Source organism: Amblyraja radiata, chromosome 5 (genome assembly GCF_010909765.2).
Source record: "Amblyraja radiata isolate CabotCenter1 chromosome 5, sAmbRad1.1.pri, whole genome shotgun sequence".
In the NCBI taxonomy this organism is placed as follows: Eukaryota; Metazoa; Chordata; class Chondrichthyes; order Rajiformes; family Rajidae; genus Amblyraja; species Amblyraja radiata.
In genome coordinates this window covers 17,419,360-17,491,448 of record NC_045960.1, presented here as the reverse complement: position 1 = coordinate 17,491,448, position 72,089 = coordinate 17,419,360, and positions in this window count along the sequence as shown.

Genomic DNA, 72,089 nt, shown 5'->3' with positions numbered 1-72,089 from the left:
GATCTGTCTGAAAGGATTTTCTTCTGCTGAGGATTCTAAGAGTGCTTTTTAAAAAATGTTGAATTATGCATTTATGACAGTATTAAGCTGATCTGCACCAGTTACATGCAGGTCTACTTACCTTAGCTCTTAATGGTGGTCACACAAGTGAAGTGCCAGTTCTTATGCCTGGCAAAGTTTTCCTTCCATTTCCTGAACCTCAACTTTGACGGGACTCTACTAGTAAGCCTGATTAAGAAGTCCTTTCCTGTACATGACCACAGGGGCGGAATCCCGGTTGGGGGGGACTTTCCATGTTTTCAGAGGTGTGGGAAGATCCCCCCTCCCCATGTTTTGTGAAACATGTATTTTGCAATCGGTGCATCTCAACTAGTGGGAGCTGAAGACTCGATGGGAAATTAAAGGGCCTGTCCCACTTATGCGATTTTTTCGGCGACTGCCAGCACCCGTCACTAATTTTACTTCGGAGTCACGTGAGTGACTACGTGAAGAACCCCGCTAGGACGCATGCGTGTCATATCGCTACACGCATTGCAACGAGTCAAAGCAGGGGGAAGGACGTTCCCCTTTAGCGGCAGAATTTAAAAGCCGGGAACAGCAGGTAAGGAGACTGCGTTTTCCCACTTACCTTGCAGGTGGAAAGATGGACAGATCCACGAGAAAGAAGGCTGCGAAAAAGCTGGTGGGGGAGAACCGCGGAGTTGCGGACAGCCAGCAGCAACAGCAGCAGCCGACGGCACGCCAATCTCCCGAAATGGGAACAGCTGTGCCCGACTTCGCTCCCGCACCAGCGAAGCCGGGCGGGAAAGCGAAGCAAAAAATGGACCGAATGCCAGACTCCGATGAGTCTGACTTTGAGCAGCCGCGAGCAGCCAGTGCCCGTGAGCATTGGAGCCGGTTGGAGCGGCTGCAGGATGACGAGCAGCCGCGAGCGGCCAGTGCCCGTGAGCACCGGGGCCGGTTGGAGCGGCTGCAGGATCAGGAGCAGTCGCGAGTGGCCTATGCCCGAGAGCATAAGAGCCAGTTGGAGTGGCTGCTGGAGGAAATACTCCAAAGTGGAGGCTCCGGGAGATGGAGGCTAGCCACAGTGGGCAATTAGTAAGCCCCAGAGCAGTACCCCTTGTGGGGCTGCACAGTGTCTCTCCCTCATCAGAGGAGAGCACGGAGGGTCAAGTCTGGGCTGACCCTGAAGAGGGCAGTGAACAACATACTGGACATGGTGTCCCAGTTTATCCAACCAGACCAAACTGGCCAAGACCTGGAGCCGAAAATAGCGGCAAGCATTGACTATATGTCATTTAACCAACTGCAGGCACAGGCACTATCAGACACCATGGCACGACATTTACCTCCAGGGAACGGCAAGTCGCTAAATGTTCCCAGTGTAAACCATTGCATCTGGAAACATGTGGGGACATCAATTAGAACCAGGGACTTGAAAATTCAGAAAGTCCTAAAAGTCCTAACGGCAGGAATTACAGCTTTTGCCCGCACATTGAAGGAGCAAAACATGACCCAAGACCACCAAGATGCACTGGCTTTACTCTGCAACTCACAATATGAGTTGAACAACTTCAGGAAAAGTGCTATCCAACCAGCTTTAGACCCCAAATTTGCCGGCCTCTGTAAACCTGGAACCTCCAAACCGCCAATACTACTATTGGGAGGGGATTTACCAAAACAAGTCAAAGAACTTGATGAAGAGGCAAAGACACTGGGGCTCATAAAACCAGCAACCAAAAGCTACTACGGCCAAAAATATCACCCCTACGGACCCCCCAGTCGGCCAATACAAACCGGAGCAAGCGCAAAAACCAGGAACACCCAACATCAGTCTTTTTTAGGCCATGGCCCAGACCGACCGTCCTGGAAAATGCGCAAGCGTTCAATACAAACCCAACAACAGACCCAGACAATGGCGCCTCAACGTCCACGGAGGATGCCGAAGAAATAACACACCTACCACTGGTAACCATGGAGGTAGGTGGGTCTGGTTCCTTAAGAATTAAAGGGAGCATGAAAGTTGGTGGGAGATTACGATATTATTTGGATGCATGGAATAAGATAACTACCGACACTTACATTCTAAGCAGTATCCAGGGTTATACCATAGAATTTATACAAAAATATAACCCTCCAGTACAGCATGTACCGAACCGAATGTTCGTGCTCACAGGCATAGAAAAATCTAAAGCACATGCTGAACTACATGTGCTCGTTTAATCTTACTATTGCCGTCCACAGGACCCACGGCTGAAGCCTCCGAAGCCTCGCGTGTGTGTGTGTGTGTGAGTGTGCGCATGCACGCGCGGCCGCCAAGAAATTGTGTTCCCTGGTCCCCCGCCCCCCCCCCCCCCATGTTTTGATAGCGATTTCCGTGCCTGCATGACCGTGTTATGTAGCTGTGGGAAGCTGCCGGAGATACAGAGGTAGAGAGAAGGGTGCAAGGACATAGTATCATAGCGTCATGCAGCATGGAAACAGGCCTTGCAGCCTGCCAACTTTTCCATTCCACCCAAGTTGCCCCATCCAAGCTAGTCCCATTTGGCCCATATCCCTCAAAACCTTTCCTATCTATGTACCCGTCCAAGTATCCTCAAGTGTGAGAGGCGAGGCAAACTCGAGGTATGAAAAGGCTCAGAACAAAGCAGTGCCAGAACCGATGACCAAGGAAAGGTGGAGCCCACAATGACCCATTGTTGGCTGTGGAAGAGGTGATAACGGAAGGGATAGAGGGAGGACAACTGTGGAACTGGCAGGATGACTCGGGTTGGGGGAGGAGGTGGAGAGAGGGAATGCAGGGGTTACTTGAAATTAGAAAAATCAATATTCACACAGCTGGGTCGTAGGCCTCCCAAGCAAAATATCAGGTGCTGTTCCTCCACTTGGCATGTGGCCTCACTCTGACATCTCTTCACCCAGTCCATGATATCATCTCCAACCAGATTCCCACAGGGAAGTGTTCACTGCTGTGGGTATCAAGAGCCACCGGAATGCATTGATAGCTCATTAAACCCAGGCTGCAAGCTAAACTCGTCCAGAGTTTAGAAATACAGTATAGAAATAGGTCCTTCAACACCAAGCATCTATCGCTCATTCATACTAGTTCTACGTTAGCCCACATCCACATCTGCTCCCTACACATGCAGGGCAATTTCTACAGAGGCCGATTAACCTACACTTCTGTGGGATGTGGGAGGAAACCGGAGCACCCGGAGCAACCCTACGCGGTCGCGGGGAAAACGTGCAAACTCCGTGCAGACAGCAGCACTCAAGGTCAGGATGGAACCCGGGTCTCTGGCGCTGTGAGCCAGCGCTGCCACCGTGTCACCTTCTCAACGTTGTCAGAATCTGGATGTTTGTGAATGTCATTGACTAAAATATCACAAACGTTCACGATCAGTCCAAATGCAGATTGAGAACAAAAGGTTTTCCATAAAATGTTTAAACATCAAAAAATTCTATGAGACATTTAATTATGGAAATGCAACTCAATTAACAATGTAAATTGCGTTCACCACCGTAGCTATTGTTCTATCATCTTTATGCATTCTGTATACTCAATGAGCTTCATGCGAACAAGGACTTTCATTGTACCCTGGCGTCCATGACATTAAATTAATCTGAAGCTGAATCTAAATGTGGAATTTAACCCTCTCCCTCACAGCCATTTCTCTCCTGAAGTACACGGCCTCACCTCTGCACGGTTTCCCAGTTTTACTACTGGAATAGCTGTGGGAAGTTTAACTCCAAACATTGTGCCTGGGGATGGACTGAACACTGAGAGGGTCTCTTCTGCAATTCACCTGCATTACTGTAGACTTTAGAGATACAGCACGGAAACAGGCTTTTCGGCCCATCAGGTCCATGCCGACCAGCGATCACCGCGTACACTAGCACCTCCAGCGATGCTGCCTGACCCACTGAGTTACTCCAGCACTTTGTGACCTTTTTTATTAAAACGTTCTAAAGTAGACAGGAAAAATTCATCTCAGAGCGAAATTCAACCTCACAGATACCTTCTGAATTTTTGAAGATAGACACAAAAAAACTGGAGTAACTCAGCTGGTCAGGCAGCATCTCTGGAGAAAATGGAATAGGTGATGTTTCAGGTCAAACCCCTTCACCAGACCTATTTTTGAAAAAAAAATGAAATAGCTAACAAAATTATTCTCCAGTTGTGACCTGTTCCTATTTGCTGTTCCTCCCTTGTGATTGTGATTGTGATAGACCTGATGAAGACCATAAAACTGGCGCTGACTCACTGGACAAAGCACAGGACACCTTTTCTCTTGTGAGTCTATAATGTATGGAATTAGCAAAGTCGTAAACAGAAAATAACACCAGTTTCCCAAATGGAAAATAATGCCAGCTTCAATGTGGAAACGGAACCCATCAGCAGGAGTTAAATTGACCAAGTACCTCTCTCGACAACTTGCTTCTTTTCCAACCTCTTCTCTTAGCAATGCCAGAAAGTCAACTGATCCATTATAAACCTGGGTACACAAAATTGCTGGAGAAACTCAGTGGGTGCAGCAGCATCTATGGAGCGAAGGAAATAGGCGACGTTTCGGGCCGAAACCCTTCTTCAGACGTTATAAACCTGGGACAGGGGAGAACAATAGGCCTAATTCCTCCTCACAAATCAGGAATTCCAAACTTTTCCAACATCTCCCATCTTGAAGATTTTCCAATTCACTGGTTCTGTCTCCCGGCAGCTTCCTTTGGAGACAAAACCAGCAAATTGGAAAATCTGCCTTGAATAAAATGTGCGACGCAGTGGTAGAGTTGATGCCTGTCAGCGCCAGAGACCCGGGTTCGATCCTGACTTACGGGTGCTGTCTGTACGGAGTTTACACATTATCCCCGTGACCTGTGTGTATTTTCTCCGGGAGCCCCGGTTTCCTCCTACAGGTTTGTAGGTTAATTGGCAATTGGTATAATTGTAAAAATTGTCCTTAGCGAGTGTAGGATAATGTAAATGTGTAGGGATCACTGGTCGGCGGGGTATCGGTGGGCCGTAGGGCTTGTTTCCGTGCTGTAACACTTAACTAAAAACTAAACTAATTAACAACTCTACCACTGTGCCAATTGACAAGGTGCAAATTGTTTAGGAGTGTCGGTGGAGGGGAAGGCAAGGGGAGAGATAGGTGCAAAATCCTTCTCTATCCGTGATAAGTGCCTGTACTTTCCCTTTCAATATATGTCAGTGCTGCTTCTTCTTCTTGCGTATGGCGTGCACAGCCTAAAGTTGTAGGACAACTTGTTCTATTTGATCTTATTTGATTGTGCACGCCGGGTTGATTGCATTTGTCGAAGCAGGGCGGACCACGTGAAGGTTGCAATCTCCCAACCCATATGTCAGTGCCAAGGGAAAGGACAAGCAAACCTTCAAGGATGCATCTCATCCTTATTCAGGAAGAGAAGATTTCAATCCTCAAAGCCCCCCGCATTAAGTCAGAAATGAGTACTAGACTGACCAGGGAGAAATTATATTTTAGAGATGTGAAAACAGCACTTTGTGATATCGTCCAGATTGACACTTTTGGCCACTAAGTGAAGGAATTATTAATTAATACTTTTAAAGACCTCCAGCGCTCAAGAAATAAATAATTATGGATTTATTTGAGCCCGTTTGGGGGATATCAGTGAGCAGAAGAATGCTAATTATGGACAATTTTGTCCTCCAGCAGTCTATTTTAATTTCTAATTCTTAATTATTTCTACCAGCACTACAGGTTTCCATTCGCATAAATCAGCTTTCTTGCCTGAGGCTAGACATCCCTTCTCGTTATTGCCAGATTTCCTAGTGTAAGCTGAACTAACCCATGTAATCTCTACATTCTGCGGATGTGGGAGACCATGCCAAATTAGACTGCTGTCCATCATTAAAGCTTCCACTCTCTTTCTCTGAAATCATGCTTTTATTTTAATAGTGTGGGAAGAAGGAACTGCGGATACTGGTTTATGCCGAACATGGACGCAATGTGCTGGATTAACCCAACGGGTCAGGCAGCATTACTGGAGAAAAAGGCGGGTGACGTTTCGTGTCGGGGCCCTTCTTCAGACCCATTTCTTTTCATTTTTGCTCCCAGATCTCAAAATCGGCTGCGATTTAATCTTTGTTTCGAACGATTGCCTGAAGATAGAAAATAGGTGTGAGGTGAGTTGATGTTGAGATCTAATTTTAGACTTTAGAGACACAATGCGGAAACAGGCCCTTCGGCCCACCGAGTCCGTGCCGACCATCGATCACCCCATACACAAGCGTTATCCTACACATTAGGGGCAATTTACAGTTTACAGAAGCCAATTAACCAACAGACCTGTACAGTTTTGGAATATGCGTGGAAACCGGAGTACGGTGAGAACGCACAAATGGCATACAGACAACACCCGTAGTCAGGATTGAACCCGGGTCTCTGGCGCTGTGAGGCAGCAACTCTACTGCTGCGCCACTGTGCTGTCCTGAAACTCTGGCTGGAGGGTGGTGCATTCGGCAAGAATTGGTGCAAGGTTCACTGTGGACGCCTTTAGAATAAGCCGGCATGGCCCTTAATCTCTGAAAACTAAAATGGCAGTGAGGAGCAAATGGACCTGTCCTCAGCTCTGTCATTAGCCCTTGTGTTGTCAATGAGTCAGTGTTGAGTTATATTTGGTTTTGGCATTGGTATCGGCTCGGGACGGCACAGTGGTGCAGCGGTAGAGTTGCTGCCTTACAGCTCCAGAGACCCGGGTTCGATCCTGACAACTGTGTGGAGTCTGTGTGCAGTTTGTACGTTCTCCCATGACCGCGTGGGTTTTCTCCGGGTGCTCTGGTTTCTTTCCACATTCCAAAGACGTGCAGGTTTCTGGGTTAAATGGCCTCTGTAAATTGTCCCTAGAATATTGGATAGAACTAGTGTACAGGAGATCATTGGCCGGCGCAGATTCGGTGAGCCGAAGGGCTGTTTTCAAGTTGTATCTCTAAACTAAGCCAAACTAAATTATTATCACGCACGTACCGAGACACAGTGAAACACCTTTGTTTGTTTGCTACCCAGTCAAAGAGCACAGAAGTGGAGAACTCATGTTACAGTTGTACAAACATTGGTGAGGCCACATTTGGAGTATTCTGTTTAGTTTTGGTCACCCTGCTTTGGAAAGACGCTGTTAAGCTGAATGGCCACAGAGAAGATTTACGAGGATGTTGCCAGGGCTCGAGGGCCTGAGCGAGAGGGAGAGGTTGAGCAGGCTAGGACAGAAGGATGAGGGGTGATCTTATAGAGGTGTACAAGATTACGTGATTCCATTTCTGCTCAGACTGGGTATTAATCCATGTGATATATAATCAGTGTGAACTATGCCCTTCTGCCAAGTGGGAAGAGAGCACTCGTGGGACAAAAAATATCCATCCTGATTTTTTGTTGGCATCCCTAAAATGAGCTGTGCCTTTTGAGACCAAAGGTTGTGTATTTCAAGTGGGGGTCGACTTACGTATAACTTATAAATGTAGTCTTGAGATGCCAAGTAAAAATAATCTCTTCTGCTGGCACGTGATCCACATCTCACCATTCCCTGCATATCCATGTGCCTATCCAGGATAGTGAACAGTGTGATCGCTTGTCTGTGCTGACTCATTGGGCCGAAGGGCCCGTTTCTGTGCTGTTTACCTAAAGTCTTAAGCAAGCTTATCAAAAATGTTATAAAGCTGAGCAGCATAAATCAAACCTGTGTTTTAATGCCACCTATTGAAATAATTTAGCATACAATCATCATCTATAAAATCTAACTGTTGGATAAACTTGAATTCTTTTCTCTGGAGCATCGGCATAGATAAGGTAGACAGTCAGAACCTTTTTCCCACAGTGGAAATGTCAAAGGTAAAGTGTCAAGGTGAGAGGGGCAAAATTTAAAGGAAATGTGTGGAGCAAGTTTCTACTCAGAGAGTGATGAGTGCCTGGAACGTACTGCTAGGAAGGGTGGTGGAGGCAGAATTGACAGTGGCATTTAAGAGGCTACCTTGTAATAGTGCCACACACTATTATACACATAAAGGTGTGCAATGTTAGTCCAAGCTCGTTGTTTTGGGTTCATAGTGGGATATAGATGAATGTATAATGGTTACCTGGTGGAAATGGTAAAAGGCAGAAAGAAACTGCATTCTGCACAAATCTAACAACAAGCATTGCATGCAGGTTTTGTCATCACATTACAGGAAGGATGAAAAAATACAATTATGTCATCTAGGTTTAGGGTCCTCGAGTCACACAGCACGGAAACAGGCCCTATCCGCCCAACTTTCCCATGCCAACCAAGATGCCCCATAATCTATAATAGTTTCATCTGTCCACATTTGGTCAATATCCTTCCAAGCCAAGGGTTCACAACCTGGGGTAAATTTCACCCCAGGGGGTAAATTTCGCCTACCCAGGGGGTAAATCTGTTGATTCTGGATTTGTACATATTTTTTCTCATTGACTGACTGTGTTTGGTTCTGGTATACCGGCATCTGTTCATCATTAGTTGTTCATAAATAAGTGAAATAATATTGTTATGTGCTATTAAAGTTGCCTGGGGTAAACGGGACGAAAAAGGTTGGGAACCCCTGTTATAAGCCTTTCCTATCCATGTACCTGTCCAGATATCTTACCTGCTTCAACAACCTCCTCTGGCAGCTCGTTCCATATACCCACCACACTCTATGGGAAAAGGTTGCCCCTCAGGTTCCTATTAAAATCTTTCTCAACTCAACTCAAACAAAACTCTGAACATTAATAGCCCATTATCTGTTTATTTGCACTTTATCTGTTTTATTTATTCATGTGTGTATATATTTATATAATGGTATATGGACACACTGATCTGTTCTGTATTCATGCCTTCTATATTCTGTTGTGCTGAAGCAAAGCAAGAATTTAATTGTCTTATCTGGGACACATGACAATGAACTCTTGAATCTTGAATCCCCTCTCCCTGTAAACCAGTGTCCAATTTTTGATTCTTGATTTCCCCTACTCTGGGTAAAAGACTGTGTATTTACCCTATCTATTCCCCTCATGATCTTATACACCTCTATAAGATCACCCCCCCTCCCCATCCTCCTGCGCTCCAAAGAATAAAGTCCTAACCTGCTCAACCTCTCCATGGCAGCTTGTTCAAATATACCAACCAGAAACCATGCTGGCACTATCGCAATGTTTAGCAGATACTTTCACAATGTTCAAGAAGCATTTAGACAGGTACATGGATGGGATTGTTTGAGAGGGATATGGGCCAAACTCGAGCAGGTGGGACTAATGTAGTTGTTGGTGGTGTGGGCACATTGGGCCGAAGGACCTGTTTCCACACTCTGCGACCCGATGACTTTATGACTCTAGTTTGCAAACTACTTGTGTTTCATGTCAAGGCCAAACCGTGCCCTGAAAGAACAATTACTTTTTGCTAAATGTTAATGTGTTCCTTCAGTCCGTACCCACTACAAATAACAGATGACAGCTGGGCCGTGACAGTTCAATAACTTACAGTCTTGGCAAACAAACAAGTGATTTGGCCTGGATTCTGAGTCAAAGACTTCAGCAGCACAATTTTTTGGATGTTCAATGTCTGTTTAAGATCCACTTGAGGCTGTGTAAATTGGATGGTTTGGCAAATCAAAGCCATACTGACTGGAAGAAGTGGTATCTGCCGAACCTTGTGCCATGGAGGCAGTCCCCAGATTATGTAAGGGTTCCATGCCCGAGAAGACAGACACAAAAAGCCCGAGTCACTTAGCGGATCAGGCAGCATCTCTGGAGAAAAGGAATAGGTGTTGTTTCGGGTCGGGGCCCTTCTTCAGACTGAGAGTCAGGGGAGAGGGAAATGAGAGATATAGAAGGTACATCAAACAAATGAAAGATATGCAGAAACCAAGGATGATCAATGAAAGGTGGAGCACACAATGGTCCATTGTTGGCTGTGAGAAAGGTGATACGATACAATACAATACAATACAATACCATTTATTTGTCATTTGAACCTCACACGAGGTTCAAACGAAATTTGGTTTCTGCAGTAGTACAAGAAAAGAACCAAGACACACACCAACACAATTTACACAAACATCCATCACAGTGAATCTCCTCCTCACTGTGATGGAAGGCAAAGTCTTGTCTCTCCCCTGCTCTCCATTCCTCTCCCGAAATCAAAGTCAAAGCCCCCGGCGGGCGCTAGCAAGTCCGCAGCCATTTAAAGCCGCGCCGGGCGATGTAAGGCCCCGCTCCAGGTCACTCTCAACCCCGCAATTTGGGCGGGAGAAGTCGCCGCTGCCGGTGCCCCGCAAAGCGGTCTCCCACTGCGGACCCGCGAGCTCCCGGTGTCACCATCCACCGGAGTCGGGTCGCAGCCGCGCGCCACCGCTGCTCTCCACGCTCCGAAGCCGGCCAGCTCCATGATGGCAGCTCCGCAGCTCCGCCGGCTCCGTGACTTGAGCTGTCGTTCCGGCTGGTGGCCGCTCCACGGTGCCAGGCCCCAACGACAACGGAGACCCGACAGGTAAAAGGTCGGGTCCCCGTGCAGGGAAGAGATTTAAAAGTTTACCCCACCCACCCCCCGCCCCCCACACATACACATTTAAAAGCCCACTACAAAAGAAAAAAAAGACAGACAGACTACAGAGGCCGCCGCCCACCCGATACAAACAGTGAAACTCACAGGATAACAGTAAAACTAGTATGACGACTAGGGTGGGGGGATGACGGAGAGGGAGAGAGGGTTACTTGAAGTTAGAGAAATTATATTCATATCGCTGGGTTGTAAGCTGCCCTGGCGAGATGTTGCCTGACCCGCTGAGTTACTGCATCACTTTGTGTGCTTTTGTGTATTAACCAGCAACAGTTGTTTGTTTTTACGACTTAGACAACGATAATCCCTTACTTGGTTTTAACAGGCAATCGGCAATAAAGGACACCATTCCCACCCTATGGTCTGTTATAATGAGGATTTACCATACTGTAATTCTTATACCCAAAAGCAAATTCCATTGTGACATAGAACAGTACAGCACAGGAACAGGCCCTTCGGCCCACAATGTCTGTGCTGAACATGATGCCAACACCGAATTTTATCTGCCTGCACATAGCGTCTCAGGGGTTATGGGGTGAAGGCAGGAGAATGGGGTTGTAAGGGAAAGATAGATCAGCGATGATTGGGTGGTGGAATAGACTTGATGGGCCAAATGGCCTAATTCTGTTGCTACAACTTATGAATCCATATGCATCCCACGATGCACTGCAGTGTTGCATCGTTACTGCGCTAATGCATGAAATGCAGCAAAACGCCTCCGCACTATGACATCACAATAACTCCAGCTCGGCACGGTCACAGAAGTGCCTGAATTTTCGGGTCCCGTCCCAAAACGTCACCTGTCGATGTTCTCCAGAGATGCTGCCTGACCCGCTGAGTTTAGTTTAATTCAGAGATACCGCGTGGAAACAACCTTCAGCCCACCGTGTTTGTACCGACCAGCGATCCCCATTCCATAGCACTATCCTACACACCTGGGACAATTTACAATTTACAGGAGCCAATTAACCTTCAAACCCGTATGACTTGGGAGTGTGGGGGGTAAGTGGAGCACCCGGAAGGAGAGGTCACAAGGAGAACGTGCAAACTCCATACACGCAGCAATCGAAGTCTGGATCGAATGCGCGCCATCGTGCCGCCCTTACTCCAGGCACGATGCCGCGCAAAACGCATGTCCTTTCAGTGCTATCACTACACGGGCTTTGTGAGGAGGGTCAGCAGTCTAGGATCCAGCTGCTGATGGGCACAGAGAGGCTAGGTCCTATGTAACAATCCCGTGCACTCTTCACCATGGAACATCACTGGCACTGACAGACTGGGAGAGGATGTACTGAATTGATGCTAGAAAGAATGTCGGGAAGCAGCACATTGCATTTACTAAATATATTCAGGCAGCACAGTGGCTCAGCAGTAGAGTTGCTGCCTCACAGCGCTAGAGACCCCGGTTCGATCCTGACTAAAGAGTTTGTATGTTCTCCCTGTGACCCGGCGTTTTTTCTCCGGGTGCTCCGGTTTCCTCCCACAATCCAAAGATGTACAGGTTTGTAGATTAATCAGTTTCTGTAAAGGGTCCCTAGTGTCTCGGTTAGTGCTAGTGTACAGGGATCGCTGGTCGGAACGGATTAGTTGGGCCGAAGGGCCTGTTTCCGCGCTGTATCTCTAAATTAATTATCAATAAAGTAGAGTTTGTGAATTTTTTTAAATCAGTTGCAGTTGGGACGACACGTTTCCTTTGGGGTCCATTCTTCTCCTGGCCACTTCAAACAAGCTACAGCCAAGTCCATTGGACCAACGAACCTGATCCTACAGACCTACCTCTTGTAAACCCTGAAGCCCAGAGGGGAAGGGAGAGAGGAAGCTGTGGGAATGATTCTTGGTTGTTTCTAGAATTAAAGCCCATCAGGTGAGTTATTCGTGTTGGTGTCTGTGTGTGTCCATTATTGATCTTCTGTCATGACTAATGCCACACAGGGTTACCCATTTCAATGATGTTTGAGGAGCAGCCAATTTTTCTTTATTTTAGTTTTGTTCAGAGATACAGCATGGAAACAGGCCCTTCAGCCCACTGTGTCTGTTGCCAACCAGCGATCCCATGCACTAACACTATCCGACACACTGCAAACCTGCGCACCTTTGTAGTGTGGGAGGAAACGGGAGCACCTGGAGTAAACATTGGGAGTCACAGGGAGAAGGTACAAACTCCATACAGGCAGCACCCATGGTCAGGATGGAACCCGGGTCTCTGGAGATGTGAGGCAGCAACTCCACCACTGCACCACTGTGCTGATCCTGCAAAGATTAGTCGGGAACGTTGAGTCATGCAAAGGAAGGAATTAATTGAAGATGATCTGAAAGGACAGATGGAACATATGATAATATACACAATTCAATTAGCCACAGAGACAAAGGCCATGATCACTTCAATTATTGATTCAATCAGCATAGGACAAGGGGGCTGATTATCTTAAACAACTGATTGAATTAGGAGCTCAAAAGGAAATTGAATGAAGCTTGGGGTAGCTGACCCTGCTGAGGTAGCACAGAGAGAGAATGGAGATGCAACTTATAAAGCACTGCACTAACCTCCAGCTTCTGATAGAAGCGAGAGGGGCGAGTGTGAGGTTTCATCGTGTGGGAAGGGTGAAACAGAATGACACCAGCATCTACGAGAGGAGAAACCTAGTTCATGTTTCAGGTAAACGTCTATTCATCAGCAACTGTATGTAGTTTGAAGCTTATTTGGTGGTTGTAGTGTTTTGTAGCCTATTGGCTGCAGATGAAGATGCTACTGCTGAACCTGGGCATTCCAGTTTTCAGGCTCATATACCTTATTAACCATATAACATATAACAATTACAGCACGGAAACAGGCCATCTCGGCCCTTCTAGTCTGTGCCGAACACGTATTCTCCCCTAGTCCCATCTACCTGCACTCAGACCATAACCCTCCATTCCTTTCCCGTCCATATAACTATCCAATTTATGTCTTAAACGATAAAATCGAACCTGCCTCCACCACCTTCACTGGAAGCTCATTCCACACAGCCACCACTCTCTGAGTAAAGAAGTTCCCCCTCATGTTACCCCTAAACTTCTGTCCCTTAATTCTCAAGTCATGTCCTCTTGTTTGAATCTTCCCTACTCTCAGTGGGAAAAGCTTATCCACGGCAACTCTGTCTATTCCTCTCATCATTTTAAAGACCTCTATCAAGTCCCCCCTTAACCTTCTGCGCTCCAAAGAATAAAGCCCTAACTTGTTCAACCTTTCTCTGTAACTTAGTTGCTGAAACCCAGGCAACATTCTAGTAAATCTCCTCTGTACTCTCTCTATTTTGTTGACATCCTTCCTATAATTAGGCGACCAAAATTGGACACCATACTCCCGAGGGCATAAATCTAAGGTGAAATGACAACGTTCAAAGGAATTGTGCAGGGGTTTTGTTTTTACACAGAGGGTGGCAGGTGCCTGGAAAACACTGGCTGTTCACCCTTCCCACACGATGAAACACTGGCGGGGTTGTGATAGTGGCAGGTAGTGGTGGTTAAGACACTGTTAGATAGGCACATGGATATGCAGGGAATGGAAGGGTATGGATCATGTTCAGGCAGATGAGATTGGTTTAAAGATCGACACAAAGTGCTAGAATAACTCAGCAGGTCAGGCTGCGTCTCTGGAAAACATGGATCAATGGTTCATTGGTGTTTTTACTGCCACGTGTGCAAATGCACAGTCAAATTATTTTCCTTGCTTACAGCCAGTAGAGTATTGCCATACCTAAGCATATCTTCGATTAGCAAGTGTACAGAAATAGTCTGCTGAGCCCACGTGCAAGAGGCGCCGTGTTTTGGTGCCATTTTCAAAGTCCAGTCCGCTCTCTAGTTCCAATGATATAGGTGACGTTTTGGGTTGGGACCCTTCTTCAGAGATTGGTTTAGCATCACGTCAAGCACACACATGCTAGGCCGAAGGGCCTGTCCCTCTGTCGTATTTTCCTACGTTCTAATTGGAAACCTGGGTGAGATAACCCAAGTTTTAACATGAAGTAAAGGACGCATTAGAACAAAAGACAAAGTCTGTGTTGGATAAAATACCCAAAGGGCGCATGCTGCGGGTTGGCGCCAAGCTGCGGCGACTGAGGTTGCATTTCTGCTGCTGACTCTGTTGTCGTTCACCTGAATGCGGTCAGTTGACAGGGCTCACCACGGGGAGCTCGACAACATGAGCCCCAACGCACACCACCGGATTCAGGGAGTTTCCTTCCAGGTGTTATCGGGCAACTGAACCATCCTGTGAAAGTGAAGTGAAAAGTGAAAGGGGAAGATGAAATCGTCGTTTAAAATGCTGAACTCAGTTTTGTTGCATTTGGTATGATTAAAATAAGCTTTAAGAACTGAATGAGTCTTATGGAATGACCTTTGGCCCACTGAGTCTACGCTGATAATTGATCACCCGTTCAAATTGATTGTATGTGTTCCTAGTCCCTCACACTAGGGGTAACGACCAATTAACCAACAAACTTGCACGTCTTTGGGATGTGGGAGGAAACCGGAGCCCCCGGAAGAAACCCATGCGGTCACAGGGATAACGTGCAAACTCCACACAGACAGGAGCCGAGGTCAGGATCGAACCCGGGCCTCTGACGCTGTGAGGCAACATCGCGACCAGTTGTGCCATTGTCCCGCCCCAATGTCTTTAAACATTGTTGAACCAACACTACCATTAATCGAGTCATAACAAGGACCTTCTGTTGGTCATTTTACAGGCTGTCCCAGGGTAACAAACGGGTCCCATTTTTACAAAGATTTTTAAAAGTGCTGTTTTTTTGGGGGGTTTTTCCCATTTTTCCTTCCGCCCACAATATTTAATATGTAAAATAATATGTGATTCTGTTCCATTCTGTTTTTAGTTTGTTTGGTTGTTTGTTTGTTTGTTTTTTGCACAATTCGCGAGCATTGCCACTTTTCATTTCACTGCACATCTCGTATGTGTATGTGACGAATAAACTTGACTTGACTTGACTTGAATTGACTTTACGATTTTGTCTAAGTTGGCAAATATACAAGTTATTCAATATGGTAGCTCTGCCTCCAAAATATTGTAATGAGTGTCATCAAAAGCACATAAGACTGAAGCATAAGCAAGGATGAGTCTCACACCGGACGCTCCCTCTTCTCCCCATTCCCATCAGACAAGAGGTACAGAAGTGTGAAAACGCACACCACTCTTCTTCTTGCTTTTGAGGCAGCAGAAATCTGCAGCAGGGTGATGCCATCCTGTTCGACATCCGTAGGTGCCCGCAATAAAAAGGGCGCATGCTGCGGGTTGGTGCCAAGCTACGGCGACTGAGGTTGCATTTCTGCTGCTGACTCTGTTTGTTGTCGTTCACCTGACTGAGGTCAGTTGACAGGGCTCACCACGGGGAGCTCGACAACATGAGCCCAACGCACACCACCGGATTCAGGGAGTTTCCTTCCAGGTGTTATCGGGCAACTGAACCATCCTATTGCCAACCTGAGAGCGGTCCTGACCTCCCATCTATCTCATTAGAGACCCTCAAACTATCTTTAATCGTACTTTACTGGACTTTATCGTGCACCTAATGTTATTTCCTTTATCCTGTATCTGTGGATGGCTTGATTTTAAACATGTGTAGTCTTTTTTACTCTACCTTGGCTCGTGCGCCAATTATAATAAACTAAATGAAATGAAAGGAACGAACAATGACTAAAATTGGAGAGGAAACAAGTTCTGCTGCTGATAGGAGCCAATATATGTTCGTAAGTCAGACTTTTGAATCGTGTATTATAACGGGTGCTGCTGTGTGTGGAGGTGTCTATAGGTTCATAACTGGGGGACAGACTGTACCTCTGTTATTTGCCTTTGCAACATTAAAGAATCTACGAACACTAAGCCAACACCAACCCGATGCTGGGTGACAAGAATGCAGTAACAGAAAAGGCAGAATTGAAATGTAAAATCGGGGAACTGCAGATGCTAGTTTTTGCTGGAGCCACAAATTGCTGGAGTAACTCAGTGGGTCAGGCAGCATCTCTGGAGAACTTGGATGTTTCTGGTCCCGACCTGAAACGGCACCTCCTGCAGTCTGAAAATATCACAGATGCACACATAGACCCAAAATGCTGCAGTAACTCAGCAAGTCAGGCAACTTCTCTGACGAAAATTGACCTTTTGGGTCGGGGCCCTTCTTCAAGATGTCACCTATCCATGTTCTCCTGAGATGCTGCCTGGCCCGCTGAGTTACTCCAGCATTTTGTGTCTATGTATGAATAGGTGACATTTTGGGTCGGGACCCTTCTTCAGACTGCAGAAGTTGATGTATCTGATCGGGGTCCTCTTCAAACTGAAGAAGGGTCTTGATCCGAAACGTCACCTGTCCACGTTCTCCAGGGATGCTGCCTGACCCCCTGAGTTACTCCAACACTTTGTGTCTTTGAAAACCTTGAAGGTGATCCAAAAATAATATTGTGACTTCGAAAAGTTAATCAGGAAAAAGGGAGGGCTCTATTTCTTGCAGGAAATCGGAGTGGGAGTCAGGATACTAGACGGGGTGAAAGCTGTAAATATAGAGCCCACAGAAGCAACTGAAGTGGGGATTGATGAGATAGAGCTCTCGGTATCCTGCAATGAGCCAAACGATGGGAGAGTTGATGAGCGTTTCTAGCCCAATACAGAAGGATCCTGACCAAAAATTGTTGACCTAAAACAATACAGTTTTAGGTCAACAATTTTTGGTCAGGATCCTTCTTCAGACTGATTGCAGGGGGCCGGGTGAAGAAAGCTGACTTTAGAGAGATATAGCACGGAAACAGGCCTTTCAGCTCACCAGGTCCGCAACAACCAGCAATCACTCCATACACTAGCGCTATCCTACACAATAGGGATAATTTACAATTTTACCAAAGCCAATTAACCTACAAAGCTGCAGGTCTTTGGAATGTGGGAGGAAACTGAAGCACCCGGAGGAAACTTATGCAGTCACAGGGAGAACGTGCAAACTCTGTACAGACAGCGCCCATAGTCAGGATCAAACCTGGGTATGTAGTATTGTAAGGCAGCAACTCTACCACTGTGCCACCCTAGTTGGGAGAGCACATTACACAATGTCCTTTTGTGTAAAACAGCATCTGCAGTTCTTGGTTACTACAGACCTTTGTAGTTGTATGTCATGTCAAACTATGGTGTATGCTGATTTTACACAATGGTGTATGGTGTTTTATTGTCACATGCAAACGCACTGTCAAATTTTATTTTGCATACATTTCAGGAAAGTATTGCAATACCTAAGCACAATCCCTGATTAGCAAATGGTACAGAAATTGTCCACTGATAGATATCACGTGCAAGAGGTGTCAGGTTTTGGCGCATGGATAGGACAGGTTTGGAGGGACACAGGCCAAGCACAGGCAGGTGGAACTAGTGTAGCTGGGATATGTTGGCCGGTGGGGGCAAGTTGGGCTGAAGGGCCTGTTTACATGCTGTATCACTTTATGGGTCAATACAGTTTGTGCTCTCGGTCTTGTGAGTGTTTCCCGATCCAGGCGAGCCCCAGGCTACCGCGGGGCCTCCAACCGTATCCTCATCTGATTGTCCAGTCCCACTCCTCGCCAGTTCACCTTCGTTCCCCGGGGAAGCCTCCTGCAGCCGACCTTGAGGTTGTGGAAGGAAAGACTCCTATTCACTCTCCTATTAGCTCCTTGCTCCTCACGTCCGCCATCTGCGGCTCTCTCCTCTCCAGTCTCTGGTCTTCGGGTGACGAGCAGGGCCAGCTCCCCCCTACAGGCGGGTCTTCTGTGTGAAGATTGCTCCTGATTCTCACTGTACTATCCTACCTGTCCATCGTTGGGTAAATTAAATGGATTAAAGGCCGATAAATCCCCAGGGCCAGATAGGCAGCATCCCAGAGTACTTAAGGAAGTAGCTCCAGAAATAGTGGATGCATTAGTAATAATCTTTCAAAACTCTTTAGATTCTGGAGTAGTTCCTGAGGATTGGCGGGTAGCAAACGTAACCCCACTTTTTAAGAAGGGAGGGAGAGAGAAAACGGGGAATTACAGACCAGTTAGTCTAACATCGGTAGTGGGAAAACTGCTAGAGTCAGTTATTAAAGATGGGATAGCAGCACTTTTGGAAAGTGGTGAAATCATTGGACAAAGTCAGCATGGATTTACAAAAGGTAAATCATGTCTGACGAATCTTATAGAATTTTTCGAGGATGTAACTAGTAGCGTGGATAGGGGAGAACCAGTGGATGTGGTGTATCTGGACTTCCAGAAGGCTTTCGACAAGGTCCCACATAAGAGATTAGTTTACAAACTTAAAGCACACGGCATTGGGGGTTCAGTATTGATGTGGATAGAGAACTGGCTGGCAAACAGGAAGCAAAGAGTAGGAGTAAACGGGTCCTTTTCACAATGGCAGGCAGTGACTAGTGGGGTACCGCAAGGCTCAGTGCTGGGACCCCAGCTATTTACAATATATATTAATGATCTGGATGAGGGAATTGAAGGCAATATCTCCAGGTTTGCGGATGACACTAAGCTGGGGGGCAGTGTTAGCTGTGAGGAGGATGCTAGGAGACTGCAAGGTGACTTGGATAGGCTGGGTGAGTGGGCAAATGTTTGGCAGATGCAGTATAATGTGGATAAATGTGAGGTTATCCATTTTGGTGGCAAAAACAGGAAAGCAGACTATTATCTAAATGGTGGCCGACTAGGAAAAGGGGAGATGCAGCGAGACCTGGGTGTCATGGTACACCAGTCATTGAAAGTGGGCATGCAGGTGCAGCAGGCAGTGAAGAAAGCGAATGGTATGTTAGCTTTCATAGCAAAAGGATTTGAGTATAGGAGCAGGGAGGTTCTACTGCAGTTGTACAGGGTCTTGGTGAGACCACACCTGGAGTATTGCGTACAGTTTTGGTCTCCAAATCTGAGGAAGGACATTATTGCCATAGAGGGAGTGCAGAGAAGGTTCACCAGACTGATTCCTGGGATGTCAGGACTGTCTTATGAAGAAAGACTGGATAGACTTGGTTTATACTCTCTAGAATTTAGGAGATTGAGAGGGGATCTTATAGAAACTTACAAAATTCTTAAGGGGTTGGACAGGCTAGATGCAGGAAGATTGCTCCCGATGTTGGGGAAGTCCAGGACAAGGGGTCACAGCTTAAGGATAAGGGGGAAATCCTTTAAAACCGAGATGAGAAGAACTTTTTTCACACAGAGAGTGGTGAATCTCTGGAACTCCCTGCCACAGAGGGTAGTCGAGGCCAGTTCATTAGCTATATTTAAGAGGGAGTTAGATGTGGCCCTTGTGGCTAAGGGGATCAGAGGGTATGGAGAGAAGGCAGGTACGGGATACTGAGTGGATGATCAGCCATGATCATATTGAATGGCGGTGCAGGCTCGAAGGGCCTAATGGCCTACTCCTGCACCTAATTTCTATGTTTCTATGTTTCTAAGAGAGACAACAAGATCGTCCATTTTATTGTCACATGTACTGAAGTACAGTGAAAAATTTTCTTGCGTTCTAACCAATCAAAGGAAAGACTATCCAAATAGAATAGAATAATACTTTATTTGCCAAGTATGTTCTGCAACATACATGGAATTTTATTTACCAAGTCAGTCATACAAATAAGAGCAACAGAACACACAAAACATTTTAACATGAACATCCACCACAGTGACTCCTACACATTCCTCACTGTGATGGAAGGCAAAATATAGTTCAAGTCCCTTCCATTTGTTCTCCTGCGGTGGGGGGCCTCGAGCCCCCCATTGACGGGATTGCAATCAAGTCGTCCACAGTGTAGAGATACCTGATAAATGGAATAAAGTTTAGTGCAATATGAAGTACAGTAAAGTCCAACTAGAGATAGTCCGAAGCTCTTCAATGAAGTCGATAGTAACTCAGGGCCGCCCACTAGTTGTTGGGAGAACAGTTCAGTTGCCTGATAACAGCTGGGAAGAAACTGTGGATGAAGCTGGAGGTGTGCGTTGTCACACTTCTGTACCTCTTGCCTGATGGAAAGTGTTCGCTACTGCCATTATTCCCAATGAATTTAACATCAGATCCATTAGTCCTGTTCATATCCTTTTCCTCAATATCTAATATTTTTACTTGTATCTACATCAAGTTGCTTTGCTGCATAGCACTTGCATCTTATTCATGAAATTGGTATATCAATATGTCAAGCTACCTTTTTTAGATTGTAATTATGCTCAGAAATTACAGCTGCTGACTATATAAATGTCACTGCCAATTTATTACCGCAAATGTTATGGGCAAGGTGGGTTGCAATCCAAAAAATCTTTATTATTTTCATCTTCTTTCGCAAATGACGTCAATGTTGTTGATCAAAATTCTGCCCCTGATCCTGTTCTCCTCACTGCCTCAGAAAGATAATGATTCTGATCTTTCTGCTTTACAATTTTATTCGGAGTGCAGCAAGTTTTGTACAACTGTGCCTCTGATGCTCGTCAAATTTTATGGGGCTTTCAAAAATAACATTTTCCCATAGCCAAAGGGTTAAGACTGCCTTATTTATCTCCATGATAAACTAAGCTTAGGGACATGCTCGCAGACAGTTACTATCGATCCGTCGGACAAACCAGAAGGGAATTGCTGATCCTCGTCAGACAAGGTAATGGATGATTTTAGTTAGATCAGACTTTATTATCGCCCTGCAGAGATTTATTCACTGATATCCCTTGCTGACGTAATATCTCAGAACGCATCTACTCCTCCCTTTCACCGACAGTCGTTGGCAACGTCTCTACGTTTCAACAATTCTCATCCTTACCTTAAAATTGCTCCTCGGATCTGCTGAAGAGAGTTGGTTGCTGAGCTATGGAAGTGAGGGGGTCAACACAAACTCGGCCTCATCAACAGAGATGCTGAGTGGAAAGTTATTTGAATTGGCAATTATATATGGTTAATGCACTCTCGAATTTTTTGTCCAAGTATTTGTTAGTTTGTAAACAAGAATGATCTTGGGAATGATTGGGTATGATGAGCATCTGAAGGCACTTGGCCTGTACTCGCTGGAGTTTAGAAGGATGAGGGGGAATCTTATTGAAGCTAACCAAATAGTGAAAGGCCTGGATAGAGTGAATGTGGAGAGGATGGTTCCTCTCGTGGGAAAGTCCAGTACCAGAGGGCACAGCCTGAGAACTAAAGTACAAACATTTGGTAAGGAGATGAGGAGGAATATCTTTAGTCAGATGGTGGTGAATCTGTGGAATTCATTGCCGCAGACGGCTGTGGAGGCCGTCAATGGATATTTTAAGGCGGAGATTGACAGATTCTTGATTAGTATGGGTTGGGTGTCAAAGGTCTTGGGCAGAAGATAGCTGTGCCTATGGTCCTCGACTTTCCTGTGACTGGAAACATCTTTTTCACATCCACATTTATATTTGTCACTGTTGTATTCATCGTTATTGCATGAATATGGTTTAGTTTAGAAATACAGCATGGAAACGGGCTCTTCAGCCCATGGAGTCCACACCGCCCATCGATTACCCATTCACACTAGTTCGATGTTATTCCACTTTTTCATTCACTTCCTACACACGAGGGACAATTTACAGAGGGCCAAGTAACCTACAAACCCGCACGTCTTTGGGATGTGGGAGGAAACCGGAGCACCCGGAGAAAACCCATGCAGGTAACAGGGAGGACATGCAAACTCCACAAAGACAGTGCCCGTAGTCAGGATAAAACCCGGGTCTCTGGCAGTGCGAGGCAGAACTCTGAGCTTCATGTGGACAAGAAATGTCTTTGCATCCTGGTGTATATGACAACAAGTTAATCTGAATCTGAATCTGGCCCTTTCCCCTCCCTGCCTCTGTTACCTCCTCCAGCACTATAACCTCTGACAAGTCGCACATTCACAATTTACAGAAAATGAATTCCCAGAACTGAGAAACTGTCGGCCACTAATCTCTGGAATTCCTTTTAAAATAACCTCCTCATGAAATCCCTCCTTAAAACCTTGTTCTCGTACAATGCAAGGGCGGCACGGTGGCACAGCAGTAAATATGCTTCCCCACATTGCCAGAGACCCGGGTTTGATCCTGACTTTGGAATGTGGGAGGAAACCAGTGCACCCGGAGAAGACCCACGCGGTCACGGGGTGAACGTACAAACTCCATTCAGACAACACCCGTAGTGAGGATCGAACCCGGGTCTCTGGCGCTGTCGGGCAGCAACTTTATCGCTGCGCCACTGTGCCGCCCCACTATTAATGAAGATCCGGAAGGCCTCTTCCTGCTGTGAATAAGCCGAGTGCCGACTTTCAACATTATAACAGTGCTTGCACTTTAACAGTAGAAACAAGCAACTTCAGATGTTGGTTTACTAAAATAGACGTTAAGTACAGGAATAACTCAGCGGGTCAGGCAGCATCTCTGGAGAACGTAGAGTGGCAACATTTCTGGATGGGACCCTTTTTGCACATTGTTGCACCAACGACTCTGTTGGCTAGAAAGCACTTCATTGAGGGAAGCCTAGAATTCCACTAAATACGTCTCCATTGCTTTGAGTCGAATCCTTAATGAGCTATTCAATTGTTACTATTTTTTGTTATGAATTATTTCTGTGATAGGACTTTGTGAATTGGTCAGCGTTTTTTTTTGTTTGGACTTCCTTGGAGGAAATGGTGATGACAGAAGGTGATGATAAAGTTGCTGCCCTACAGCGCCAGAGACCCGGGTTCGATCCTCACTACGGGTGTTGTCTGAATGGAGTTTGTATGTTCACCCCATGACCGCGTGGGTCTTCTCCGGGTGCACCGGTTTCCTCCCACATTCCAAAGCTGACAGAACTGCACCCACTATCTTCTCGTGAAGATATTCCCCGTGATTCTAGTCTGTGCACGCGGAGCTCCAGGAATTAGATCCTAGGTTGCATGGTGGCGCAGTGGTAGAGTTGCTGCTGCCCACGTTTGATCCTGATGACGGATGCTGCCTGTACGGAGTTTGCACGTTGTACGTTTGTCGGTGTAGAAATGCGAAAACGCACACCTCCAGATTCAGAGACAGTTTCTTTCCAGCTGTTGTCAGGCAACTGAATCATCCGACCATAACGAGAGAGCAGTCATTAACTACTATCTACCTTATCTACCGATCTTTGATTGGACTTTACTGGCTTTATCTTGCACTAAACGTTATTCCCTTATCATGTATCGAAACACTGTAATTGGCTCAATTGTAACCATGTATTGTCTTTCTGCTGACTGTTAACACACAACACAAGCTTTTCACTGTACCTCGGTACACATGACTAAACTGAAACAGATCTCCCAATGACCTGCATGGGTTTTCCAGTTTCCTCCCACACTCCAAAGATGAACAGGCTTGTAGGTTAATTGGCTTGGGTAAAATTGTAAATTGTCCTTTGTGTGTGTGTGTGTGTGTAGAATCGTGTTAAGCCCCTGTCCCATTTACGTGTCCTTGGCACACTAATTACACGACCTCATGGTCGTGTTGAGGCGCGACGGTCCCGCGAAGGATGCGCGCGACTTCATGCGTCCACAAAGCCGTCTGGAGCGCGTGACGTCATTTGAAGATGGACACAAAATGCAGGAGTAACTCAGCGGGATCGGCAGCATCACTGGAGAGAAGCAATGGGTGACGTTTCGGGACTAGACTCTTCTTCAGTCTGAAAGAAGGGTCTTGACCCGATACGTCATCCATTCCTTCTCTCTAGAGATGCTGCCGGTCCCGCTGAGTTACTCCTGCATTTTGTGTCCATCTTCAATTTTCTTGGCCTCGCTCTGGGAGTAGAAGTGGGGGCGGATCCGGACCGCAACGGCCGTGAGTCCCAGGCCGAGTTCAACAATCATTTGCCTGCTTCTGCTGCTGTTGGAGGTGAGACGTTGCGTCGCGCCAGGGTCTTGGGCCTGCCCCACTTTGGCCGTCAGTTACGCGACAGGTCGGTGGCGCGCGAAGAATTCGTTCGCTACAAAATTTCGGAGCACTGCACGATATCGCGCTCAACTATATACCCCTCCGCACTTCTCAGTGGGACCGGCCCCGCGCGGCCACACGATGCCCGTGCGCCTCAACGCAACGACGAGGTCGCGTAATTTGCGTGCCAAGGACACGCAAGTGGGACAGGGCCTTAAATGTGCGGGGATCGCTGGTCGGCATGGATTCGGTGGGCTGAAGGGCCTGTTTCCGTCCTGAATCTCGAAACTAAACCGAGCTAAACAGTAGAAGAATGAATGGCCAAGTCAGGATGGTTTGTTGCTTGTGGGGAATCTGCAGGTGGCGGCGTTCCAATGTCTGTCAGAGTCACAGACTGAGCATCACCGTGTATCTTGAACCTGGAATATATTGCAGCTCGGCATCCCAGAGTGTATGAGAATGCATCTTAACATTGGTGGAAATGCTGCCAATCAAGAAGGCTGCATTGTCTTACATGTTTCTTGCATGTCTTGCCTATGGGAAATATTGGAATCACTGGAAGGTTTGGCGACCTTACCAAATTAGTATTGCACAAGTGGAATAATGGGGAGATTGGAAACAAATCCGTTCTCTCTCCCCTTTTCCAGTCTGACTGAAGAATATTGACTTTTCTCTCCACTGATGCTTCATGACAGCAGGGCCAGCCTTGTCTAGTAAAGCCCCTGTCCCACTTAGGAAACCTGAACGGAAACCTCTGGTGACCTTCCGCCCCACCCAAGGTTTCCGTGAGGTTCCCGGAGGTTTTGGTCACTCTCCCTAATGGTTGAAAGTGGTTTCCGCGTAGTTGAGGCTTCTTCTATGTTCCTGCGATTATTTCAACAAATTCAAAACCTGCCTCGACTAAAAATAGGTTGCCGTTTGGTGGAAGCCAGTGGAGTGAGGTTGCTATTTACTTACAGGCAGTCCAAGGCAATCTCCTTCGCTGACCGGCCATTTTGATTGGCTCATTGGAGTTTTCAGCAAAGATCCCATAGGATCTTTGGTTTTCAGGACCTAGAAGATCCGGCCCGATAACTTTATTAAACTTCTTAAAACTGTCTCCACCCCTTCTCTCTGTCCTTCTCTCTGTCCTTCTCTCTGTCCTTCTCTCCCTCCCTCCAGCGCTCTCTAAAGGACTTCCCGTGTGGCAGCCGTTTACCTTCTTCTTCATCGCGCAGACAGCGCTCCTCCGCTGTCCCTTGCCTCCACCTTCGCGATGTGTGTGTGTGTGTGTGTGTGTGTTTGTTTGTGTGTGTGTGTGTGTGTGTGTGTGTGGTCGGTAGCAAAGATCCTGTAGGATCTTTGATCAGTAGATGCAGCTCGCGCTTCGGTGGAGGCTTTCCAGGCGAGTGACCAAAACCTCTGGCGACTCATGGAAACCTTGGGTGGGGCGCAAGGTCACCAGAGGTTTCTGTTCAGGTTTCCTAAGTGGGACAGGGGCATAACTCTGCGGGTCAGGCATCATCTCTGGCTGGCCTGGATATGTGACATTTCTGATCAGGACCTTTCTTCAGACTGATTTTAGGGGGACAGGTAAAGAAAGCTGACTTTAGACTTGAGTTACATCGCAGAAACAGGCCATCGGCCCACCCCGTACTCTAGTTCTATCCTGTGCACTAAGGGCAATATACATGAGCCAATTAACCTACAAATTTGCACGTCTTTGGAGTGTAGGAGGAAATTGAACACCTGGAGAAAACCCACGCGGTCAGAGGGAGAACGTACAGACGGCACCTGCAGTCAGGGTCTCTGTCGCTGTAATAGGTTGCCGGTTGCCGGTAGCCTGACATCGACTAGGTGGTAGGTTGTTGTAGCTTGTCGCCGGCAGTCGCCGAAAAAATCGCCTAAGTGGGATTTACGAATCTGCCTCCACCATCACCCCGGCATTCACATAAAAAAATTAAAATAAAAAATAAAAAATAATTAAATTGCTTCATGCATCTCCTTTAAATTTTGCCCTCCACACCTCTAAAGTATGCCCTCAAGTCCTTAACATTTCCACTCTGGGGGGGAAAAGGTTCTGACTGTCTACTCTATCTATGTCTCACATAATTTTATATAATTCTATCAACCTCTGGAATTCCAATGAAAATAATCAAAAGGTCTGAGCAACCTCTCCCTGTAGCTCAACCTCTCTCAACATCCAGCATTCCAGAGAAATCAAACCGTGTTTGCCAGTATCCCCGTTTTTAGGTCATTGTCAGACTTAATTTGCTAAGGAAAGAATTTTAAATCCCAGGTAAGTCAAATCCTTTAGGACGTGAATTTGCATTGTCCCATCTGTAGTCTACACGTAGAATAATTCTAAATGAGGTCATCATACACTCAGACCTTGGGGAGTTTCCAAGATCGTGTGTGAAACAGAAAGGCTGAAAAAACAGACATACTTATGAAATATTCTTCAAGAATCAGGAGTCAAGGAGAATGGAAAAACATAGTAAGTTCACAGGAATGTGCGCAGCATGGAATGCATGAACATCTCAAAGGTAAGCATTTGGAAATAATATGAGCATGCAATTATATTGTTTCCCAAATGAAAAATATTATATCTGAAGAAGGGTCTCGACCCGAAATGTCACCTATTCCTTTTCTCCAGAGATGCTGCCTGACCCGCTGAGATCAGCATTTTGTGTCTAATTCGGTTTAAACCAACATCTGTAGTTTCTTCTTACACAAAATTATATCTTTGTTCTTTGCAGAAAGTTACCCAAGAAGCATACACCAGTGAGCCAGTGAAATATTAGAATGGCAAACAGAAATTTGGTCACAGTGCAAGGTTTCTGAGCAAGGTAAAAAGCAATAATGCAGAGAGAGCCTGTTGCAGAGTAAACCGTCCAAGCAGTGGGAAGCACAGTACCAGTCTTGGCTGAAACTACCAAGAATATGTACCAGGCAGCACAGTGGCGCAGCGGTAGAACTGCTGCCTTACAGCGCCAGAGACTCTGGTTCAATCCTGAATATGGGTGCTGTCTGTACGGAGTTTGTTTTCTCCACGTGCTCTGGTTTCCTCCACATTGAAAACACGCACACGTTTGTAGGTTAATTGGCTTTGGTAAATTGTAAATTGTCCCCAATTTGTAGGATAGTGCTAGTGGACGGGTGATTGCTGAAGGGCTGGTTTCTGCACTGTATCACAAAACTAAATGTGGCTAGAATATAATCTACATCACATTTGGTGACAGACAATCCTATCCGATGCTGAACTATTTTTTTGCAGGTACCCAACAAGATGAGGGGGGATATCAATGAAATCTACTAATAATGAAAGGCCTGGATTGAGTGAATGTAGAGAGGATGTTTCCACTAGTGGGAGAGTCTAGGACCAGAGGGCACAAACACAGAATAAAGGGACGTACCTTTAGTGAGGAGATGAGGAAAAATTTATTTCGTCAGAGGCTGGTGAATCCGTGGATTTCAAGGTTTCAAGGTCAGTTTATTGTCACATGGTACAGTGAAATTCGAATTACCATATTACCATACTAAAAAAAAAGCAACAAGACAAACAACTACATAAAAGTCAACATAAACACCCACCACAGTGGATTCCCTACGTTCCTCACTGTGATGGAAGGCAATAACGTCCAATCTTCCTCTTTTATTCTCCCGTGATCAGGGCAGCCAAACCATCGAAGTCGGGGCAATCGAAGTTCCCGCAGCTGGTGATCAAAGCTCTCGCGTCGGGGCGATAGAAGCCCCTGCGTTGGGGTGATCGAAGCTCCCGCGGCTTGGAGTTCCCAAAGTCGGTCTCTAACCAGAGACCACGAGCTCCGCGATGTTAAAGTCCGTAGGCACCCGCAGTTGGAGCTCCAAAAGTCGATCCCCGACAGGGATCGCGAGCTCCGTGATGTTAAGTCCGCAGGCACTTGCGGTGGAGCTCTCGGTCTCCAGCAAAGGTCGCCAACTCCTCGATGTTAGGCCGCAGACGGCTGTGGAGGCCAATTAATTGGGTATTTTTAAAGTGGAGATTGATAGGTTCTTCATTAGTAAAAGTGTTAAAGCTTACGGGGAGAAGACAGGAGAATGGGATTGAGGGGAAAATAGATCAGCCACGGACTGAATGGCGGAGCAGACTCGATGGGCCGAATGGCCTAATTCTGCTCCTTTGTCTTATGATCTTGTAAACGTTGATGAAGGGGAGTTGAGAGTCACAGAGGTATACAGGGTGGAAACAGGCACTTCAGGTCAATTCATTCATGCCGACCAAGATGTCCCATGTTGTAACTTAGACTCCATCCCTGTACTTGGTCATCCAGAATCAATTGCTCAAACACTTGCAGTCCCAAATGGGACCAGCCCCAGAACATCATTCATCGTATTTATATTTATTAAAACATTTAATGTCTTGTCTTTCAGGCAAGATCAATTGCGTGAAGATGTCCTGATACTTTAATGTTTTGGAAGGAACTGCAGATGCTGGTTTACACCGAAGATAGACAGAAAATGCTGGAGTAAGTCAGCAGGTTAGGCAGCATCTCTGGAGAAAAGCAACAGATGACGTTTCGGGTCGAACCCTTCAGACTGAGAGTCAAGGAAGAGGGAAACTAGATATATGAAAAGGTTATTAAAAAAATCAGAGCCGGCACCGATGAACAAGGAAAGGTGGGGCCAAAGTGGTCTGTTGTGGGCTGTGGAAGAGGTGATAATGCAGGGATGTATGGTAGCAAACAGTGAAACTAATAGGACAACTAAGGTGAGAGAGGGATGGAGAGAGTGGGATGTTAGACGGGGAGCATGGTACACTGTGTCAGGAGGGGGGAAGAATCTCAGTGAAACAAATAGCGATTTATTTTACACCTGGTAGTTGTATAGTTATCTGCCCCAGAGCAATGCACAAGCTAACTCATGAAACTGATTATTTATTGATCACAGTACTCCAGCTTCAGTAGGTTAAAAATAAAAGACAAAGCTCAAACAATGTAATCTTCATGTTCCCTCATTTGCAGTTTCACTGACAATTCCAAGTGTGGATTTGGACATGTGAGCCGAGATCCTCAAGCAGACCTAACATAAAGTTCAGCCGCTGAACGGAGCCAGGCGGAGGTGGTGCGCAGGAGTCTGCAAACGTCCTTGTGGTTCGAAAGGAATCTCAACCTGACTGCTGCTTTTATCAGTGTTGAAGGGGAGAAGAAAGGGCAGACCTGCCTGACAAAGTAACAGGATGGAAAACAATGATTCATGCCTGGCAAAGCAGATGTTTTAATGTCTGAGATGGATTTGAGAAGAATTATGCTCTGATGGATCAACGGTACAATTCTGACACAGCAGGGTAGCAGTGATTCATAAGTTATCAAAGCTGAATTGGGCCATTTGGTCCATCAAGTCTATTCCGCCATTTAATCACTGCCATTTAATCGTGGCTAATCTATCTTTCTCTCTCAACCCCTTTCTCCTGCCTTCTCCCCATAGCCCCGACACCAGTACTAATCAAGAATCTGCCAATAGGTCTTTGACATAAGTAACAAGGGCAGTACAATGGCCCAACTGGTCGAACTGCTGCCTCACAGTGCCAGAGACACAGGTTCGATCCTGACCTTGGGTGCTGTCTGTGCGGAGTTTGCACGTTCTCCCTTTGAGAACGCTTGGTTTTCCTCCGGGCACACCGTTTAATCCCATCAGACGTGCGGGTTTGTAGGTTAATTGGCCCTCTGTAAATTGCCCCTGGTGTGTAGGGAGTGGATGGAAAAGTGGATAACAGAAGTGGTATGAAGGGGTGATCGATGGTCATCATGGACTCCAAAGGACCTGTGTTCCTGCTGAATCTCTAAACTAAACGAAGCATCTTAAACTTTTTTTTAATCTCTTACCTTGACGAAGATGCAATTTTTTTTCAGTATCGTATCGCCGTCCGCACTGCGGCCTAACATCGACTCTACGACCAGTCAAAGAAGTGTGATGGAATCAATCCTCACCAACAGGAATCGCCCAACGCCAACAATAATGGCTAAAGGATTTATCTTATTCATTATAATGAAGGATCCCGACCCGAAACGTCACCTATCCATGTTCTTCAGAGATACATCCTGACTTGCTGAGTTACTCCAGCACCTTGTATCTTTTTTTGGTAAATCAGAATTGCAGTTCCTTGTGTCTCCTTTACAGAGCCTTGGTGAGCAGAGGCAGCTGAACACATCTATCACTTACTCCACTGATCGGCCGATTAAAACCCCTACAATCAGTCTGAAGTTTGGAAGGATGAGGAGGGAACCTCATTGAAATGGACCAAATATTGAAAGGCCTAGATAGCGTGGATGTGGAGAGCATGCTTCCACCAGTGGGAGAGTCTAGGACCAAAGGGCACAGCCTCAGAAAAAAAGGATGTGCCTTTAGAAAGGAATTGAAGAGAAATTTATTTCATCAGAGGTTGGTGAATCTGGGAATTCATTGCCACAGAAGGCTGTGGATCCCAAGTCAAAGGATATTTTTAAGGCAGAGCTTCTTGATTGGTAAGAGGTTATGGGGAGAAGGCAGGAGAATGGAGTTGAGAGGAAAAGATAGATCAGCCATGATTAAATGGCTTGATGGGCTGAATGGCCTAATTCTGCTCCTATATTTATGAGCTTAAGACCTCAAATGCCGGCTGTCCATTCCCTCCATAGATGCTGTCTGACCCGTTGATTTACTCCTGCTCTTTGTTTTCCTCAAGATTCCAGCATCTGCAGTTACCTGTGTGTTCAGATTTACCAATACAGGTAAACATTGTGTGTCCACATTTACAAGTACAGCAGAGATTACATTGGCTGTGAAGTGGTTTGAGATGCCCTTCAGAAGTTTAAAAATGCAAATATTTTATTTCTTGTTTTTGTTGTAGATAGGTCAACCGTATAATGATGAGATGTAGTACAAGGTGGACCTTGTGACATGGTGCCAGAACAATAACTTCCCCTTCAATGATAGACACAAAATGTTGGAGTAACTCAGCAGGACAGGCAGCATCTCTTATGGAAAGAATTAGTGATGTTTCGGGTCGAGACCCTTCTTCAGACTGAGTTAGGGGACAGAGATAAGGAAGTGTAAGATGCGAAAACAAGACATCAAAACGAATGGCGATCAAGGATAATGTAGAATAGGTAATTGTTAGTTAGGAGAAGGTGACAACAAAGCACACAGAGATAAAATTTAATCAGGGGGACAAATTGGAGGAACAGCACCATATTTTGCTTGGGCAGCTTACACCCCGGTGTTGTGCAGAAAGACTTCTCTAACTTCAAGTAACCCCTGCTTTCCCTCTCTCTCCCCATCCCTCCCCTTTCCTAGTTCTCCGACCAGTCTGACTGTCCTGCTGAAGTGGAAATCATTGATATCTATATCACTAAAGGTCTGTTCTTGACCGGTTTTGGCCATCTGTGCTGCGATTTCCGAGAGAATGCCGCCACCTACGGCCGTCATTTTTGGCCACCTTGCTCAGAGCCCCCCTCCGCCGCATGTGTGCCGAGGATTTTTCCCGTCGATTAAAAATGACAGAGATATTAATGTTTTTACAAAATTCCCCATTCTCTCTGCTGCCCCCGCTGGCGGCAGGGGGGAGGGACTATAAAACCAGGAAGTGGTGTGCCTCAATCAGTGTCTGCAAGCTGGAGGAAGGCAGAGGGTCACATTTCTCTGAGCTGTGAATAACACTGAACACATGTCTACTCAAATGTAAGTGCCCTTAGTGGTTCTAAAATGCTTGCAGAATGAGTCTATTGGTTCTAAAGCTTGCAAAAAAATGTCTATTGGTTCTAAAGCTTGCAAAAATGTCTATTGGTTCTAAAGCTAGCAAAAAGTGTCTCTATTGCTTCTAAAGCTTGCAAACAGTGTCTCTATTGGTTCTAAAGCTTGCAAAAAATGTCTATTGGTTCTAACGCTTGCAAAAAATGTCTATTGGTTCTAATGCTTGCAAAAAATGTCTATTGGTTCTAAAGCTTGCAAAAAAATGTCTATTGGTTCTAAAGCTTGCAAAAAAATGTCTATTGCTTCTAAAGCTTGCAAAAAACATGTCTATTGGTTCTAAAGCTTGCAAAAAGATGTCTCTATTGGTTCTAAAGCTTGCAAAAAAATGTCTCTATTGGTTTTAAAGCTTGCAAAAAAATGTCTCTATTGGTTTTAAAGCTTGCAAAAAAATGTCTCTATTGGTTCTAAAGCTTGCAAAAAAAATGTCTATTGGTTCTAAAGCTTGCAAAAAATGTCTATTGGTTCTAACGCTTGCAAACAATGTCTATTGGTTCTAATGCTTGCAAAAAATGTCTATTGGTTCTAAAGCTTGCAAAAAAATGTCTATTGGTTCTAAAGCTTGCAAAAAAATGTCTATTGGTTCTAAAGCTTGCAAAAAGTGTCTCTATTGGTTCTAAAGCTTGCAAAAAAATGTCTATTCGTTCTAAAATGGTTCATACTGGCACTCCAGTTGCCAGCACAACAGGCTTGATTGACTGAGACGCCAGCCCAAGAATCCATTTGGCACACAATTTGCATACTAGCCCTCTGGAAACCAGTCCCTTCAGCCCACAACACCCATACTAGCGCTCCAGAAAGCCCCCCCCCCCCAACTGGCCACCAATATTAGAATTGGTGGAGAGGTGGAATATTGCGTTGGATGACCAGCCCTCCTGTGTGATGCTGGGACCCACTTAGTCTAGTTTCTTTTAAATTCCTTGGTGTTAATATTACCAATAATCTGTCGTGGACCAACCACATTGATGTGACAGCCAAGAAGGCACACCAACACCTCTGCCTCCTGATGACATTCAGCATGTCTCCAGTGACTCATACAAAGTTCTACAGATGGACCATAAAAAGCAGGTCTGCCCAAAACCGCAAGAAATTGCAAAAAGTTGTAGATCACAACATAGTTGTGGTCCATCACACAGACCAGACTGCCATCCATTGACCCCATCTACACTTCACGCTGCCACGGAGAAGCAGCCAACATAATCATAGACTGGTCCCATCCCGGTCATTCCTTCTTTTCCCTGCTCCCATCCAGCAGAAGGTACAGAGTTTGAAAGTGCACACCATCAGACTTAGGACCAGCTTCTTCCCCTCTGTTATCAGGCTTCTGAATGGTCCTAGGTTACTGTTCGATTTGCTTGTACCCCATTGTGAACATTGCATTTTGTCTCTGGAACTGGTGCGCTACAATGCTGAGAACTACATTCTACACTCTGTATCTTCCCCTTTGCTCTACCTATTGTACGTTAGTTTGAACTGATTGTATTTATGTATGGTATATCTGATCTGCTTAGATAGCATGCAAAACACAACTTTTCACTGTATCTCAGTGACATTAATAAAGCTAAACCTAAAAGTAAATTGGCACAGTACTCGTGTGTCAGTTGTAGACTCAGTTGTTGAGCATTCCTTCATTCCCGTTGTATCCCTTGTGTTTTCCCATCCTTTATTCCTCACTCCTCTCAAACCTCATGCATGGGAAGACTATCCATGCAATTCCTTATGAGCTTCGTCATGAAGCTTCCCAGAACTGTGAAAAACAATAGAGGTCGATTGGCAAGGAAATGACAGTAGCAAAGTCCAAGAAGGAACTGCAGATGCTGGAAGAACGAAGGTACACAAAAATGCTGGAGAAACTCAGCGGGTGCAGCAGCATCTATGGAGCGAAGGAAATGGGTGACGTTTCGGGCCGAAACCCTTCTTCAGACTGATGGGGGGTGGGGGGGAGAAGGAAGGAAAAAGGGAGGAGGAGGAGCCCGAGGGCGGGGGGGATGGGAGGAGACAGCTCGAGGGTTAAGGAAGGGGAGGAGACAGCAAGGGCTAGCAAAATTGCAGCAAAGTCCATTTAATCTTATGGCAGCATTGTGCTTGCATTCTTATGCAGCCTGGTACTTCCCAGATTTTGGAAAACTGCTTTAAATTGGGATAATGCAAATGCATGCATAGCACAAAATAAGAGGAAATCGAGCATGACATCCCGACTTCAACTTCGCTGCCCCATTACATCGCATAAAATGGTTTACAAACCGAGACTAATGAAAAGCAAAATTGTTCCCAAGGAATTCTGCATAGGCAGGAAGGAATAACCAAACTAATTTACTAATAACACTTCTTTTTATTATACTTCTGCAGGATGGGAGAATCATTGGCAAGGTCAGCATTTCTTAGCCATCCCCAGCTGACCTTCAGTTGGAGATAGCAAGTCATCTTAACCATATAACCATATAACAATTACAGCACGGAAACAGGCCATCTCGGCCCTTCTAGTCCGTGCCGAACACGTATTCTCCCCTAGTCCCACATACCTGCGCTCAGACCATAACCCTCCATTCCCTTCCCGTCCATATAACTATCCAATTTATTTTTAAATGATAAAAACGAACCTGCCTCCACCACCTTCACTGGAAGCTCATTCCACACAGCCACCACTCTCTGAGTAAAGAAGTTCCCCCTCATGTTACCCCTAAACTTCTGTCCCTTAATTCTCAAGTCATGTCCCCTTGTTTGAATCTTCCCTACTCTCAGTGGGAAAAGCTTATCCACGTCAACTCTGTCTATCCCTCTCATCATTTTAAAGACCTCTATCAAGTCCCCCCTTAACCTTCTGCGCTCCAAAGAATAAAGCCCTAACTTGTTCAACCTTTCTCTGTAACTTAGTTGCTGAAACCCAGGCAACATTCTAGTAAATCTCCTCTGTACTCTCTCTATTTTGTTGACATCCTTCCTATAATTAGGCGACCAAAATTGTACCCCATACTCCAGATTGGCCTCACCAATGCCTTGTACAATTTTAACATTACATCCCAACTTCTATACTCAATGCTCTGATTTATAAAGGCCAGCACACCAAAAGCTTTCTTTACCACCCTATCTACATGAGATTCCACTTTCAGGGAACTGTGCAGAGTTATTCCCAGATCCCTCTGTTCACCTGCATTCTTCAATTCCCTACCATTTACCATGTACGTCCTATTTTGATTTGTCCTGCCAAGATGTAGCACCTCACACTTATCAGCATTAAACTCCATCTGCCATCTTTCAGTCCACTCTTCCAACTGGCATAAATCTCTCTGTAGACTTTGAAAATCTACTTCATTATCCACAACCCCACCTATCTTAGTATCATCTGCATACTTACTAATCCAATTTACCACACCATCATCCAGATCATTGATGTACATGACAAACAACAGTGGACCCAACACAGATCCCTGTGGCACCCCACTAGTCACTGGCCTCCAACCTGACAAACAACCATCCACCATTACTCTCTGGCATCTCCCATTCAGCCACTGCTGAATCCATCTTGCTACTCCACCATTAATACCCAACCATTGAACCTTCTTAACCAACCTTCCATGAGGAACCTTGTCAAATGCCTCACTGAAGTCCATATATACAACATCCACTGCTTCACCCTCATCAATTTCCCGAGTAACCTCTTCAAAAAATTCAAGAAGATTAGTCAAACATGACCTTCCAGGCACAAATCCATGTTGACTGTTCCTAATCAGACTCTGTTTATCCAGATGCTTATATATATTATCTCTAAGTATCCTTTCCATTAATTTGCCCACCACTGACGTCAAACTAACAGGTCTATAATTGCTAGGTTTACTCTTAGACCCCTTTTTAAACAATGGAACAACATGCGCAGTACGCCAATCCTCCGGCACTATTCCCGTTTCTAATGACATTTGAAATATTTCTGTCATAGCCCCTGCTATTTCTACACTAACTTCCCTCAATGTCCTAGGGAATATCCTGTCCGGACCTGGAGACTTATCCACTTTTATATTTCTCAAAAGTGTCAGTACTTCCTCTTCTTTGAATCTCATAGTTTCCATAGCTCTACTTGTTTCCCTTACCTCACATAATTCAATATCCTTCTCCTTGGTGAATACCGAAGAAAATAAATTGTTCAATATCTCCCCCATCTCTTTTGGCTCTGCAGATAGCTGTCCACTCTGACTCTCTAATGGACCAATTTTATCCCTCGTTATCCTTTTGCTATTAATATAGCTGTAGAAACCCTTTGGGTTTACTTTCACCCTACTTGCCAAAGCAACCTCATATCTTCTTTTAGCTTTTCTAATTTCTTTCTTAAGATTCTTTTTACATTCTTTATACTCCTCAAGCACCTCATTTACTCCATGCTGCCTATAATTATTGTAGATCTCCCTCTTTTTCCGAACCGTGTCCAATTTCCCTTGAAAAACATGGCTCTTTCCGATTTTTACTATTTCCTTTCAACCGAACAGGGACATAAAGATTCTGTACTCTTAAAATTTCACCTTTAAATGTCCTCCATTTCTCTTCCACATTTCTCATAAAACAAAATGTCCCAATTTACTCCTTTTAAACCCTTTCGCATCTCCTCAAAGTTAGCCTTTCTCCAATCAAAAATCTCAACCCTAGGTCCAGTTCTGACCCTTTCCATAATTATATTGATACTAATGGTATTGTGATCACTGGTCCCGAACTGTTCCCCAACGCATCCCTCTGCCACCCGACCCGTCTCATTTCCTAACAGGAGGTCCAGCACCGCCCCTTCTCTAGTAGGTACTTCTATGTATTGCTACAAAAAACTATCCTGCACACATTTTACAAACTCCAACCCATCCAGCCCATTTACAGAATGTGTTTCCCAGTCTATGTGTGGAAAATTGAAATCTCCCACAATCACTACCTTGCTCTTCCAATTCTCGCTCCCCATTTGGCGGTCTATAATACACCCCTATAAGTGTTGCTACCACTTTCCCATTTCTCAGTTCCACCCAAATAGCCTCCCTAGACGAGCCCTCTAATCTATCCTGCCAAAGCACTGCTGTAATATCTTCCCTGATAAGCAATGCAACACCTCCACCTCTTGCCCCTCCAATTCTATCACACCTGAAGCAACAAAATCCTGGAATATTTAGTTTCCAATCACAGCAACCTCCTGCAACCATGTTTCACTGATCGCCACAACATCATACTTCCAGGTGTCAATCCAGGCTCTAAGTTCATCCACCTTTCTTACAATGCTCCTAGCATTAAAATATACACATTTAAGAAACCCACCCTCTCTTATTCTCTGTTTATTGTCTTTTTCTTCTCTCTCCCCTACATTTTGGGTCAGAGTGCTACCATTCTCTGCCTCCTGCCTCACACACTGACTGCTAGCTTTCCCGATTTGAGTCCCTCCCCCCAACCATACTAGTTTAAAGTCTCCCCAGTAGCCTTTGCAAATCTCCCCGCCAGGATATTGGTCCCCCTCGAGTTCAAGTGCAACCCGTCCTTTCTGTACGGGTCGCACCTTCCCCAAAAGAGGTCCCAATGATCCAGAAACTTGAATCCATACCCACTGCACCAGTCCCTCATCCACTCATTTATCCTCCACCTCGCTCCATTCCTACTCTCACTGTCGCGTGGCACAGGCAGTAATCCTGAGATTGTTACCTTTGCAGTCCTTCTCCTTAACTCTCTACCTAACTCCCTAAATTCTTCTTTCAGGACCTCTTCTCTTTTTTTACCTATGTCGTTGGTACCTATATGTACCACAACTTCAGGCTCCTCTCCCTCCCATTTCAGGATTTCTTGGACCCGTTCAGACACATCCCTGACCCTGGCACCAGGGAGGCAAACTACCATCCAGGTCTCTTGTCTGCGTCCACCGAATCGCCTATCCGACCCCCTGACTATAGAGTCCCCTATTACAATTGCCCTCCTCTTCTTTTCCTTACCCTTCTGAGCAACAGGACTGGTCTTTATGCCAGAGGCCCGGCCGCTGTCGCTGCCCCCAGGTAGGCTGTTTCCCCCACCCTTACTCAAACATGAGTACTTATTTTCAAGGTATACAGCCACCGGGGTACTCACCAGTCCCTGCCTCTGCCCGTTGCCCTTCCTAACTGTGACCCAGTTTCCTGTCTCCCGTGGTGTTGGAGTGACCACCTCCCTGTAACTCCTATCTATGACCTCCTCGCTCTCCCTGAGCAGACAGAGGTCATCGAGTTGCTGTTCCAGGTTCCTAACACGGTCCCTTAGGAGCCCCATCTCGACGCACCTGGCGCAGATGTGGACGTCTGGAGGGCACTCAGACTCCATGACCTCCCACATCTGACATTCAGAACAGTAAACTGCCCTGGCCCTCATTCTCCCCCTTAACCGAATACAATAAAGCCTTACCCGGGATACAAGCCAATCAGCTGCTTCCTCTAGTCCTGTAACGGCTGCTTCCTCTAGTCCGTTCGACCAATCAGAGGCTTCCACCAGCCCCCTTAATTTGAAGTGTGATCTGCGAATGGAACGTTGCAGATTTTGGTTCCTCCTCCCTCTGTAACGGTTCCTGGGCCTCTGTTGAAATAAGCCCCGCGATGGGTTTTTTAACTCACCACACGAAGGTCGCTCCTCCCTCTGTAACGGCTCCCGGACCATATCTCCAGCACTTGAAGTCTTTGAAGTGAATTGATTCCCATCTGGTTTATAGTAAACTGCAGGAATTAGGAATTGCTTCAGTTTTTTTTTGGATTGAATTAGAACTCTCTGGTTCACTCAACCCTTCCACCCCAAACCATACCCTCCCCAGATACTTTCCCCTGCAACCGCAGGAGATGCAACACCAGTCCTTATACCTCCTCCCTCAGCTTCATCCAGGGACATTGTGAGCCTTTTCAGGTGAGGCAGAGGTTCATTTGCACCTCCTCTAACCTCATCTACTGTATCCAGCGCTGGGCTCCTATATATCAACGAGACCAAACGCAGACTCAACAATGGAAGGTTAAAATAATCAATTTGATGGATAATCACTTTCAGTCAAAAGTATTCCTTGGAGTTGATTGCTGCTGGTTAATTGTAATGACTGATGTGTTGAACTCTCCATCTGATGGATGGCAAGAACAAAACTAAAGAACTTCTTTGCTGATCCATGTTTTTAATTCATTCAGAAGACAATGGCACAGTTGTGCAGCGGTTAAGTTGCTGCCCCAGAGCGCCAGAGACGGTTCGATCCTGACTACGATGCTGTCTATGTGGAGTTTGCACGTTCTCCCTGTAACCAGATGGGTTGTCTGCAGGTGCTCCTCCCCACACTACAGGTTTGTAGGTCAATTATCTTCTGTAAATTGCCCCAAGTGTGTAGGATCAAAATTGGGATAACATAGAACTAGTTTACGGGTGACAGCTGGTCGGCATGGACCCGATGGGCCAAAGGGCCTGTTTAAATTTACTACTTTAGTTTCATTGTGTTTATTGTCATGTGTACCAAGTTTCAGTGTAAAGCGTTTTCTGTTGCATGCTATCCAGTCAGCAGAAAGACTTTGCATAAGATACGATACAACTTTATTCATCCCCAGAGGGAAATTGGCCTCTCAACAGTCACAACACACAAGGTACACAAAACCTTGAAATTAAAAGTGAAAAAAAAAGGACGAGAGTCTAGTAAAGTCTGATTAAAGATAGCCCAGGGGACTCCAATGAGGTAGATGGTAGGTCAGGACCGCTCTCTAGTAGGTTCAGTTGCCTGATAACAGCATAGGATGGTTCAGTTGCCTGATAAATGGTGACTGGCACATGGTCAGTGCAGAAGGTATGGCTGGCAAAGACTTCCTTAAGCCCATCCAGGTGTTAGTTAGTCAATGCGGGGATGAGCACACAACGGTACAAGAGGGGTGGGTCGTAGGGGTCTTGTCCACGTGGGGAATTTTCGATTCAGTTTAAGAGAAAAGAGTAGGTTGGCCCAAGGAGGATCAGTGGAAGAGGGTTTTGTGGTCGTGACGATAATTCAGTTTGATCTTGCGTAGAAGGACAAAGATAAAACCAGACTAAAGATTTCAGCTTGGAGTAGGGCCAGTTTTACTGGTCTGAGTGGTGGTTTAGTGAAAGTGGACTGGAAACAGCTATTTGAAAATAAATCAGTCTCAGAGCAACGGGAAGCATTGAAGAAAGAGACCCAAGGGCTTCAGGTTAAACAGGCTGCAGCAAATACAAATGATTGGACTGCCAAACCTAGAGCCTTGGATGACAAAACACATAGAGAGGAAGATAAGGCAGAGAAGGAAAGCTTATGTGAGATGCTGAGAGCTGAATACAACAAAAAGCCCAGATGATTATAGACAGTGGGGGAAAGAATTTGAAAGGTAATTTCAGAAGGCAAAGATGGCCTGTGTCACAGCAGTAGAGTTGCTGACTTACATCACCAGGGACCCGGGTTCGATCCTGTCTATGGGTGCTTGTCTGTACACACACTAGGGACAATTTACACTGATACCAAGCCAATTTACCTGCATACTTGTAAATCTTTGGAGTGTGGGAGGAAACCGAAGATCTTGGAAAAAACCGACCCATAGTCAGGATCGAACCTGGGTTTCTGGCACTGTAAGCGCTGGAAGGCAACAACTCTTCCGCTGCGCCACCGTGTAATAGATTTCACCGAAGCAGTACACAAAGAGTTGGCATGTTTCCGGTGCCATCTTGTATTCTTCAAGTTTCAAAGTTCTTAAAAATAATGAGGCTTATCTTGGCCTTAAAGGCCCGTTGTCCTGGCAGCGGCACTGGGTCGGAGGTGCAGGGGTCGGCCTGGCTTGGCGATGTTGCTGATGTCCTCCACAGCTGTTCCGTGCTGCTACAGGCCGCGTCCGATCCACGCGCTCGTCTGACCTCAGTGGGGCCTCCAATGCCACCCAATCCATGCGATCCCCTGGCTGCTGCAGGGCCTCCAGCAGCCCACTCCACCAACGAGGAAGGGAACGATGTTGCCATTTAGGAGAAGCGTGAAAATTTGTAGGATAAACATTGTAAAAACGGACGCATCTAAGGTGGTTAAACCGAGCGATGATGGATTAGTGATTTAGTTTAGTTTATTGTGAGATACAGTGAAAAGTTTTATTGTTGCGTGCTATCCAGTCAGCAGAAAGACTATACGTGTTTGCAATCAAGCCGTCCAAAAGGCTGGAGTAACTCAGTGGGTCAGGCAGCATTTCTGGAGAAAAGGAATAGGTGACGTTTCGGGTCGAGATCCTTCTTATCCAGGATAAAAGGAACAAGATTTAGTGCGAGATATCGTCCAGTAAAGCCCGATTAAAAATAGTCTGAGGTTCTCCAAAGAGATAGATGGTACGTCAGATCTGCTTTCTAGTTGGAGATAGGACAGTTCAGTTGCCTGATAACAGGTGGGAGGAAACTGTCCCTGAAACTGGAGGCGTGCGTTTTCACACTTCTGTAAGTCTTGCCTGAGGGAGAGGGGAGAAGGGGGAGTGACCGGGGTGACATTCATCCTTGATTATGCTAGTGCCGACCAGTCTCTGATGACATCTTAGACCATTAAAGGAAGGGAGGAACATGTTAAGGCTCTGACTCCAATTTGTTTTCGGTCTTCCCTGACTGCATGAATGATGCCAGAGGATGAGTGGACGGCTAATGTCAAACTTTCATTAAAGAAGGTAGGAAGTGATAAAGCAACTTCTTGCAGATCATTTACTTACGCTTCAGTGGTGGGGAGTTATTGGAATGTATTCTAAGGAAAGGTACAGATTAATCAGGATCAGTCAATGAATTTGTGAAGGGAAGATCCTGTCGGACTGAATTGATTGTGGAATTAATAAGAGGAGTCGATGAAGACATTGCTAATGATGTATACATTTTATTTTGCAAAAGAAAGGCACAATGTGCTGGAATAACTCAGCGGGTCAGGGAGCATATCTGGAGAACATAGATGGATGAAATTTCAGGATAGGTTCCTTCGGACTGATTGAAGAGGGGTGGTAATGTGATGCAGCGGTAAGGTTGCTGCCTTCTTCTTCTTCTGCCGTGTCTTTTAGACGTGCAGCTCCGTTGAGTCGAGCCAGGCCAACGTGTCATCGTCCAGGTCAATCAGACCTCGTTCACCATTCGGTGGCCGGTGTTTGGAGCAACTGGTGACTATGTGCTCCACTGTCTGTGTTGGGTCCCCACACTCGCAGGAGGCACTGTGCACGAGGCCCCACCTCTTCATCGCTACTCCATAGCGTCCGATGCTTGTCCTCAAGCGGTGGAGGGTTGTCCACTGCTTTCGGGGCAGGTCCTGGCCAGGGACGTCCATGGGGTCATTGATGTACTTGGTGTAGCCTATATGGTTCCGCTGACTTCCACTGGTCTCTTCATCTCGTCTTGACCCAGGCAGCCTTAGAAGCGTCAGCCGGTGTTGTGCAGAGCAGCTCTTGGGCTTGCGTGGCAAATGGGTGCCGTGACTTGAGGCACACTCGGCGTGGAGGGCCAGCATGGCTGCTTCTCGTCTGATGTTGGCTAGGGCGATGCCAGCGAGGACGGGCAGTTGGTTTACTGGGGTGGCTCGTAGGCATCCGGAGACAGTCCACGGGGCGCTGTTGAGGGCAGCATCCAGCTTCTTGGCGCGAGGGCTACGGCACCAGACCGGGGCGCAGTACTCGGCGGCTGAGAACACCAGGCCCACTGTGGACATGCGCAGTGTCTTCGTCGTGGCTCCCCATGTGGTGCCGGCTAGGCGGCGAATCAGTGCAGCACGGGCGGTTGTCTTTGCCTTGGCACCTTCCAGGTGGCTGCCTTAAAGTACCAGAGACCAGGGTTCAATCCCGACTACGGGTGCTGTCTGCACGGGGTTTGTATGTTCTCCCCCTAACCTGCGTTGGTTTTTTCCCGGATCTTCGGTTTCCCCCGCACACTCCAAAGACCGACAGGTTTGTAGGTTAATTGCCTTAGTATAAATGTAAATTGTCCCTAGTGTGTGTAGCATTGTGTTAATGTGTGGGGATCGATGGTCCGTGCGGACTCGGAGGGTCAAAGGGCCTGTTTCCACGCTGCATCTTTAAAATAAACTAAAGAGGAGAGGGGCTGGAAAGAGAGCAAGAAGAGGGGCTGGACAGAGCATGGCCAGCAATAGGTGAATATGGGTGAAGGGATTATTTGATAGGCAGATTGCTGGACAAAAGCTGGGGATGAAAAAGACAGGTGTGAGCCCAAAAAGGCTAAAGAGTTGTGAATTGGGAAGCTTGGGGATAGAAAAGTTGTGAATTGTGTAGCCGGCGTAAGCAATGCAGGTGGAGAAACTCAGCCAGGGTTCAGCAGAGGGAAGAGGGGGAGAAGAAAGGGGGATGTTTATAAGGTATTTTAAGGCGGAGATTGACAGATTCTTGATTAGTAAGGGTGTCAGAGATTATCGGGAGGAGAATGGTGTTGAGAGGGAAAGATTAAATGGCGGACTAAATTTGATGGGTTGAAAGGCCAAATTCTGCTCCTGTGATTTATGGACATAGAAAATATAGAAAATAGGTGCAGGAGGTCGTTCGGCCCTTTGGGCCAGCAGGAGTCAAGAGTCAACAGTAAGTAGGATTCAAGAGTGTTTAATTGGTCTACGTATTGACAATGGAACAATTAAATTCTTACTTGCTGCAGCTTACCAAATAACAGACAACATAACTAACTTATGGGTGGGTTCTTGAGAAGGAAAAGGGAGGGGGAAGGGGGCTGTTGTGGGTTGCCCAAAAAGATTTTTGCAAGGGTTCTGCAAGGTTTTCAACAAGCACTATAGGTCTGCTCAAAAGATGTTGAACTCCATGAGTAGAAATCCAAGGACAAATTGCAAAATTGGGCCCAGAATTGGCTCGGACGTAGGCAAGGCATGACTGTTGGTTTCTAAAGGGAATATGCAAGACTCCTGTGCTCTGTCCTTTGCATTTTCTTTAGTATGCGTTAATAATTTGGATTTAAATGGGGTGGTTGATAGAGAAATTAGCAGATTAAATAAATATTCTTCATGTGGCTGACAGTGAGGAGAAAATCTGTAAATTGCAGAAAAATTCAAAATACAGAGAAGTGACAACTGGAGTTTAATCAAGATGACGGTCACAGGTGGCGCAGCGGTAGAGTTGCTGCCTTACAGCGAATGCAGAGCCGGAGACCCGGGTTCGATCTTGATTATGGGTGCTGTCTGTACGGAGTTTGTACGTCTCCCCATGACCTGCGTGGATTTTCTCCGAGATCTTCGGTTTCCTCCCACACTCCAAAGACGTACATGTTTATAATTCGCTTGGTGATAGTAAAAATTGTCCCGAGTGTGTGTAGGATCGTGTTAATGTGCGGGGAACGCTGGTCGGGGCGGACCCAGTGGGCCGAAGGGCCTGTATCTCTAAACTAAACAAAAAACTAAGATGACAATGAGGAATTGCATTTGAGGTTGTGTGACTTAAAAGTGAATATACAGTAAGTAGGAGTCAAGAGTGTTTAATTGTTCTACGTATTGACAATTAGTTATGTTCTCTGCAGCTTACCAAATAACAGAGAACATAACTAAAATACAATAAATTAATAGTGCGCGCATGGACAGAGCGGCCTTGGAATCTATGTCATCTGATTCATCAAATTAGCAAAATAAATTGGTATGGAGTTTCAATGTCATGCTGATGTCATGCCTCGTTAGCCGAGATGTAAAATATAAGGCGAGAGAGTTTGGGCGAGATTGTGTATGATTTTCGACCACAGTTTGAATACTGCATACAGTTCTACACGTATATTAAGGGCGGCACAGTGGTGCAGCTGGTAGAGCTGCTGCCTCTGGGAACTAGAGACCTGGGTCGATCCTTTGACCTCGGACGCTGTCCGTGTGGAGTTTGTCCGTTCTCCCTGTGGCCGCGTGGCATTCCTACGGGTGCTCCAGTTTCCTCCCGCATCCCAAAGACGTGCAGGTTTGTAGGTTAATTGGCGTCTGTAAATTGTCCCTAGCGTGCAGGAATGGATGAGAATGTGGGTTAACGTAGAACTAGTGTGAAAGGGTGATCGGTGGTCAACATGGCCTTGGCGGGCTAAAGGGCCTGTTTACATGCTGGTTCTCTAAAACTAATCTATAAAGGTCTAATCGCATTGGATAGGGTGCAGAGATTTACAAGAATCTTTTCCAGAATTGGGCAATTGGATTACTGCAAACATTGGATAGGTCAAAGTTACTTATTTTGGAAAAAAAGTGGCTGAGGGCGAAACTTCACCAAAACATTTAAAATTGCGGGAGGCTTAGATAATTATGAAGAATATGCTTTAAGAGTCCAAATTCAAAGATTTAAAGTAATAGTTTAGTTTAGTTTATTATTGCCACGTACAGTGGAAAGCTTTTGCTTCCATTCAATCCGAAGAAAATACTTTACATGAATGCAATGAAACTGGGCATAGTGGTGCTGTGTTAGAGTTGCTGCCTCACAGCACCAGCGACCAAGTTCGATCCTGACGACGGGTGCTGTCTGTACGGAGTTTGTACGTTCTCCCTGTGACTGTATGGGTTTTCTCCGGGTGCTCCGGTTTCCTCCCACATCTCAAAAATGTGCAAGTTTGGAAATTAATTGACTTCTGTAAATTGTCCTCAGTGTGCAGGATAGAACTAGTCTTCTTCTTCTTCTTGCGTATGGCGCGCACAGCCTAAATTTGTACGACAACTTGTTCTATTTGATTGTGCACGCCAGGTTGATTGTATTCATTGAAACAGGGCGGACCACGTGAAGGTTGCAATCTCCCACCACATAGAACGGGGCGATCATGGTCAGCACGGACTAAGTGGGCTGAAGGGCCGGTTTCCACGCTGTATCTCTAAGCTAAACTAAAAACAAAACTATAAAGGATCAAGGTACAGCATTTGGTGCTGAAAGATTAAGGATAGCATAGTTAGTATACGAAACGCTGCTGTTGAAATAAATATTTTTAAATGTGGAAAGATTGTAATGGATAGTGGCAGACCCACTTCTGATGCAGTCATCACACTCTAGCACCATCTATACAGGTGGAACTTGGATAGAGACGAGGAAAATAATTTTCATCCAGTGGGTGGTGGGAAATGTCCAGAGCCCTGCCCTATGGTGTCAAGTGAACCTTGCTTGGATGCATATGAATCGCATTTGATATCTTGTGCTGGCAAGCAGAGAAACATCAAAAATCAGCGTACTGCTGGAGCTGGTGTCGGGATTGTGAGCAACTCGACCCGGTGAGGATCTGGGGTGATGGAGGAACTGAAGGAAATCCACATTAGGCAGGAAATGGTGTTGGATGGTGAGTCTGTGGAATTATCTGCCTAAGAGGGCGGTGGAGGCAGGTTCTCTGGATGCTTTCAAGAGAGAGCTCGATAGGGCTCTTAAAAATAGCGGAGTCAGGGGATATGGGGAGAAGGCTGGAACGGGGCACTGATTGGGGATGATCAGCCATGATCACATTGAATGGCGGTGCTGGCTCGAAGGGCCGAATGGCCTACACCTGCACCTATTGTCTATTGTCACACACTAGGGACAATTTACAATTTTTACCGAAACCAAATCATCTTCAAACCTGCCGGTCTTTCGGAAGTGGGAGGAAACCAGAGCACCTGGTGAAAACCCACGTGGTCATGGGGTGAACGTGCAAACTCTGTACAGACAGCACCCGCAGTCAGGATCTAACCCAGGTCTCTGGCGCTATGAGGCAGCAACTCTACCGTTGCGCCACTGTTAGTCGAGCTGTTCCCTCACAGGGTGGGGGCTTCTCTCATTGGGTGGGATAATCCTCTCAGGAGGCAGAGTATCCCAACGGGATAGACACAAAAAGCTGGAGTCTGAAGAAGGGTCTTGATCCAAAACATCATCTATTCCTTTTCTCCAAAGATGCTGTCTGACCCGCTGAGTTACTCCAGCTTTTTTTTTTGTCTATTTTCAGTTTAAATCAATATCAGCAGTTCCTTCCTGCACGTCCTGGCAGGAGGCTGGATGTTCTCTATCCACTGTAAATCATGTATCTATACACAATAAATAGATCGATTGTAATCAAGTATTGTCTTTCTGCTGACTGTTAAGCATGCAACATAGAAACACAGAAAATAGGTGCAGGAGTAGGCCATTCGGCCCTTCGAGCCTGCACCGCAATTCAATATGATCATGGCTGATCATCCAACTCAGTATCCTGTACCTGCCTTCTCTCCATACCCCCTGATCCCTTTAGCCACAAGGGTCACATCTAACGCCCTCTTAAATATAGCCAATGAACTGGCCTCAACTACCTTCTGTGGCAGAGAATTCCAGAGATTCACCACTCTCTGTGTGAAAAAAGCTTGTCACTGTACATGTGATAATAAACTGAACTCTCAGGGGCTGGAGCTTTCGACCAGGAGGTGGAGTGTTCTCTCTGGGGGGCAGCTGTTGACAAAGCTGAAGCCGACAAGCTACTCATTTCATTGAAGTTATATTCATGGAGGAGTTGTCACTGCAACCTTTTCACTGACTGCAGCAATGTTGGTATCTGAATATGTGTAGTTTAGTTTAGAGATACAGCATGGAAAACCCACACGGTCATTGGGAGAAAGTGCAAACTCCGTACAGACAGGTGATGGTTAGTTTGAAGATTATATGGGTGCCTACCATCTGTGGAACAGCAGCCACATGGAAGCTCCTGGTCTCCATCCTTGCCTCAGTGTAGACCAAAGATTTTAGAGCAGAGCAAGATAGGCCACTCCTGCGAAATACAATGGACTGACGTGTAGTACGCTACGGAGGGGATCCTGGGCATTTCCCCCCCGCCCATTTTAGTAACCGGAGCCTACCTGACCCGACCCGACTCGCAGTGTAATCAATGTTGCGGGGCAACAGTTTGTGTGTGTGATATAGGGTTAGATTCATAATCCTGTCAGTTCATACTTCTTGTCAAGAATAAAATTTGACTCTGGCAATTGTCTTTTTTAATGTTTTTTAAATCATTTCTTTTTAAATGGCTCACAAGCAGTGTTTGAGTTGATTTTGTAGAAACCGGAACCTACCCGACCCGACCCGTCTCGCAGGGTAATTGACACTGCGGGGGAAGTTTTTGTGTGTGATATAGGGTTAGATTCATAATTCTGTTAATTCTTGTTAAAGAATAAAATGTTTATAAACACACATACATGAAATGTGAAATAAATGTATATAATCATATAACACACACAATTATAGTTCTTCTGATCCAATGATGAACTTTATTTCAGACTAGACAAGGGACATTAAATAAGAAACATTGTAAACCTCCCCGCAACTTCACACACACACACACTAAGCCTTATCCCACCCCCCCCCCCCCCCCCCCCGCCCGGCACTCCCTCGCCTGCCCCCACACTGCAATGTCTCCCCCCCTCCTATGCCCCTCCCCCTCTCCCCCCTCCCCCCTCTGTGCTCTAAGATCTTTGGTGTAGACAGAGGCCCCGCCCCCCCAGTGCTGACTGACTGCTCTCTCCCGGCAGGCCCCGCGCCGCCGCCGCCGCCGCCTCCTCCACGCGCGGCCATTTCAAACCGCCGTCTCCACCACGCGCGTCCCCACCGGTAACGGTCAGCAGAGACGACCCCGCGCCTCCCCCTCCCCCTCCCGCGGCCGCGACACCCATCCCCCCCCGGGCCGGAGAGGTAACAGTACCACCTCCCGGCTACACCGCTGAGTCCCCACCCTTCCCTCTCTTCCCTCCCTCTGTCTCCCTCCCCCTCTTCCTCTCTCCCCTCTCTTCCTCCCCCCTCTCTTCCTCTCTTCCTCTCTCCCCCCTCTTCCTCTCTTCCTCTCTCCCCTCTTCCTCTCTCCCCTCTCTTCCCCTCTCTCCCCTCTCTTCCCCTCTTCCTCTCTCCCCTCTCTTCCTCTTCTTCCTCTCTCCCCTCTCTTCCTCTCTCCCCTCTCTTCCTCTCTCTTCCTCTCTCCCCTCTCTTCCTCTCTTCCTCTCTCCCCTCTCTTTCGCTCTTCCTCTCTCCCCTCTTCCTCTCTCTTCCTCTCTCCCCTCTCTTCCTCTCTCCCCTCTCTTCCTCTCTCCCCTCTCTTCCTCTCTTCCTCTCTCCCCTCTCTTTCGCTCTTCCTCTCTCCCCTCTTCCTCTCTCTTCCTCTCTCCCCTCTCTTCCTCTCTCCCCCTCTTCCTCTCTCTTCCTCTCTCCCCTCTCTTCCTCTCTTCCTCTCTCCCCTCTCTTTCGCTCTTCCTCTCTCCCCTCTTCCTCTCTCTTCCTCTCTCCCCTCTCTTCCTCTCTCCCCTCTCTTCCTCTCTCTTCCTCTCTCCCCTCTCTTCCTCTCTCCCCCCTCTTCCTCTCTCCCCCCTCTTCCTCTCTTCCTCTCTCCCCTCTCTTTCGCTCTTCCTCTCTCCCCTCTTCCTCTCTCTTCCTCTCTCCCCTCTCTTCCTCTCTCCCCCTCTTCCTCTCTCCCCCCTCTTCCTCTCTCCCCCCTCTTCCTCTCTCCCCTCTCTTCCTCTCTCCCCTCTCTTCCTCTCTTCCCCTCTCTCCCCTCTCTTCCTCTCTCCCCTCTCTTCCTCTCTCCCCTCTCTTCCTCTCTCCCCTCTTCCTTTCCCTGTTTGACTGATTCGCCCCCCTTGCGGTCCTGATTCTTTCCCCTGAATCTTGTAAAATAATTGTTTTCCAGATTGGGACAAAATATATTTATACAAGATCATTATTGCAGAATGACCGGTGAATGTAGTAAAACATCTATTCTCCAAGGTACGAAACAAATATAGATTGTGAAATTGATGGTGACATACTGGAACTTATATTCAAAGTGGATATTGTGAAATGGATTTTCAACACTATGTTAAACTTAAGATGGACACAAAATGCTGGATTAACTCAGCGTGACAGGCAGTATCTCAGGATAGAAGGAATGGGTGAGGTTTTGGGTCGAGACGCTTCTTCAGACTCGACCCGCTCGACCCTGAAAAAGGGTCTCGACCCGAAACCTCACTCATTCCTTCTATCCAGAGATGCTGCCTGTCCTGCTGAGTCAATCCAGCATTTTGTGTCTATCTTCGGTGTATGCCAGCATCTGCAAAGAGTCATAGAGTGATACAGTGTGGGAACAGGCCCTTTGGCCCAACATGCTCACACCGTCCAACATGTCCTAGCTACACTCGTCCCACCTGCCAGCACTTGGTCCATATCCCTCCAAACCTGTCCTAGCCATGTACCTGTCTAACTGTTTCTTAAATGTTGGACTAGTCCCAGCCTCGACTACCTCCTCTGGCACCTTGTTCCATACACCCATCGCCCTTTGTGTGAAAAAGTTACCCCTCAGGTTCCTATCAATCTTTTCTCTTCACCTTGAAGCTATGTTCTAGATACCTCTACTCTGGGCAAGAGACTCTGTATCTACCCGCTCTACTCATGATTTTGTACACCTCCATAAGATCATCCCTCACGCCTGCGCTCCACGGAATAGAGACTCGGCCTACTCAACCTCTCCCTGTAGCTCACACCGTCTAGTCCTGGCAACATCCTTGTAACTGCAGTTCCTTCCTACATTATATTAAACTTATCTTGGTGTTTTAGAGATTGCAATGTGACTTTTTACTTGCCAGTTGTAGAAATCAACTTATTTGCATTATTTTTTCCTCTAATTATATTTCAAATACAGTGCCGTAGATGTAAATACGATTTAAATAAGTGCCAAGAGATGCATATCTTCTCGGTAATGGAATATAATGTTGTGCTGCAGTGTGGTCACTTGTAATAATGAGTAAAAGTTGTATATTGTTTGACAAAGTCTGGTAACGATGTTTTGACTGAATTACAAAATGATTAATTCAGTAAATATTCAAAGCAGGGGTTATTAAACTAATCTGCAGAGTGAAGATTGGTGGTTACAAGTGAGAACGATTTTTGGTTTGTAACTAAAAATGTGCCAGGATATGCATACTGCATCTTCTCACTAATGGAATAGAATGTTGTGCTACAGTGTGATCACTTTTGTTGTGGTAATGAGTAAAAGTATATTTCGCTGTACCTTGATACACATGACAATAATAAATCTATTATCAATCTCCACCTTAAAATTGCCCAGTGTCTTGGCCTCCACAGCATTGAATTCCACAGATTCACCACCCTCTGACTAAATAAATTACCCATCAACTCCTTTCTAAATGTACATCCTTTTATTCTGAGGCTGTGTCCTCTGGCCTTAGACTCAAGTTTTCACTTTTTGGGCAGCACAGTGGTTGCTCCCTAACAGCACCATAGACTCAAGCTTGACTATAGGTGCTGTCTGTACAGAGTTTGTGCTTTCTCCCTATGATTGCAAGGTTTTCTCTGGGTGCACCAGTTTCCTCCCACATTCCAAAGATGTGCAGATTTACATGTTAATTGGGTTCTGTAAATTGTACCTGGTGTGTAGGATGGTGTTAGTGCACGGGTGATTGCGGGTCGGTGCAGATAGGGTGGGCCATGATGGGCCTGTTCCATGCTGTATCTCTAAAGTAAGGTATGGCCCTTTCATCTCGTTGTCGGGCTGCTTCGTGTGCAGTGGATTCAAGAACACTCACTTTGAAGAGTTCTTCGATTGTGGCTTCAATAACTTATTTTCGGGGTAATCAACTTGTTGATTTCATTTAACCTTGTGTTAATAGATAGAATTGGAAGAATAATGTGCGGAAACAATGGATATGTGAAAATGTTCAATATTTTAAACAGGTCGACTTATATTCAATTCAATTCAATTTATTGTCATTTGGACCCCTTGAGGTCCAAACAAAATGCCGTTTCTGCAGCCATACATTACAAACAAATAGACCCAAGACACAACATAATTTACATAAACATCCATCACATTGCTGTGATGGAAGGCCAAAAAAACTTTTCTCTCCACTGCACTCTCCCCCCCGATGTCAGAGTCAAAGTCAAAGCCCCCGGTGGGCGATGGCGATTGTCTCGTGGCCATTAAAGCCACGCCGGGCGATGCAAGGTCGCGCACCGGGTCTTGGTGTTAGAGCCCCCGGCGCGCGCTCGCAGCCCGCGGCCATTCCCAGCCGCGCGGGGCAGCGCTGTAAGGCCCCGCTCCAGGAGCTCTTCAACCCCGCAACTCGGGCAGGAGAAGTCGCCGTTGCGGGAGCCCGGAAAAGCGGTCTCCCTCCAGGGACCCGCGGGCTCCCGGTGTCGCCGTCCGCCAAACCCGCAGTTGCAGCCACCGAATCTCCGGGGGTCGGGTCGCAGCAGCGTCCACCACAGCTCCACCCGCTCTGGACTCGGCCAGCTCCGCGACGGTGAGGTGAGTAGTCGGCACCACAGCCCCTGGTCTTCCTGTTGGAGGCCGCTCCTCGTTGCAGCCCCAACGACAACGGAGACCCGACAAAGAAAAGGTCGGGTCTCCCGTGCAGGGAGAGATTTAAAAGTTACCCCCTCCCCCCCACACCACCCCCACCCCCCCACATACATACCCCAACAAAAAATAACAAAAACTACATAAAAACATAGACATAAAATAATAAAAACGCAGACGGACTGCAGAGGCCGCTGCTGACGAGAGTCGCGCCGCGAAATATGGAAGGAAGCTATATATATATAGCTATATTATAGATCCTTTCTGTACAAATTTAAATATATTTGTGTCTGCTTCAAGCTGTTCATTGAGTGCAGCTTGGTGTTCAACACCATCATCCCCTCCAAACTTGTTGTCAGCTCAGGGAACTAAGTAGGTCTCCTCATATCCCTGTGCAACTGGATCCTCAGTGGCACAGTAGATCCATGTAGAAATTGCAGCAGTGTTTTTACATAGTCCCCCCCATTTCAGGGCACCATAATGTTTGGGACACATGGCATCACAGGTGTTTCTCCTCCACTGGAATGAGTGGAGTGACGTCGGGGGAGCGAGAACATCCATTGATTCGTCCATTGATTAATTATCCGAGGAGTCCCCTTCCACCTGCTCACTGCAGATGGAGACACCATCCACATCCCCGGACACACCCTTTGTGCTCGATACTCCCGCCTCACCCTGTGCGGCGGTTGCCTCTTCCCCACCCGCTGGTCTCTCCTCCACCTCAGTCCCAACCCTGGGGCCAGTGGCAGAGGGACCCAGATGTACTCGGGGAGTCAAGGTCATCGACAGTGGGGGTGACTATCCCTCCCCCAGATGTGCCCAGAGTGAACTCTGGTGCACCAGACTCAGGGGGTCCCTCTGGAGTCAGGTCCTGAGGGTGAGAAAGGGTGGTTTCCCCTTCCCCCTCCCCACCAAGAGTCTCTACCTCCAGAGGCATGTTCTGCACCTCATCATGGGTGGGTTGCTCTTGGACTTCCTTGGGTGCCTGATGCGGGATTCCCTCCCCAACAGGAATCTCCCTGCTCCATAACACTCGAGTGGTCCCCATCGCCACCCTCCCCGGAATTCCCTCCAGAACATGGGACCGGGGCCTGAACCAGAGGGCGGGAGTCTTCCTCCAACACAGTACTTGCCTCCACCCTAGAGGATTCCCGTTCGTCCCCCTTCTGGTCCTCCCTAGGGAGATACCTCCTCTTTTTCAATGGGGAGGAGCTCACAGACTCTGAGGTCACCTGAACAACCTTCCTCTGTGGCACCCCCTCTCGCCCGATCCCCACCACCCCCGGCTGGATTGTGGGCTTGCAGACTCCCTAATGGGAGGTGACGGGATGGGTAGATCATTCTTGTCCCTGGGGGTTTTGTTCTCCAGGTGCTTCACCCTCTTCGCCACCTTGCCCCCCCCCCCACCTTCTTTTGACCCTCCCCACCCCCACTCGCGCTCTGCGCAACCCTAGGGTTCCCTGACCCAACTACAGGTGGGGGGGGGTTGGAGCGGGGGGGTTAATGGCACCGGAGAGAGAGGCCCCCGTCTGGGTTTTGGGGCAATTCCTCCGTCTATATGCCTCACTTACCTGCAGGCTTGGCACCTTGGGCGCTCCGATGTCCAGTAGATGGTGAAGTCACGCCCATCTTGCTGGACACAGAAGCGCCCGTCAACTACCTCCTCCCGGAAAGTGCCACAGCTTCTTCCTGCAGAACCCCTGGGATATCAGGGTGATGTCCGTGTGTATCTTCTCCAGGGTGTAAAGGTGTGGAAGGAGGCCTTATTTATGATGCAGGGCGGGACGTTGGACAGGACCACCTGCTGCACGGTGGTCGCCAAGGGAATGTTCCCCCCCATTGAGATCCCTTTACTCACTGCCGAGTTCACCCCCTCAACAGACTCGAGGAAGAACACCGCCTTCCCACGTACAGGACGCCTGCGGGCTTGGCCACCGAGCTGTCTTCCAGGTTCATATGAGGGGACAAGTAGCACCTTATTCCATGCTTGAAAGGCAGGTTCCTCATGGAGAACCTGGCCCCCAGAGCAGCAGCCGAAGCAGCTGAACCAGGCACCTTTGCATAGCTCCTGGAAGGTCCCGCTCACCCTGAACACTGACCCAACATAGCTTCAGGTGCTACAATTATCACTTATATAATGCCTGAGACACAGACAGTCCAAATGGCACGAGGCCAAGTCCAATCACAAAAACAAATGGAACAGTTCGTGGGAGGGAGGCAAAGTGGTGTCGCCTCAAACGCTGATAATGGCGGCTCACCCAAAAAACTGCTATGTCACCACCTCTTCGCTGGATTATCTCAGCTCTCCTGCGTTCCCAGGCAAGCTGCTGTTCTTCACCGCTCCTATCGTGGATGCATTGGCGATAATTTTCCAATGTTCTATAGACTCAGGATCAGTTCCTGTGGATTGGAAGATAGCTAATGTTATCCCACTTTTTAAGAAAGGCGGGAGAGAGAAAACAGGGAATTATAGACCAGTTAGCCTGACATCGGTGGTGGGGAAGATGCTGGAGTCAATTATAAAACATGAAATAGCCGCACATTTGGATAGTACTAACAGGATCGGTCCGAGTCAGTATGGATTTACGAAGGGGAAATCATGCTTGACTAATCTTCTGGAATTTTTTGAGGATGTAACTAGGAAAATGGACAAGGGAGAGTCAGTGGATGTAGTATACCTGGACTTTCAGAAAGCATTTGATAAGGTCCCACGTAGGAGATTAGTGGGCAAAATTAGGGCACATGGTATTGGGGGTAGAATGCTGACATGGATAGAAAATTGGTTGGCAGACAGGAAACAAAGAGTAAGGATTAACGGGTCCCTTTCAGAATGGCAGGCAGTGACTAGTGGGGTACCGCAAGGCTCGGTGCTGGGACCACAGCTATTTACAATATACATCAATGATTTAGATTAAGGAATTCAAAGAAACATTAGCAAATTTGCAGATGACACAAAGCTGGGTGGCAGTGTCAATTGTGAGAAGGATGCTGTGAGAATGCAGGGTGACTTGGACAGATTGAGGGAGTGGGCAGAGGCATGGCAGATTATGTTTAATGTGGATAAACATGAGGTTATCCACTTTGGTAGCAAAAAGAGGAAGGCAGATTCCTATCTAAATGGCATCAAGTTGGGAAAAGGGGAAGTACAACGGAATCTGGGGGTCCTTGTTCATCAGTCTGAAAGTAAGCATGCAGGTACAGCAGGCAGTGAAGAAAGTGAATGGCATGTTGGCCTTTATAACAAGAGGAGTCGAGTATAGGAGCAAAGAGGTCCTTCTGCAGTTGTGCAGAGCCCTAGTGAGACCACACCTGGAATATTGTGTGCAATTTTGGTCCCCTAATTTGAGGAAGGACATTCTTGCTATTGAGGGAGTGCAGCTTAAGTTTACACGGTTAATTCCCGTGATGGCGGGACTGTCATATCCTGAGAGAATGGAGCGACTGTGCATGTACACTCTGGAGTTTAGAAGGATGAGAGGGAATCTTATTGAAACATGTAAGATTGTTAAGGGTTTGGACACACTAGAGGCAGGAAACATGTTCCTGATGTTGGGGGAGTCCAGAACCAGGGGCCACAGTTTAAGAATAAGGGATAAGCCATTTAGAACGGAGACGAGGAAACACTTTTTCTCACAGAGAGTTGTGAATCTGGAATTCACTGCCTTAGAGACTCTGCCTTACCTGTTGGAGGCCAGTTCTCTGGATACTTTCAAGAGAGCTAGATAGGGCTCTTAAAGATAGCGGAGTCGGGATATGGGGAGAAGGCAGGAACACGATACTGATTGGGGATGATCAGCCATGATCACATTGAATGGCGGTGCTGGCTCGAAGGGCCAAATGGCCTACTCCTGCACCTATTGTCTATTGTCCTACAGCGACGAAAGGGACTTGCCTGCAGTCTTGTTGTTGGAAGCCTATTATCTCCCTCGACCTTGCCGAGAGAAAGGAGGCATCGTCGTCAGGTCCAAGCTCCAAGGCCGCAAAAGAAGGTCGAGACGGTGCAGGTGCAGAAAACCTCCCACACCACACGAAAACCTGCACCGACGAGGCAGTAAGAGGGTTGTTCTGAACGGTTGTTCTCCCCTCTTTTGGTTCGCAAACAGTTTCCTTGCAGGTTGCCATCCACCGTAGTGGGAGCTACGCAGTCAATTGATAAGACTGCTCGCAGCAGTCCCAAAACAAGCGGAAAACTTTAAGACAAGTCTCTGCAGCGTTGCAGCGATACACACAGATGTTTAAAGTTATGCTGTATCTCCTCCAAATTCCATAAAGATGATAAAACACACTAGTTCTTGTGTCTGGACGGGAGCACCCAATCACCACACCTCCTCCTGTAACCAGTTTTTTTTTTTTTTTTTCTTTTTTTTTTTAATCAAAAATATTTATTCAAATATTAAAATAGTATTGACAATACAATAAAACAAAACACCACCATAATACAAGACGAACAAATATGCTAAGCAACTGCTAAACAATTATATTGCAATCCTTGTCAAGGATACATTCAACCCCCCTCGGTGCCCAGCGGTCCCGGAACTCCCTCAGGGTGCCCATAGACAGGGCGTATTCCCTTTCCATCCGCACCCGGGCACGGACGTATCCCCGGAAAAGGGGCAGGCAGCCGGCTCGGGTAGAGCCCTCCAACGTCTGGTGCCTTGACTCACGGATGGACAGCTTGGCCAGGCCCAGGAGTCCTGTAACCAGCTTTTTTTTTTTTTTTTTTTTTTTTTTTAATCAAAAATATTTATTCAAATATTAAAATTGTATTTACAATACAATAAAACAAAACACCACCATAATGCAAGATCAACAATTATGCTAATCAACTGCTAAACAACTATATTACAATCCTTGTCAAGGATACATTCAACCCCCCTCGGTGCCCAGCGGTCGCGGAACTCCCTCAGGGTGCCCGCAGACAGGGCGTATTCCCTTTCCATCCGCACCCGGGCACGGACGTATCCCCGGAAAAGGGGCAGGCAGCCGGCTCGGGTAGAGCCCTCCAACGTCTGGTGCCTTGACTCACGGATGGACAGCTTGGCCAGGCCCAGGAGTCCTGTAACCAGCTTGGAGGGGATGATGGTATTGAACGCCGAGCTGTAGTCTATAAACAACAGCCTGACGTATGTGTTTTTATTGTCCAAGTTGTCCAGTACAGAGTGGAGAGCCAGTGAGATCTCATCCCCCGTTGACCTGTCCTGGCGGTAGGCGAACTAGTGGGTCGAAGTTATTGTCGAGATAGGAGTTGATATGCACCATAACCAACTTCTCAGCACTTCATCAGCGTGCCTGTTTCCATGCTGTATCTCTAAAGTAAAGAATGGCCTTTTCATCTTCCTTTGAGTCCTTTGATTGTAGCTTCAAATAACTGTCATCATTTGATCAGCTTGTTGATTTCATTTAAGCTTGTGTTAGTAAATAGGATTGGAAGGATAATGTGCAGAAAAAATTGATTTGTTTTTCAAGAGGGTTTTGATGTGAAAATGTTCATTATTTTAAACTAGATGCATGTTGAGTTACAGCTCTATTTTGATACAAATTTAAATATATTTATGAATGCTTCAGGCTGTTGTTCATCAACTGTAGCTTGATGTTCAACACCATCATCCCCTCCAAACGTGTTACCAAGCTCAGGGAACTGAGTCTCCTCACATCCCTTTTCAACTGGATCCTCTAGTTCCTCAGACCACAATTGATACGAATTGGCAACACTTTCTCCTTGATAACCATCAGCCCAGGGACTCCTCAAGGCTGTGTACTCAACCCCTCTGCTCTACTCACTCCGTACCCATGACTGTGTAGCCGGGCACAGTTCTAACTCCATCTTCAAATTCGCATGTTGGACAAATTATCTGCATTTTCTGGCGGTCTTGGATGGAGCTGTTCCTTAACTGATGCATCCCGATAAAATGAATATGAGGTTAGAATTAATTTGTTACTCCTTTTCAGATGTTGTGGCATTTGTGGACGTGTGGTCTTCAAATAAAACTGAAAATTATTCAAAATCGTTTGTAGAAAACTTGGCTGACATGGGTGCCACGGTAAGTATTGCTTTCAATGAGATGTTTAAGATGTCTACTGCTGCATGTGAAATTTGAAGACGACTTGTTACTTGGTGATACTCAATTGGGTTGGAGTTCGTGGTGAGCATGTGGTTGACTTGTGAACTATTTGTGAAAATAAAAGAGGAAATCAGAACAGTTTGAACGAGGATGAAAACTGGCATGCTGTTGTGTGATTGTTGCATATTGAGATTGAGCCAAAACAAAGTCTGAAGAACAGTCCTGAGCCAAAACATTACCCATCCTTTTCCCCCAGAGATGCTGCCTGGCCCGCTGAGTCACACCAGCACTTTGTGTTAATCAGCCACAAAATAAAACCCGCATTAAAAAAAACAGTTGCGATGAGAGCTTTTTATAGATGAAGTAATGTTGCCTGACTTGGCAACAACTGTCAAAAGGTAAATGTTATCCCCCGTTGGAAACAATCTCAATCTTGAAACTTTATCCAAAAAAAATTCAAGTGTTCAATTGTGTTGAAATTATCTTTTCAGTCGAAAAACACGGCACTCAAACAATTACATCGAACATTACAGAAAAATATTGCACTCAAACAATTACATTGGACATTATGAGCACTTTTTACCTCAGTCACATAAGCTCTCCTCTTTGGCAATGCATGGAGAAGTGGCAGGAAATATCAGCTGCTCTCAACCCATTGACACAGCCAATGAGTTGCACAGTTGATTGTGAGAAAAGTGGGCTTGCACGATTTCTCCCCTCCCCTTCCACTGACATTCCTTCCTCCAGCTTCACAATTCCCAACTCTTCAATCCATTCATCACACACCTTCTGTCTTTTTATCTCTGGCCTTTGTCCAACTATCAGCCGATCAAAACTCCCCTTCACCTGTATCCACCTATTACCAGCCCGGCCTTGGCCTGTTCCTCCATCTGCTGTCCCTTGTTTCTCCACTTTCTGTTCTCCCTTAAATTCAAGTTTTCTCATTTCAGAATAAAATAAAGTTTGGTGTATTGGCACAAACGTGAACATATCTCACACAGCAGAAAAAATCAAATCTAAAATATTAACTTTGATAATATTACTCAATGTTAATCTTCCAATACAAGTTATTTAAAAGATCCTTCAATGTAACTTGAACAAATTTCTGAGCACAATATGGCAAGTATACATTGCCACAGAAGCAGCTATCTGCGATCCCGGAGTATATAGGAAGTAACTGCAGATGCTGGTTTAGACCAAAGATATACACAACATGCTGGAGTCTCAGCGCGACAGGCAGCCACCCTGGAAAGAAGGAATACAATACAATAATACTTTATTAGACTAATATGTTTTGCAACATACGAGGAATTTCATTTACCAAGTCAGTCACACAAATAAAAAGCAACAGAACACACAAAATACATTTTAACATAAACATCAACCACAGTGACTCCTCCACATTCCTCACTGTGATGGAAGGCGAAAAAAAAGTTCAATCACTTTCCTACTTTGTTCTCCCGCGGTGGGGGGCTTCGAGCCTTCCGTTGACGGGGCGATCTTACTCCCGTAGCCGGCGGTCGGGCCCTCCGCGTCCGAATGGGTTACGTTTCAGGTCGCGATCCTTCCGACTCAAGTCTGAATCCCAGAGTTCTTCTCGGTCACTCCTCAAATCTATCCTTGTTATATGTATGAGTTTTTTCCGGGTGCTCCGGTTTCCTCCCATATCCCAAAGACGTGCATGTTTGTAGGTTAATTGTCCCTCTGTAAATTGCCCCTTGTGTGCAGGGAGTGGATGGGGAAAAATGGTTTACATAGAACTAGTGTGAATAAGTGATCGATGGTCGACATAGATTTGGTGGGCCTGTTTTCCACGCTGTATCTTTCAATTAATCATTTGGAACCAAATGGTAAAACAATAGTCGATGTTTCAGGTCATGATTCTTCATCTGGACTGAGCCCAGCCTTATTGAGTTTTGTGAATGGATTTTCCTTTGAAGCTGAATTCAGTAAACATTTTTTACATTCTCAAAATGTGTTTGCAGGTTTTAAAGTACTTCAATAAACAGGTGACCCATGTGGTATTCAAGGATGGACATGAAAGTGTGTGGAAGAAGGCCCAGAAAACTGGTGTGAAATTAGTGTCTGTACTTTGGGTGGAAAGGTGTGAGCAATTCGATAAACCAATTTCTGAAAAATTATTGCTTTAAATTTAAGCTTATTTTAAAGATAGATGGTAAATGGATTTTTGAGATTACTCGGAATGTGTATTTCCTTGAAATCAATATTTTACTTGGTGGAAAATCATTTGACGGTGTACAATATTAAATATTCTGCATGTTGGCACAGGAGCATGATAAGCATGAATTTTTCAACTAATGAGTTTTTGGACCGTACTCAATTCATATTTTTTTTGTATTTCTAATGTTGCTCTGTGATGTTTTGCTCTATGGTTATAATTGATTATAACAAAATTAAGTTTTCAAGAAAGGCAATTAAACTGCATTACCAAGGCATCTTGTGTTAGATTTGCCTATGATTCTTCCAAGTTGTATGTGTAAAGACATTTTCAAATCTTTCCTTGATTTTGGGGCTATGGGATTTATTGAAGGACGAAGCAAATATTGTCATTGACTTATTTTTAAATCAATTTTGCCAATTGGGTACTGTTGGTATCCTGACTTGCCCTTGAAGGTGGTGATGAGCTGCTGCCTTGAACTGCTGTCCGTCCAAAGAAGGTAGTCTCCACAGTGTTATTGGGTTGGTGACACAGGATACAAGGGCCAGTGATACATTCCCCATTCAAAATGGTGTGCAACTTGGAGGGATGTTTGCACTTACTCTAGGTGGTCATGTTCCTTGTGATATCTTCCCAGTTTCAATTACATGGACACATTTTGACTTGATTGAATGCAAGTTTTTTTTAAACTCGCCCTTTACAAAACATAAAACCAATCGTGCAATAATTAATGTGGACAAGTACACTTTTATTTAGCAAACACCTGCCAAACCATCAGTGAGAAGTCCAGTGATCATTTTTGTGGCTTGTAATTGTGCTTGATTGCAGTAGGCTATTGCAATGAAGAGGAAAAAAAAGATAAATTAGCAACAGATGACAATTAAAATGTCTGCTTGTGCATTTCAAAGCAGTCTTGATTTGCTTAAACTTGACTAGAAGCTATTGAGTGCTGGAATGATTTCCTGCCTTGTTTTTTATTATTGAGATTTAACAAACTATAAATTGTAGTCAATGGAAGGTTGAATAATTAATTAAGCTTACATTGTTTAATATGTAAAATTTGTAAATATTATAAGGAAATGTTTACATCGATATTTGGCTAATGCACGAGAACAAGTTCATCTTTTGCCAAGTGTTAATGTTATTTAACTTATTTTAAAGGTGTTTGACAACACAAACCCATGTTGACGAATCCTTATTTCCTGCAATCAATGACAGTACACATTTACCTGAAAAGAGGAGGACTGTAAGTACAGTGCATGGAATGATTCATAATGTCCATTTACAAAGTGCAATTTGTGGTTTAAAAAAAATAAGTATGATGTACGTGTTTTTCTATTTGTGTGCAAGGCACCTAAATTACATGCATTGTTTACTTTTGAAAATGGGGGGGGAAAAAACAGAATGGTATCTAACCCCATATCTGTTCAGCAGCCAAGGTCAAAGGCAGATGAAAGCCAAAAAGTTTCTGTTAGTCAGACAAAATGTTTCAGACAAATGCACATTCACATGTTTTCATCTTGTCTGGGGATGAATTAAAAGTAAGCAAAGAAGTTTGAATGATTGGACTTAGCAGGTAGATATGATTTAATCTCCATTTTAATATCAGACACAGGTACACCACCGTTTTATTTCCAGTGGCAACTGATGGTCCGGCACCTTCTTTACTCCGGATAAAATTGAGAGAATGCACATGAAATGAAACGGCCGATCTCGACTTAATCGGGACTTCTGCAGCCGGCCTTCCAATCGGTGGGTTGAATCTGCCCTCTGCTGGAACTCCAGCCCGGCCAGAGCCGGTGGATCCGTTCCCATTGCCGACTTTCGAGGCCAGCTTTGTGGGCCAGTGTCATAGCCCCCCAGCGGCCTAGGTGGACCGTTCTGGTACCGTTCGACTGCCCTCGGAGGCCGTGATCTCTGTTGTTCTGGCAAAACCGATAATCCGGCAAGCCTGTGGATTCAAGGATGCTGGATAATGGTGGTGAACCCGTATTTGGTTTTGAAATCTTTCGTATTCTTGCGGTAAAAATTATCAATGGTTCAATGATAATTTATTGTCACATGTACAGAGGTACAATGAAATTTATTTTTTGCATACAGTTCAGTAAAGGTATTAAGCACATCATCGATTCAGTACAAGTTTATAGGAATAGTATACTGAGACTGAAGACAAGAGTTGCCAGGTTTGGCACCATTCTCAAGTCCAATTTAGAGGTGTAGAGTTCTTAACCTAGCCATAAAAGCCTGTTGTCCTGGTGGCATAGCAAGGTCAGCCTGGCTAAGCGTAGCCGTTGATATTTTCCACCGCCCAATATGCCGTGCGCTGCAGGTGACATCCAGTCCACACGCTCGGCCTCTTGAAGCGATGCCCAATCCATCCAAGCCCAGGCTGCTGCAGGGCCTCCAGCGAACCGCTCCACCATTGAGGTACACTGCACTGCCTCCTGCAAACCCGAGCCATCCTCGGGAACGAGCAGGCTGGGCAGCTTGCCTCTTGTGGATGGGTTTCCCAGCTTTGGGACGGGCAAGCCAGGTTTGCTGCTGGGGGAAAGGCATGGCACCACAATCTACCAGCAGGAAACTTGCATCTCTGAGCTTCCCATCTCCATCTTCATTGTACGTTGTTTGCCTAGTCTGTTTTCCTTTAAAAATGTGAACATATTGTGGGATAAACTTCACAGGAAAGGCACATAAATGAAAAGTGATAATTATGATTATCAAAATGTTTGAACTTAAATTCTATTTTGATTTATGGTCATAGTATATTGGGAAGTACTGCATAATTCAATGTTAGCTAAATAATTTGTGGAGACAACGGAGAGATGGTGTTTTAGGTTCCATACTCCCTCAGTCTGAAAACCGCCTGTCCATTCTATTGACAAATACTGCACGACCCACTTAGTTTCTCCAGTAATTTGTCTCTTGCCTGTGATTTTCTTGTTAGCTTGGCCTTTCTCCAAATTTATTACCTAGAGATTTTGGATACAGCATCCAAGCACATAAGTTGTTTGTATTGAGATTGCCCCTACTTTGCACAAGATGCATTGATCTGTTTAAGATTCAACCATCCCATACTCACCTTTTCAGTCATCCATGTTTTACTTTTAATACCAAGTTCTCTGAACTTCGCAGCAAGTATTTCACGTTGCCAAGTAGCATTTGTTAATTAAGTAGCCCATTAAGAACAATTTACATTTATACCAAGTTAATTAACCTACAAACCTGTACGTCTTTGGAGTGGAGTGTGGGAGGAAACCGAAGATCTCAGAGAAAACCCGCGCAGTCACGGGGAGAACGTACAAACTCCGTACGGACAGTACCCGTAGTCGGGATCGAACCAGAGTCTCTGGCACTGCAAGCGCAGTAAGGCAGCAACTCTACTGCTGCGCCACCATGCTGCCGCAATGTCTTTTTGTCTGTTGTCTTTGGGCTGGGTAATTTCTTCAAAAAATATTTTCTAACTTTGAAATATTTTAAAAGAATGTAAATATATAAATATGTTTTATAATGGAGCTTAAATGTTTTTAAAAAAATAATGACATAGTTAAATTGTTACTTGATGTAAACTTTTCAGCATAGATGCATGAAACCCAAAGCGTTCATAGAAAAGACGGTAGAAAACAGCAAGAGGCTGCAGAAGAAATTGGATCAAATGATTCGGGACCTAGATTTAAAAAGAACTGTTGGTGAGTTTTCAATGAAAAAAACAATTGAACTGTAAGCATTTCTTTCCATGTTCAGTACTAATTTGTTTTATCTCTGATAAATGCATCTGAATAAGTTGGTGTGATTTTATGAGAGGCTGGTGGGTAGTGGCTGAGTACAGTTTTCAGGTTGAACTGGGTCAAGCCGGCAGGGATAATCAGGTACAGGCAAGAGGAGGTGGCATGAGACGGAGAGGAGAAGTGTGGCACAGCGGTAGAGTTACTGCTTTACAGCGCCAGAGACCCAGGTTCGATCCTGACTAAGATAGGTGTCTGTGCAAAGTATGCACGTTCTCCCTGTGACCGTGTGGGTTTTCACCAGGTGCACCACTTTCTTCTCTCACTCCAATGACATACAGGTTTGTAGTTTAATTTGATTCTGTAAATTGTCGCAGGTGTGTAGGATAGTGCAAGCGTATGGGGTGATTACCGGTCGACGCTGACTCGGTGGGCCAAAGGGCCTGTTTCCACGCTGTATTTCTAAAGTCCAAAATGAAGATGGAGAGTAAGGAAGAAAAAATGAGAAATCAATCAAGGTAGAAGGAACTGAGAAACACATGGTGAAGAAAGAAGGGTTGTAGGTGGATGGGAACAACAACAACACACGAGATGAAGAAGAGTGATGTTGAACAGACAAAAAGGACAGAAAATGAGAACAATGGAAAGATCGAAAGATGTGGGGGTGTATTGTGTTTTTCATGGCTGCTCTGAAGTTTTATAAACGCAGGTGAGGAACCATCAGCATTTGCTCCTTCAGGCAAGTGTGACAAGGAAAAATATTGCAGTGGAGGGGGAGAGCAAATTAAAACTGCATGGGTGGAAGCGGTGCAAATGGCAAGGAAAACTGGTCAACCTGCACTAAATGTGGAATGGTTTTTGGTGGCGCAGTGATTTCGTGATCACGGATGCGCATTGTGGGGGAGTGGGCCAAACACTGATTTATGGAGGATAACGGGGCACGCTGTTGAAACTCCAGAAGGTAGTTTGTAATTGAGTGGGAACCTACGGTAGAATAGAAAGGATGCATTGTTCTGAGATGAGGGGAGTTGCTTTAACCAGGAATGTCATTGAACAAGTTGGTATCATTTGCTTTATAGGCATTTCCCTGGTGACGCTTGGTTTCATTATCATTTAATGTTCAATGATGGTGTATGGGGTTTCTTGAAATTGCAAATGTTATTTGATAAGCGAACAGGAAGATTATTATTTCTGACAGGAAGCTGGTGACAAGTTAGGGGAATCGCTGAAGAATGATTTTTGAGTATTTGATGGTCAGCTGGTAATAGGTGTTAGAGTGAGGGAGTGATTCAATTTGATTTGGAATTGAGATTGGCCAAGGCCTGGGCAATTGAGAGAAGAGAGCAGTTTTATTAAGTACCCATGACCAAAGTACTTGACTCCCTTGATGGGAATTGCGGGAGGAGAATAGACAAATAATGTCTGATGCACCATTGGACTTTGGGAGGAGATAATGTGAGCAGACTTCACATCTTGTAATAAACAGTGTGCTGCACAGTGAGTTACATAGAAAATAGGTGCAGTAGACCATTCGGTCCTTCAAACAAGCACCGCCACTCAATGTGATCATAGCTGATCATCCACGATTAGTACCCTGTTCCTGCCTTCTCCCCATGTCCCTTGATTCCGCTAGCCCTAAGAGCTTTAGTTTAGTTTAGTTTAGAGATACAGTGCAGAAACAGGCCCTTCGGCCCACCGGGTCCGCGCCAACCAGCGATCCCCGCACATTAACACTATCCTACAGCCACTAGGGACATTTTTTACATTTACCAAGCCAATTAACCTACTAACCTATTCGTCTTTGGAGTGTGGGAGGAAACCGAAGATCTCGAAGGAAACCCATGCAGGTCACGGGGAGAACGTACAAACTCCTACAGACAGTACCCGTAGTCGGGATCGAACCCGGGTCTCGCGCTGCATTAGCTGTAAGGCAGCGACTCTACCACTGCGCCACCGTGACTGCCCTTAGCTAAAGAGATTTAGCTCTATCTAACTCTTTTAAATGCATCCAGTGAATTGGCCTTCTGAGGCAGAGAATTCCACAAATTCACAACTCACTGGGTGAAAAAGCTTTTCCTTATCTCAGTTCTAAATGGCCTACCCCTTATTCGTAAACTGTAGCCCCTGGTTCTGGACTCCCCCAACATCGGGAAAATGTTTCCTACATCTTGCTTGTCCAATCCCTGAATAATTTTATATGTTTGCAAAAGATTCCCTCTCATCCATCTAAATTCCAGTGAATATCAGCCCAGTCATTCCATTCTTTCATCATATGACAATCCCACCATCTCGGGAATTAACCTCGTGAACCTATGCTGCACTCCCTCAAGAGCAAGAATGTCCTTCCTCAAATTAGGAGACCAAAACTGCACACAATACTCCAGGTGTAGGAAAGAACTGCAGATGCATGGTTTAAATTGAAGGTAGACACAAAATGCTGGAGTAACTCAGCGGGATAGGCAGCGTCTCTGGAAAGAAGGAATGGGTGACGTTTCCAGTCTGAAGGAGGGTCTCGACCCGAAACGTCACCCATTCCTTCTCTCCACAATACTCCAGGTGTGGTCTCACCAGGGCCCTGTATAACTGCAGAAGGACTTCTTAGCTCCAATACTCAAATCTTCTCGTTATGAAGGCCAACATGCCATTAGCTTTCTTCACTGCCTTATAGCACCAGAATTCCGGGTTCGTTCCTGACTACGAATCCCATCTCTGCAAAGTTTTTGCGTTCTTCCTGTGACAGCGCGGGTATTTTCCGGGTGCTCCGGTCTCCTCCCACATTCCAAAGTTATGCAGATTTCTAGATTAATTGGCTTCTGTAAATTGCAAATTGTCCCTAATGTGTAGGATTGTGCTAGTGTACAGGATGATCACTGTTAGGGCTGGATTCAGTGGGCCAAAGGGCCTATTTCCATGCTGTATCTCTGAAGTCTATTAGATAACCTGATAATTGCAAAATAACTGCTATCTAAATGGCTTGGTGAGTAGTGGCCATCATTATGAGGGTTGCAGGGAGCATTATATAGGAAAAGTACTGGCAAGGTTAAAATCAGCTACTGAGAGCCATGTAAATATTTTGTTGTAATTTGCTTTACAATTAAACACTAACATTTATATCAACATGCTGCACTATAGTGACACTGAATGGCTGGAGCCTGCAACAGCAGGGGAGTCTAAACTCATTTAATTGTGTTTGTTCTCTTCACCTTAGCAACTTTACATGACATCTAGCATGTTAATACCTTGCAGCTACAATAGTTATTCCCTTTATCTTGTACCTGTACACTGTGGACGTCTTGATTGTAATTCATGTATATTCTTTTCACTGACTAGATAGAGCGCAACAAAAAGCTTTCTCACTGCACTTCAGTACACATGACAATAATAAACTAAACTCAACTACATCTACAAGTACAAGGAGTACAGTTAACTTGACAAGAGCTTGTCAATGATTATTTATTGTGCCTGATCTGACCTATTCAACAATTTGCACAATGCAAAAGGATAAAATCTTGCTTAGGGATATGAAGTAAATTCACAGCAAAAAATTAGAACATTTCAAAGATACAAGAGGTTTTTACTAAATGAAATTCTACAACTTAATCCATTAGTAAAAGAACAGTTTAAGTTTTATTGACAATCATTGTACATCTTTCACGCGAATGAAATAATACAAAGTCAAATTTAGGAGGAGATTGAAATCCTATTTCTTTAGTTACTTCAAAACTTTCCCTTGCAACCGCAGGAAATGCTACACTTGTCGCCTACCTCCCCCCAGTCTTTCCTGGTGTGGCACAGGTTCACCTGCACCTCCTCCAACCTCATCTATTGCATCTGCTACTCTAGGTGTCAGCTGCTCTACATCGGTGAGACCAAGCGTAGGCTTGGCAATCGCTTCGCCCAACACCTCCGCTCGGTTCGCAATAACCAACCTGATCTCCCGGTGACTCAGCACTTCAACTCCCCCTCCCATTCCGAATCCGACCTTTCTGTCCTGGGCCTCCTCCATGGCCAGAGTGAGGCCCACTGTAAATTGGAGGAGCAGCACCTCATATTTCGCTTGGGTAGTTTACACCCCAGCGGTATGAACATTGACTTCTCCAATTTAAGGTAGTCCCTGCTTTCTCCTCCCCTTCCCAGCTCTTCATCAGCCCACTGTCTCTGCCTCTTCCTTCTTCCTGCCCCCCCCCCACCCTCAAATGAGTCTGAAGAAGGGTCTCGACCCGAAACGTCGCCTATTTCCTTCGCTCCATAGATGCTGCCTCACCCGCTGAGTTTCTCCAGTTTTTTTGTCTACCTTCAAAAATTATGAAAGTTTTTAATGGTAAATGGAGCAATATTGGTGGGTGGGGTGGTGGGGTAGAGAGTGAGGGGGTCAGTAACTTTCCCCCATTGACTTACAAGTGTTGTTGGGGGAAGAGATCGCCCTTTGGTTAACAGGATATTGGTGTAACCTTTGAAAATGTAATCATAGGAAATAATCAGTGTTTTGAATGAATAATTGATGCAGAGGAAGATGCAAGAGAACGTACAACATTGGGTTTAGTTTGCATTTCTCTTTCACAGAACCTGAATCTAGATCAGTGACATCTTCTCGCTGCTGTAAAAAAAATAACCAAATATTCCACGTAAAATATACTAACTGACTCTTGAATCTTTTGTGCGCCATTAAAAATTTCACCAAGACAAGGAGAGGATCATGATTCGGAATGTGGAATTCCACCTATTATTTTCTCAGTCCCAATTAAAATTGCATTTTTTATTTTCAAAGGAGCTGATCTGAATTTGCTCTCACTTGAAGAGGAAGCTGCAGGTCTTATTAACGACAATGTTGAACCTGTTCCTCTCAATCGTTTCTGTGGAATGGAAAAGAGATTGAAGGAAATTAAAGAAAAAAGAGAAAACCCATTCCCTACCGGTGAGTTCTAGCATATGATTTCAGGACTTGAAGATATTACTTTATTCTTATTTAGGTGAACATGTCTTCAATTTGTATTATTTACTGATAAAATGGTAATTGGACCATGAAATTTTGTGTGAGATTACTTGGGGGGGGAAAAAGTCGACTTTTAGTTTAGTTACTGTTTTGTGACACAGTGCGGACACCACGCCGACAAGTACACTAGCACTATCCTACACACTAGGAACAACTTACAATTCTTACCGAGGCCAATTAACCGACAAATCAGTAGGTCTTTGTGATGTGGGAGGAATCCGGAGAACCCGGAGACAACCCACGCGGTCACGGGGAGAATGTACAAACTCCGTACAGACAGCACCTGTAGTCAGGATCAAATCCGGGTCTCTGACGCTGTAAGGCAGCAACTCTACCGCTGCGCTATTGTGCCGCCCCAAATATAATGTTTCCTGAAGCTATGGATTCAAATTTACTGCGAATGTGACAGACAAGTTGTGCACTTGACCTGATTAACAGATTGAGCTTGCTGAACTGAATCCAGAAAGGTGAGGACATATGCGGTGGCACGTTCTTGTGCACTCAACTACTGGCATATATATGAACTAGAACAACAGCAGGATAAAGGTTTGATCGCTGTCTAAGTCACGCCCCTAGTTTTGCCTTGCTGGCCAAGTGACCCCACCCACTTAAGATAGGGCAATAAAACAAAGTTGCATATTTTAATTAACAATAGCAATACTTTGCAGCCTGTGTATTTGCATGCATAAGCTAGTTGACCCTGTAGAGGGGGAACAAGATAACAGATCCAATCTTGTGGGATCCCAGTGGTTGATGGCATGTGTGGATAAATACTGGCAGATTCATCACATCTGCTGCCATTACCCATCAAATTTAGACTTTAGACCTTTTAGACTATCGAGATAGTGTGGAAACACACTCTTTGGCCCACCGATTCCACGCCAACCAGTGATCACCCTGTATCCTTCACACTAGGGACAATTTATTGAAGCCAATTAACCTACAAACCTGTACGTCTTTGGAGTGTGGGTGGAAGCCGGAGCACCCGGAAAAAACCCACGCAGGTCACAGGGATAAAGCATAAACCCCGTACAGATAGCACCCATAGTCAGGATCGAACCCGGGACTCTGTCGCTGTAATGCAGCAACTCTTACTGCTGCGCCACCATGCCACCATATTGATGACCATGATGATTTAATGTTTAGCTTTTGTCAGTAGGCTGTAAATGAAATGCTGTAAGGAAATTATTTTTATTTTCTCTGGGTATTTGTTGAGTTCTGTTGAAGCAATAGTTCAATTTAAGAAACTATTTTGAGGCTGTAAACACATCTAATGAATGCTGTATTTGGAATGATCCTTCTGAATCCCCCAAATGGTGTCTCAGCAGTGCTCCAAGTGCTCTGAGGATACAAGTTAGACTTGCCTTTATATGCAATTAACTGAGGCCGTTTGAAAGACAAATACAATTCAAACAACAAAAATTCACAAATGAATCTGCCAAAAATAGAATTTTTCCATGCAGTGTTGACACCAGCTTCCTTTGATTTCTTGCATGCAATATGAAATTGCAAATTGGTTCTTTATTAACTCAGGTTTTTGTGAGAATGTGGGTGTATTGATTCAAATAAGTTTTGAGGATTTGGATCAATGATGAAGAAAGAACACCTCAATCATATAAGATTAAAAAATAAACATTTATTCAAACTATAAGCAAAATAATGAGTCTCACATGTCCTTCAAATGCACGTCAGGAACTCCTGATGCCAGCTTAGTTTTAGTTTTTAGTTTGGAGATACAGCGTGGAAACAGACCCTTCGGCCCACCAAGTCTCGCCGACCAGTGATCGCCAGTACATTAGTTCTATCCTACACACTAGGAACAATTTTCAGAAGCCATTTAACCTACAAACTTGTATTTCTTTGGAGTGCGGGAGGAAACCAGAGCACCTGGAGAAAACTAACCCGGTCACAGGAAGAGCGTGCAAACTGTTCATGCAGCACCATAGTCGGGATCAAACCCAGTTCTCTGACGCTGTTAGGTAGCAACTTTACCGCTGTGTCGCTTGGTCTGAAGAGTTTGACAGTCCGGACACTGTTCCACATCTCGGTCTGGAGGAATATTCACTGACTCTGTGCCCAGCATGCATTTACATTCTCAATAAGCCTGCACTTCTTCCCTAATCAATCTTACTTTATTGTCATGTGTAGTGAGGTACAGTGAAAATCTTTTTTGTTGCATGCATCCAGTCATTGGAAAGACTGCATAATTACAATCAAGCTGTCCACTGTGTACAGATACAGGATAAAGAGAATAACGTTTAATGCAATAACTCCAATGAGGTAGATGGTAGGTTAGGACTGCTCTCTAGTTGATGAGAGGATAGTTCAGTTGCCTGATAACAGTTGGAAAGAAACTGAATCCTGAGGTGTGTGTTTTCACACTTCTGTACTCCTTGTCTGATGGGAGAGGGGAGAAGCGGGAGTGTCAGCGGTGAGACTGGTCCTTGATTATGGTGTTGGCACTGCCGAGGCAGCTTGAAGTGTAGATGGAGTAAATGCAGGGGAGGTTGGTTTACGGGATAGACTGGGCTGCATCTACAATTTGCTGCAATATAAACAGCAATAAACTATGTGTTTAAAACATGGTATCCTTGATGGGAGGGGGGAACAGGTATTTATTATATCACAAATGGAGCTAATCCCAGATGCCTTTGGGAAGAAAAGTCTGTTTTGTCTAACTACTAAAT